General features: G+C 49.4%; 1 long non-coding RNA gene and 1 other non-coding gene across 3 annotated transcripts; both read left to right on the top strand.

Moving 5' to 3' along the window:
- The first annotated feature begins 8,996 nt into the window (after positions 1–8,996).
- On the top strand, positions 8,997–9,069 carry TRNAW-CCA. Its single transcript has one exon. It is a non-coding gene; the product is annotated as a tRNA-Trp (tRNA).
- A 22,475-nt stretch (positions 9,070–31,544) lies between these two features.
- Positions 31,545–53,483, top strand: LOC123356019. Of its 2 annotated transcripts, XR_006575260.1 has the most exons (4): positions 31,545–31,899; positions 32,032–32,149; positions 50,515–50,597; positions 53,356–53,483. It is a non-coding gene; the product is annotated as an uncharacterized LOC123356019 (long non-coding RNA). The 2 variants fall into 2 exon arrangements; XR_006575261.1 differs by lacking the exons at positions 50,515–50,597; positions 53,356–53,483 and adding an exon at positions 35,113–36,201.
- The last annotated feature ends 18,332 nt before the right edge of the window (positions 53,484–71,815 follow it).

A 71,815-nucleotide genomic window follows, 5' to 3' on the forward strand; every position in this document is an offset into this window, starting at 1 on the left:
CCTTCTTGGCAACAAGGGCACACTGTTGACTGTGACTCAGCCCCCCACTGTTGACTCAGCCCCTTCTCTGCTCAGCTTCTTTCCTGGGCCAGGAGGTCACCTGACCCCTTTGTCTCCAACACCTTCAATTGCACCTTTGCAGGGGAGGTGCCCAGGCCATCAGTTGCTAGGAGACAGAGTGTCAGGCATTCGGTTGCACTGGCCTTTTGCTTTGCTAGATACTTAAGAACTGCACTGGGGACACTGAAGCGTCACAGATCCCAGTAAGACCAGTCCCACTTCGTCACACATGGCCCAGAGTCTCATACTGCCCCTTTGTTACCCAACCCGGGGCAGGGTGAGGGATGGCCTGGGAGACCTGCTAAGAAAGGCGCTTCTGGTGGGTTTGTGTGTGGGTCACGCTGCCCCCGGCTGGATAGACCCCTCTAGGTCAGAACCAGTCTCAGCCAGGGTCAGGCCCTGGAAGCCCAGCCCCCTCTGTCGCCACGGCTATGTCTATTGGTCTCCTGGAAAGGTCCATTCTCATTGGTAGCTGTGCAGTGGCAGTGAGTTCCACAGGCCTTGGCACATGCTGTATGGGGCAGGAGGTCCTTGTGTTGGGAGCAGTGGGAGTAAACTGTGTGCGGTTGTGTCTCTGAGCACAATTGTGAATATTCCAGTGTGTGTGTGATTGTGAGCGTGGCTGGGGGGTGTGATTGTTTCTCTCTTTGGGGATGGAGCTAGCATGCCCCTCTGGGTGTGTTGTGTGTGAGTGTTCTTGGGACTGTGTGAGTCCCTTTGTGCATCAATGTGTGTGTGTGTGTCACTTGCTGCAGGATACAAAATCCTGCAAAGCCGCCACCACACACACACGGGGCTCAGCCCCACCAGCAGGGACACACATGTCTTTCCTGGGCCAGCTTGGACAATTTCCCATCACGATCCGGCACAGTGCTGGTGCCCCCACATGGGGGTGGGCAGCAGCTGGGCGGGGGGGGGCAGATATGCTGGATTCAGAAGGAAGCACTTATGAGAAAATCAGTCAAGGCCCTTAGCAGAGCTAGGACACAGACCCAGTGACCCCTGCACCACCCTGGGAGGGGAGCGCCCTCTGCTGCTCCCACTGCTTTATTTTTCACCATGAGCTGCTCCCCGCCACACACCCCATTCACATACCTTTGGGCAATATGCAGCTCAGTGGCAATCACTGCCCCGAAGTGACTCCGGTGCAGGCACCCACAGAACGAACTCCCCACACCGGATTCTGTCCACACGCAGAGAATTCTCTCCACCGGGCTCCTTCGGTTCATCTCGCTGCTCTCCGTCCTGCCACCAGACACTGCTCATCTGCATAACCCCGCCCATGGACACGTGACACCTTCTGTCCTTTTAGTCTCGAGGGAATGAGTTGTCTGCAGGGAGTGAGCACGTCACAGCCGCCGGGCGGGGATTGTCTGTGAGCCCCGCGCTGGGGGCGGGGCTTCAGGGAGAGACCCAGCCCCATAGACGGCCTGGGGCAGGGAGATATTGGGGGAAGGGATGAGGGGATGGGGGGCGGGGGAAGGGAGAGACCCAACCCATAGACCTGTAGGGGCAGGGGATCTTGGGGTCAGGAGGGGAGAAGGGGGATTGGCAGAGACCCAGCCTGGGGTGCAGGAGAAATGGGGTGGGGTGGAGGGAGACATGTCGGGTGGGGGTGGGGTGTGTGAAATGTTGGTCCAGGGAAACTGAGTCACTCCCAGGACATCGTGTGCAGGGGAGAGCACTGGGGCAGGGAGAGAGCCCCAGCCCCAGCCCCACAGAGCCCCAGAGGGATATTGGGGGCAGGGGAGGGGATGGAGGAAGGAGACACCCAGCCCCATAGACCCCCAGAGGCAGGAAATGAGGGGAGAAGGGGGGAGGGAGGGATCCAGCCCTATAGACCTGTAGGGGCAGGGAGATATTGGGGGCAGGAGGGTTGGCAGAGACCCAGCCCGGGGTGCATGGAAATGGGGTGGTTTGGAAGGAACTGGGGAGGAGAAGAGACACATGGCAGGACACACATTGGGACTGAGAAACTGACTCACTCTGAATACATGCAGAGCAGGGCAGGGCGGAGGAAGATCAAGCTGGTCCCAGGGTAATTTTGGGGGGGGCTGATTCCCCACTCAGCCAGGGGGCTCCCCTCTGGGCTGAGGAGACCTGGGGTGGGGCGGGTACAGGCGCTGTGTGTGTGTGTCAGGCTGGGGGAGCTGGAACCAGGGGCGGCTCCGGGCACCAACACACCAAGCACCTGGTTGGGGCGGCAAGCTGCAGGGGGCGCTCTGCTGGTCGCCGCGAGGGCAGCGGGCACCCCAGCCCCTCCCCCACTCTACCTCCCTCCCCTCCTAGAGCTGGGGGAGAACCCAGGAGTCCTGGCTCCCAGCCTTGCCCCTCCCCCACTCTACCTCCCTCCCCTCCCAGAGCTGGGGGAGAACCCAGGAGTCCTGGCTCCCAGCCCTGCCCCTCCCCCGTATTTCCATATGGCTCCATCCAACAGCTCCCCCCCCCCCCGGGTGGGGAGAGAGGAGGCCAAGGGAGAAGCAGGCGGGGGCGGGGCGGGGAGGGGCAGGGCCGGGCGAGACCCCGGGACACGCGAGTTCGCGTCAGGAGCCGGAGGGGGGCGGGGCTCTCTGGGGGGCGGGGCTGAGGAGTTGTGAGGGGAGGTGTCAGGTTGACCCAAGGCCCCGCCCTTCCCTGGGCTCGAGAGGACGGAGGTGCCCCGGGGCAGGCTGGGAGTTGTAGTTCCTGGCTCGTCTCAGAGCGGAAGTGCGCCGGTTGCTCAGACAACGCGCCCCCTCCCGGTGCACACTGGGAAACGTAGTTCTCTGTCTCTCCCACATGGCCTCTATTGGAGGAGGGGCCGTAAGTCGTCACTTCGCCGCGCCGCTCCCTGATTGGCGGAGAGAGCGCGGGACAGAGACTCGGCGCGTGGCGGGAGGCCCCGGTTCCCTCGCCCCGAGCGCGCTGCGGCCGTTGGGATTCGTGGGATCCAGGCGGGGGGGCACAGGGCAGGGGCAGGAATTCGGTCTCCAGCGGCGGGGGCCTCCCCCCCGCGGGTCTCCGGGCACTTCGGCGGCGGGTCCCGGAGCGGCAGGGCCCCCCCCCCCGCCGAGTTACCGCCGGAGACCGAGCTGCACTTCGGTGGCGGGTCCCGCTGCGGCGGTAACTCGCCAGTGGGGGGGGGTCCTTCCGCCCCGGAGCGGAAGACGCTCCTGGGCCCGGCCCCGCAAGAGTTTTCCAGCCCCCCCGGAGCAAGGGAAGGACCCCGCTCCAGGGGCCCCGAAAACTCTCGTGGGGGCCCCTGTGGGGCCCGGGGACTGGGGCAAATTGTCCCTCCTGCCCCCCCCCGGGCGGCCCTGCCCCACATACACCCCAGTCACTCATTCACACGCTGAGCTAGTTCTTCAGGGGCCCCCACTGCCCACCAAACTCCTCCATCCAGGAGCCCCGTGGGCCTGTGGCCGGGAAGTGGGGGAAGCTCCCCCTTTGGCTGGGCTGGGGGTGGGTGTTAATCTTTTCCTGCCTTGTGTGTGCTGGGCTCACAAAGGCTTTTTGCTCCCTCGGGGTGGGGGGTGGTTTTGGCCGAAGGTGACGTGGTTTGGTAGCCCGGTGGATGCCGCGGGGTGTCTGGAACGGGGCGTGTGTGTTCCCATCGTGCCCCTTCCCCTCTGCCTGCAGAGCTGAGGACAGACAGGTCTGAGGAGCAGAGCAGGAGCTCTGGGAAGGAGAAGAGCAATATGAAGATGGAGTCTAAGACAGGCCAGGTGACTTCTGTGGAGGGAGACATTCTGGACAGCGCCAAGGATTGGGGAGACAACCAGGTGTGAGCCCCGGGCTCAGATTTCTAATTGTAGCTGTGATGGCAGAATGGGAGGAGGGTTGAAGCCGGAGCCCTGGGGTGTGGGAGTAGTGAGAAGAGGAGCCTCGCCACCATTGCTTTTTCTTTTGTGTTGTGTTTCATACCAAGAGAAAATAAATCGCGGGGACGGAGTCCAGCCCTGAGGTGAGATGGAAAGTGAGCGAGAGCAGTGACAGCGTGAATCCTGTTGATGCCAGGCAAGACCTACCCAGCTGGGATGAGAGTAGCTGTCTCTGTCGGTGAGATATGTATCTGGTTTGGGAAGGGCTCTGGTCACAGTCCTCCTGGCTCCAGGCAGGGACTTCCCGTTACCTGGGTGTGGGTTTCCAGACTAGCTGTGGCTTCAAGGGAGATGATGTTGCCATTTGCGAGGGCTGATCATCTCTCTGGCCAGGAGTGGTGTGTGTTCCCTAGCAGAAAGTTGGATCCATGAGGGTGACTCCCTGTTCTGAGTTTCTTTCTTCTTCCGAGGTTTCTCTCTCTGTGTTGGCCAACTTACACTCAAACTCTCTCTCTCCTTTCATGGACACCTGTCATGTTCAGTTGCCTGCATCCTCTTCCTCTGCTTCCCCTCCCCCAGTCTCCTATGGGCTCAACTGGGTCCATCTGCCCCCGGGCAAGGTCTCTGCCATATTGGAAAGGATGTGTCCTGCCTGCCAGGATAAGGGGGTTGCTCCTCCCACCCTCTATCTTCGGGGAGACCTCATTGGTGTAACTGGGTCACAGCATGAGTGGCCAGTTATGTCTTTGGGGCTGTGGGGTCTGAGACTGAGAGAGGTGGGCTCACGGTCATGGCTTTGGGCACAGGAGAAGTGGGGCTGGGATTAGAGATGCCCAGAACCCTCCTTATCACCCGCTAGCTCTATTACTGCATCACCCAAAAGCCTCGCTCAGGGTCCACTATGCCTCCCTGTGCCGGACACTGCAGGGACAATCAGAGGGACAGCAGGATGCATGAGGAAATAGATGAGTGTGTGAGGCAGATGGGTGAAGGGGGGTGTGTGGCATACATTGGGGACGGATGGGGGTTGAGAGTTGGACGGACAGCGGGACAGATGGAGAGCTGCAGGGACGGATGGTGACGTCACAGGCTGGACTTGTGATGGGTTCAGCTCATGGCCGCTGGCCTTGTCATCTCCTGCCCCCATCTGCCCGTCTGACTCTGCCCCTGTCTCTCACAGGCAGCACTCAGCAGAGTCTGGCCCTGTCGTTACACTGGTGCCTACATCCAGTGCGCACCTGTGTGTTATGTGCTCCTGGAGAGCTCAGGCGGGGACAAGCGTGTGGCTCACGGCTGCTGAACCAGCTACTCCAAAACTGCCACAGATCTCCCCCTCCTTGGGCAGCAAGACCCTGGCTGGGGGGTTCCCTGTCCCTCCTCGCTGCCAACGCATCCTGCTCAGCACAGAGACCGAGGTCACCTGCCTCCGCCCAGCCTCTAGCTGGAGCTGCTCCAGCCCCGAATTGCTGGTATCCAGCCTGGCCGGAGTTGGTGCGATGTCCTAGCGTAGTCCGTTCTTTCTCCCCGGTAGATGATGATTTTCCCCTCTGCAGTTAGTTGCTCTTTCTCTGCTTCCCCATAGCCCCTCCCCAGTGATAGTGACCCCTGCTGGCCAGGCACGGGAGTGTCCTGTAGGTGCCTTCTTGTAGGAGCAGTGACTCCTGGTGGCGAGGGGCAGCAATGCCTGGCATGTATCCCCCCTAGCATTGCTGCAGCGACCCCTGGTGGCCACTGAGGGCAGTTGCCTATGTGACCCCACCATTGCCATTGCGCCTGTGAGCGCTGGTGGGTAGGTGAGGCAGGGCCCTGTATGTATATGAGCCATTGGGGCAGTGCTCTCTGCATATCCCACTGTCATCTCGGTGACTCGTGTTGTCCCAGTGGGGCAGTCCCCTGTGTATTTAGTCCCCCCGACCCCTGCCTTGGGCCAGTGACCACTGGTAGCCAGAGGAGTCAGTGGCTGAGGTGTGTTCTTCACCTCCCCCAAGGTGGCAGGGTGCCTGGGTGGCCGTGTCAGGCAGTGCCCTGGGTATCTTCCAACCCCTTTGTGGCAGTGAGCCCTGCTCCTGGTGTGTGTCACTCCCCCACTAGGGATGTGCACTGGTGGCCAAGTATGGCAGTGCCCTATGCGTAGCCCCCTCTCTCCCTGCCCCCGCCGCCAAGGGTGACCAGATAGAAAGTGTGAAGAATCGGGACGAGGTGGAGGGTAATAGGCACCTACATAAGAAAAAGCCCCGAATATTGGGACTGTCCCTATAAAGTGGGGACATCTGGTCACCCTATCCCCTCTACCCCTGTGCCAGGTATGGCAGGCACTGATCCCTGGCATCTCTGTGGGGCAATACCCTCTGTATATCCCCCAATTGGGGCAGTGACCCCTGCTGGTCAGGTGCGGCAGTGCCCTGTGTGTGTCCCCCCTATTTAGGTAGTGACCCCTGGTGGCTAGGTGAGGCAGTGGCCTTTGATTTCCTCTTCTCTCCCCAGCCCCCTCTCTCTCTGGGGTAGGGCCCCCAGTTGGGGCACTACCTGATGAGTATCTCTACTAATTGGAGCAGTGACCTCCCTGTGGTGCTCTGGGGTGGCAGTGCCCTATTGGTATCTCCCTCCCCCTCTCCCCACACCATTGTGGTAGTGGCCACTCCAGGTAGTGGCCTATCATCCCCCACACCACCATTGCAGCAGTGCCCCCTGGTGGCCATGTGTGGCAGTGCCCTGCATGTATCCCCCACAACCATTGCTGCAGAGACCCCAGGTGCCCAGTTTGAGTAGTAGCCTGTGTGTACTTCACCTCTTGGGGCAGTAACGTGTGGGGCCACGTAGGGCAGTGGCCTGTATGTACCATCTCCTCTGGAGCAGTGACCACTGGTGTCTTGGTGCTAAGATGCAGCCACCTCTGGGGTACATGGTGGGGCTGTTTACAGGACAATGGGGACAGGCCCCGCCGTTCCAGGAAGTAGGGGAATGTCTGGTGTTCGGGGCAGAGCGTTCCACCTTCTATTGAACTGTGATGCTCTGAGCACCTTTCCCCTGCATGAAGAAGACCCTGTGTGGCTCCAAAGCTGGTCCAGTAACAAGTATCACCTCACCTGCCTTGTCTCCCTGGTATTCTGGCCAGTGTCCAACTTCCCCTTCGCTGTTGGTCCTCAAACCTCCTCCAAGCAACCCCCCACCCACCCAGTCCCTTAAGATGCCAAACCTCCCCTGGAGCCCAACCCCGGGGGGGGGGGAGGCACCCCACTTGAAAACCCTATGGCACCATGGGAATGGTAGTATCCACTGCCTCCATCTCCCACCAGCCAGGACAGGCCCCACAGCACCATGGGAGTGGTCGTGTCTCCTGCTTCCATTTCCTGACAGCCGCTGCCAGGCAGGGCCCAGACTTCCCGTTTCTGGTGCGAATCCGGAAGCAGATGCTGCCATGAGGCGATGCAGGGAAGGGTGGTGCTGGTGTCAGGAGAAAGCAGGAGGAGTAGGTGGGGTCTGTGCTACTGTCCCCCTAATCCCTGCTCTCCCCCTCTGGCACCCAACCCTGAAGCTCTGCACCCCTAACCCTGTGCCCCCTCCAGTTCCCCTAACCCCTGCCTCCTCCCGCACCCGTAATCCCTGCACTGTGCCCCCTTTTCCCCTAACCCCTGCACCCCCTCCTGTGCCCACTTGGGGAAACTGACCTGGATGCACAGAGTAGCTGGCATTGCTGCTCGCTCCCCCCGGCCCCCCTGAACACTGCTCCTCCGCACACCGCTAGGGGGCTGTGAGAGGGGGGCACGGAGGAACATTGGGGGGAGCAGTATCCGCTCATCACCGCTATCTCCCCCTTCTCTTCCCCTCCCTCCCCCCATGCTCCTATGCCGGGAGGGAGCAGGGAGAAATCTGGGCACCACCCCAAGCAGCACTCCCCTGCCAGCCGGGAGCAGTTTCTGACTTTACACCAGCAGCACACACCTCTCTGCTACCGTACAGCACCGCCCTTGACCATGGTACCCCTGGGCAATTCCCTGGTGGCACCCACCCCAAAGGCTGGCCCTGGCTATGGGCTTCAGAGGGAGTGACCAGACCAGGCGGCCATGGAGAGGTCCAGCCCCTGTTCTCCCCTCCGAGCTGCTAGCAATCAGAGGCCAGGGACATGCTTCCATGCTGATGACAGGTACTGCTCGATAACGATCCAAAGTACATTCATAGTCCTCATCTGAGTCAGATGCCACCAACCGAAGATTGATTTTCCTGTCTAGTGGTTCAGGTTCTGTAGTGTCTGCATCAGAGTGTTGCTCTTTGAGGACTTCTGACAACGTTTCACACCTCGTCCTTCTTGGATTTTGGAAGGCTCTTCAGATTCTTAAACCTTGGGTCGAGCGCTGTAGCTGTCTCTAGAAATCTCACGTTATACCTTCTTTGCGTTTTGTCAAATTTGCAGTGAAAGTGTTCTTAAAGTGAACAACATGTGCTGGGTCATCACCCAAGACTGCCATAAAATGAAATATATGGCAGAATGCGGATAAAACCATGGAGCAGGAGACATACAGTTCTTCATCAAGGTCTTCAGTCACAAATTAACACATTATTTTTTTAACGAGCGTTATCAGCATGGAAGCATGTCCTCTGGAATGGTGGTTGAAGTATGAAGGCATATGGATGTTAGCATATCTGGCACGTTAATACCTTGCAACGCTGGCTACAAAAGTGCCATGAGAGAGCCTGTTCTCACTTTTAGGTGACGTATATAAGACACGGGCAGCATTATCTCCAGTAAATGTAAACAAACTTGTTTGTCTCAGCGATTGGCTGAACCCGAAGTAGGACTGACTGGACTCTAAAGTTTTACATTGTTTTCTTTTTGAGTGCACTTATGCAACAAAAAAAAATCTACATATGCAAGTTGCACTTTAATAATAAAGAGATTGCACTATAGTACTTTATATTTTACAGTGTAAATATTTGTAATAAAACTATATATAGTGAGCACTGTACACTTCGTATTCTGTGTTGTAATTGTGTCAGCAACCTGCCCAGTTGCCTCGCTGCCAGGGGATGCAGACATTTCTCTAAGGCACATAAAGGGGCTATTTGGTGTTGAAGCAAATGCGAGGAATGTGCATTTATGAGAGGGAATTTCCATCTCTTCAGTAGCTGTACATCAGGGCCCCGGTGGCCTAATAGATAAGGCATTGGCTTCCAAAGCCAGCGATTATGGGTTCAAGTCCCATCTGGGGTAAAAATCTACTTTCTTCCTGTATATTGCAAGGTAAACCTTGGCCTTATATTAAACAAGGAAGCTGGTAGATGTTTGAGCACAAAGTCCTGGATCTTGGGAACAATCACCATGGGATATTAGAAGGCTCAGTCTGGTGACAGAATGGATGCAACCACACACACCCCCCCCCCATCCCAGGGTAGTCCCATCTGAGAACCAGGATCCATGGAGAAACATTCCCCTCCTGCCCTGACAGGTGGGCTGTGCGGATTATGGTGGAGGGCAGCAGGAGAGGAGGTTTGCACTAGAGCTGCCTGGGCTGTATCTGCACCAAAGATAAATGGAGGGGGTCATACAGCCTGTGCCTGAAACTCCACAGTGCTATGTTCACTCCCAGAACAAGTCAAATCCTGCACCAAGGATGGTGAATTCCCATGTGAGCACACAGTGCCCCTGTCCACCACACATCAACTGCACCAAAAGAGACACAAACTGCACACGGAGGAGACAGCTGGTTTGTTTCCAGGTTGGTTTTATTTCCAAAGGTACTGAAGTGTGGGGTCTCTTCTTTTTCCGTGGGCAGAAACGCAATGGAGGAGAATCTCACATCCCTTAGCTGCCAGGTGACAGTGGCAGGAAGAAAATGCACTGCAATGAAATTTAAAAAAACATAATATTTAACAATGAGAAGTAATTAAATAAAAATAATCCAATGGACGCACATGCCGGTGGCTTGTTCCCACCCCAGAGAATGAGAAGCAGGGAGTGTGTGAAAGGCGGGTGGTTAAGTCTGAGGGAGCATATTCATAGTTTGTATAAGTTAAATTATAGCAGACCGCTACAAAATACTCCATTTGGTAACATCAGTACAGAATATAGAAATCTACAAGCAATACAGCCATACACAGTTAAGACAGGGTGTCCACTTAATACCAGAGTTCCCACAGCCAAATAGCTGGAACTCCCTTCACAGCCAATGCTAAACAAAACAACATTGTGCAGAACCAAGAGCAGCCCTGCTGTGCCATTAGGAAGGCCTGCAGGAGACGCAGCCAATCCATCTAGGATTCTGTGCTTCTGCTTAGTAGTTACCAAGTGTGATCAATGAAAGGGTGGGTGGGTAGCTCCCTTTTTTGGACACCCAGCCAGTAGCTATAAAATTCCTTTGAGGCCTTGTCTACACTATGACTTTAGGTCGAATTTAGCAGCGTTACCGCCATTTAACCCTAGACCCATGCACACGACAAAGCCCTTTTTTTCAACTTAAAGGGCTCTTTAAATCGATTTCTTTACTCCACCTCCGACGAGGGGATTAGCACTGAAATCAGCCTTGCTGGGTCGAATTTAGGGTAGTGTGGACGCAATTCGATGGTATTGGCCTCCGGGAGCTATCCCAGAGTGCTCCATTGTGACCACTCTGGACAGCGCTTTCAACTCAGATGCACTGGCCAGGTAGACAGGAAAAGGGTCGCAAACTTTTTTATTTCATTTCCTGTTTGGCCAGTGTGGCGTGCTGATCAGCACAGGTGACCATGCAGAGCTCATGCAGAGCTCATCAGCATGATGTGCACATTGCCGGGGCACATTGCCCGGCCTGTACTCTGTGAGAAGTCTATGACCATGTCTATGTCCTCATCACTCTTGTCACCGCACTGCTGTCACCTCCTTGCCTGTTTTCGCTTTTGCAGATTCTGGTTCTGCGCTGAGAAAAGGTGTGAAACAATTGTCTGCCATTGCTCTGATGGAGGGAGGGGGCGACTGATGGCATGTCTTACAGGGAATTAAAATCAACAAAAGGGGTGGTTTTGCATCAAGGAGAAACACAAACAACTGTCACACAGAATGGCCTTCTCAAGGATTGAACTCAAAACCCTGGGTTTAGCAGGCCGTTGATTTCACAAAACAAAACAGGTCAATTTCTTGTTTTGATCCATCTAGCTTTTACATCTTAGGCTGGTAGCAAACAGTACAGTACAACTGCTAGCCATTGTCATCTCCTGGTTGCTTGGCAGAAGATGGGAATGACCTGGTGAGTCACTCCCATGTCTGTCCATGCGCCCCAACTGACCTCAGTGAGATCAGCTAAAAGCAAGAACTATTAACACAGAATTCCGTTCAAAGCCAGAGAAGTCTTTCAGCCTCCTTCCTCTTGCTGGTTTCTCTCCTTCCTTCTGTTCAAAGACAGTTCCCTGTACACTCCTAGTTTGCACAAACCCACCCACTGACCTGTGACTAACAATCTCTCGCTGCTAACTCTTCCAGGAAAACAGGCCAAAGAAAGTGTCTGCAAGTGCTGTACCGCAACCCCAATACTCTTTTCAGTTCCTTCCCACAGAACTTTCACTCCAGACCAGTCCAGTGCCTTGCTGTTGCTTGTCTAACCACTGCCAGAGGTGAAAGTAAGCAGGTACGGGCCGGTACGGAGTACCGGTAAGGAAAGGAGGCTGGCTGAGGGAGGGAGAAGCCTGTCCCCTGCATAAGAATAGTTTAAACTCAGCTGTTCCTTGAGCTGTTCAGCCCCCGGGGTTAGGAGCGCTTTCTGGCATTCTTGTTAATTTCACTCAGGGCTTGGCTACACTTACAAGTTGCAGCGCTGGTGGAGGCTTTCCAGCGCTGCAATTACACCCCGTCCACACTTGCAGGGCACAACCAGCGCTGCAACTCCCTGGTTGCAGCGCTGGCTGAAAACCCGTCCGGGTTGGGGTATAAGGAGTGCAGCAGGTGTGGACACTCACCAGCGCTTTAATTGTCCTCCAGGGAATAAGGAGTTATCCCAGAATTCCTGTTCAGCCACTCTGCTCATCAGTTTGCACTCTACTGCTCTTGCCTCAGGTGACCCGCCCTTTAAATGCCCCGGGAATTTTAAAAATCTCCTTCCTGTTTGCTGCAGCCAGGTGTGGAGTGCAATCAGTTAATCTTTACAGGTGACCATGCCTCCATGCGGCAAACGAGCCCCAGCATGGAGCACTGGCGAATTGCAGGACCTCATTAGTGTTTGGGGGGAGGAAGCTGTGCAGTCCCAGCTGCACTCCAGCCGTAGGAATTACGATATCTTTGAGCAGGTATCAAGGTCCATGCTGGATAGGGGCCATGATCGGGACGCACTACAATGTAGGGTGAAAGTTAAAGAGCTGCGGAGTGCCTATTACAAAGCCCGCGAGGGTAATCGCCGATCCGGAGCTGCCCCCACGACCTGCCGTTTTTACAGGGAGATGGACGCGATACTTGGGGGTGACCCCACTGCCAATCCCAGGACCACGATGGACACTTCTGAGCCGGGTGGGGGACAGGAGGAGGAGGAGGAGGAGGAGGAGGCGGAGGCGGAGGCGGAGGCAGCGGGGGGGGAGGAAAACGCGAGTGAAGCTACTGGGATGGGGGAAGACACCCCAGAGTCCCAGGAGGCATGCAGCCAGGAGCTCTTCTCAAGCCAGGAGGAAAGTACCCAATCGCAGCAGCCAGCAGTTGCAGAAGGACAAGCAGAGCAGCGGGTTACCGGTAAGCGGCTTTTATTTTCTGGGTGGAAATGTTTCTGGAGAGGAAGGGGGGTTAGGGCTGTATGCATGCCAGCCTAGATGTGGAATAGCCCATTGATGTGGTCTATCACGTCGCGGTAATCGTCTGCAGTAATCTCAGCAAAAGTTTCAGCCAGAGCATGGGCAATATGCCTGCGCAGGTTTATAGGGAGAGCCACTGTTGTCCTTGTCCCAGTCAGGCTAACGCGTCCGCGCCACTGTGCCGCGAGGGGTGGGGGGACCATTGCTGAACACAGGCAACCCGCATAGGGTCCAGGGCGGAATCCACATTGCTGTAGAAGAGCCTCCCGCTGTTCCCTAGTGACTCGCAGCAAGGAGATATCTTCCAGGATTAACTCCTGTGAAAAATGTTGGGAGACTCTTTAGTGAAGCTAGTGATAGAGATAGGGAGATAGTGAAGATCACCCCTGCAGCTGCATCTTCACTCAACCCCTCTATCACTGCAGCTTACCCGAAGCAACCAGCACCCCTCTATCACTCAAGCCCCACTTCTCCCTCTATAAGCACCCCTCACTCACCATTTCGTGGCTTCTGCTGTGTTATGTGTGTGGTAAAAGAATGCTAAAGTGAGGACTAAGAACTCCTTCAGTGTGTGGGAATTTCAGTCTGGAGATAATGAACACAATGCTTCCCTGTTAAATGTTGTCAATTCTGCCTTTCTAAAGTGACCTTGACTGCTGGACTGACCAGATGTACCACAGCACAGAAGCTGCAGAATTTGAGAAAAAATCCCCGAAAGAGCAAGGAAGACATCCTGAGAACTGTTATTGCTCACTCTGCTAGAGAGAGTAAAAACTTGCAGGAGTGGAGAGAAAAGGAAAGCAGGATCCGCCAGAGGGAAAGCAGGACCCGGCAGAGAAATGCAGTGGCCAAGAGGAAAAGCACAGAGAAGCTGCTAAGCATCCTGTCGCGCCAAGCGGACTCTATCGAGTCACTCGTTGCCATGCAAGCAGAGCACTACCGTGCTACTCCCCCACCCCCACTCCCGTCCCAAAGCTTTTTGCCTTGTGCACCAATGTCAGTTCAAACCCCCCTTCCCCAGCATCCAGGTTCTTACCACCACCAGCTGCCTCCAACACCTGTACGTTCACCAACCAGCCCTGATAACTACAACCCTTACCCTCTGCACTCAACCCCCATCACCATGCAGTTTATGCACCCTGAAGTGCAGGATTCATTGCACAGCACTCCAGACAGGACGTATGCAAACTTGTGACTGTGCAGTTCACCAACCCACACCCCTGCCCTCTTGTGTTCATGAAATGTTGTGTGTGTCTGTCTGTCTGTCTGTCAAGGAAGTTTTTTTCTTTTCAATAAAACAATTCTTGGCTTTGAAAACAGTCTTTATTATAGCAGATAGTGAAAGATACCTTAGCCCAGTAAAGAAACAGGCACTGCAAATCGTTTTAGGGATAATAGAATAACAGTGTAAATAGTGCACTTCTCTCCCATGCAAGGCAGCCAACATTACTGTTGGCTTTCAGCCTCAAATTCTTCCCTCAAGGCATCCCTAATCCTTGAAGCCCTGTGCTGGGCCTCTCTATTAGCCCTGCTCTCTGGCTGTGCATATTCAGCCTCCAGGACTTGAACCTCGGTGGTCCATGCCTGACTGAATGTTTCACCCTTCCCTTCACAAATATTATGGAGGGTACAGCAAGCGCATATAACCGCGGGGATGCTGCTTTCCCCCAAGTCTAGCTTCCCATACCAGGATCTCCAGCGCGCTTTTAAACGGCCAAAAGCACACTCCACAGTCATTCGGCACCGGCTCAGCCTGTAGTTGAACCGGTCCTTGCTCCTGTCAAGCTTCCCTGTATAGGGTTTCATGAGCCAAGGCAGTAACGGGTAAGCGGGGTCTCCAAGGATCACAATGGGCATTTCGACGTCCCCTACTGTGATCTTCCTGTCTGGGAAAAAAGTCCCTGCCTGCATCTTCCTGAACAGGCCACTGTTCCGAAAGATGCGTGCATCATGCACCTTTCCAGGCCAGCCTGTGTAAATGTCAATGAAACGCCCACGGTGATCCACAAGCGCCTGGAGAACCATAGAGAAATACCCCTTACGATTAACGTACCAGGTGGGGGGGGGGCCAGAATAGGAATATGCGTCCCATCTATCGCCCCTCCACAGTTAGGGAAACCCATTTGTGCAAAGCCATCCACAATGTCCTGCACGTTCCCCAGAGTCATGGTCTTTCTTAGCAGGATGCGATTAATTGCCTTGCAAACTTGCATCAACACGATTCCAACGGTCGACTTTCCCACTCCAAACTGGTTCCCGACCGACCGGTAGCTGTCTGGAGTTGCCAGCTTCCAGATTGCAATAGCCACCCGCTTTTCCACCGTCAGGGCAGCTCTCAATCTTGTGTCCTTGCGCTGCAGAGTGGGGGCGAGCTCAGCACACAGTCCCATGAAAGTGGCTTTTCTCATACGAAAGTTCTGTAGCCACTGCTCGTCATCCCAGACTTCCATGACGATGTGATCCCACCAGTCAGTGCTTGTTTCCCGAGCCCAAAAGCGGCGTTCAACAGTGCTGAGCATTTCCGTGAATGCCACAAGCACTGTAGTGTCACACGCGGCAGGCAAATCCATATCGATATCATCGTCGGACTCCTCACTGTCACTTTGGAGCTGAAGGAATAGCTCAACTGCCAAACGTGTTGTGCTGGCGACACTCATCAGCACAGTCCTCAGCAGCTCGGGCTCCATTTCCCACAGAAATCGCGATTCACACACAGAGTAAAACAGAAAGACACTCACAATGGCGCCAAACGTTGCCGGAAAGACAGAATGCTGGGATGTGAAGCGATGCACCACGGGGCGTTGGAACAGGAAGCGGAATGACCCACACACTTCCTTCCCCTTCCCACAATACTCAGCGCCAAAACGGCGCCAAAACGGGACAAGGTGCTCTGTGGGATAGCTGCCCACAATGCACCTCTCAATACAGCACTGGAAAGTGCTGCAAGTGTGGCCACACTGCAGCGCTGGCCCTACACAGCTGCATGACCAACGCTGTAACTCCCAGTGCTGCAACTTGTAAGTGTAGCCAAGCCCTCACAGTAGCTTGGGGGAGGGAGGAGAGTGTGTTTGACCATGGCAGAGGCAGTCCTCTTCTGCCCCCGGGATGAGAGGAATCTCTCCACTACTAATATACACAACAAATACAAGCATTTGGCTGCACATCTTAAATCCAGAGCTAATAAAAGCAGGTGGAAGGGGAAAATTCACTGTACTGTACTGTCCTGTCCCCTCTCCCTCTCCTGCAGACAAAGCTCTGCATTCCTCTCCCCCCCCCCCCGCCCCCGCCAGCAGGGGCTCTGCTCAGTGCCAGGCAGGGAGAAAGCATGGAGCCTAGTGTCTGCAGCCTCGCTGGAGGAGGAGGGAAGACAGAGAAAAATGTGACAGTGAGTTTTCACTTTTTCAGGCTTATTCCAATAGTAAAGTTTTATTACAGACAGTACTGATAGTAGTAATAGTAGTTTTATTTTCTCTATCTATGTCATGCAATGGGAGGGATCCATGAAGTATGTAGGAGAGGTGGGTTGCTTGCGATTGGACTATATGGGTAAGAAATGTAAATTACTTTCACCCCTGCCCAAACCCCAGGACTCCCAGCCACCTCTGCAGCTGGTAGCTCCAGGGGTGATTTAAAGGGCCCGGCTCCTAGCTTCAGCCAAATCCGCAAGCCCTTTAAATCCTAATTTAAAAGCCCCGGAATTTAAAGGCCCCACCTCTTCCAATAGAGGCCGCACCTCCTCCGGTTGAGGAACCATCCCCTCCACTGGACTCTGGAGTACTAGCAAGTCCTTTAAGTCACTTTTATCCCTGACCACTGCACACATATGCTATACCTTACCCTGAGCTGATTCCTGACTTGTATGCTCAATACAGCCTTGCTGATCTGTGGTGCAATGGGTCAGCATGTTTGTTAACAGAAAGGATGGTGGTTCAAGCCCCTCCAGGGACAGCAGTAAGCCTGTGCTACTTCCTTGCTCCCTGAGGCCTGCTGGGAGCCTCAAAGGCCCCATTTTGCTTCCTCTTGGCCTCAGTGCTTTCAGCTGGTGGCCTGAAGAGCGGGCTGGATGCCATTCAGAAACCCATCTCCCAGCAGCTGTGCCGGAGGCTCAGGCTTAATCCTCAAGGCCAAGCCCAAAACCTTTCAGCCGGGAACATTTCGCACCCTTCCTGCCTCCGCCCAAGCGGCAAGGGGGAAGCGGACGAGACACGCTGGCTTGAAGATGCCTCCCTCCCACTTCCCTGTAGGTTGTGCAAAGCTCTTGGCCTGCTTCATGCCTTGTCAGGAAAGTGCGGCCATGCGGCCCAAGCCTGAGTCACGTCCGCAGCCTGGCCCACCCCGGATGACGGCGCGCAGAGCCACATGCAAGGAGCAGATAAACAATATCCAAGAAAAAGAGCTGGAATTTTTCATCTTATTTTCACCTAGTCCTTACTAACGAAACTAGCAAACAATTGCCCTTTGTAAAGAAACACTGCACCGTACTACAGTACAAACCCAAATGAGCACAGCAGGAGGCTATCTCGGCTATCCACATCTGGCCCTGTTTCATTACAAACTTCCTTTCTGTAATGATGTTCTGGTAATAAGGGGGCAATCAGTCGTCAAAGGTATCTCTTGCCATGGTAGCCAGGTTGCTAGTCATTCTCCCCAAGTATGCAAATGAACTGGAGGGACGGGGTGCTGAGTGGTGGATCATCTCTGATGTCACAATGCTACGGCTCAGCCAGCACCAGGTGGCAGCAAATGTGCAGTGTGTATGAGGGGAGGAGGGAAACAGGGAAACAAATTTCCCCAAATTTCCTAAAGAAGACAACAACCTAACTACATAGAATACACATTAATGATGATTCCACACACATGATCATTAGTCACTGAAATTTGATTCAAGTCCCGCATGGCTTTTTTAGAAACAAGGGTTCCAAAAAAGGAGAAACCTTGTAAAACAGAAAATGTTGATGCTCTGGTGTATTTGCAATTGTGTTAAAATTGAATACTGTTACTTTCTGTACGTGCTTCCATGCTAGGCAGCTCAGTAAGGCAGAACAAAATTGGGACTTAGCAGCAGTCAATCAGCAGGTACCCAGTGAGTTGTGCCTCTCTGTTATAGGCAGTAACCTATGTTCTCTCCCTCTGATTTTTGGGTTCTTATGTACTGTTGTTCTGGTCTTAATAAACAAATTGACAAGATATTGCAAACTTTCAGCAAGAGTATTTTATGTTTTCTCTAACTTGTCTGCTTGTGTGCCAAAAAACATAAAAGCCACAGTCTTAAAAAAAAAAATCTGAAGCCAAAAGTCCTTTTGAAAGAAAAACAAAAAAGAAAGTTTTCCAGCAGAACATTTATTTCAGCTGGGAAATGTTGATTCCTTGTAATTGAGACATTCCCTGGGAACACGTCCATCTCAATGAGATGTTTGGTGGGCTTCCCGACCAAAATGGAAGAGTGGGACAGTTCAAAGGTTGTTGTAGGAGAGTCACAGCATTGTCGCCCTCACTGCCATCCTGCCTTCAGACCTGGGCTTGGAGGGAAGCAGCCACCAACCTTTCTGAAATTACAAGACATTCCCAAATGTGGAGGTGGCCACAGGGGTCAGAAGCTCTGAGCCTGGGCACCCAGAGATGTGGCTGAAGCAGAAGCTGCCAAGGCCAAAGCCCTGAGCCCAATGATAGGCTGATGCAGTGCACTTGCTTCTGCACTGCCTCTGGAGGTGCATCTGATATCCCCACGGAGAGCAGCCATACAGGGGAAGTCCTGTCCCAAATACAGAAGACCGACAGCTAGGAGGCCCCTAATGGGGTGCTCCTGCCTGGGGGGCTCCCAGCAGGACGGGGAGATCGGATTTCATGGGGCAGGGCTAATTCGATCTAGCCAAGAAAGGCACAACAAGAACCAGTGGCTGTCAGCTGAAGCCTGAGAAATTCAAATGAAATGTAAGGCACGCATTTTTTACAGTGAGAGACACTAGCCACTGGAACAAATTACCCAGGGGAAAGGTGGATTCTCTGTTTCCAGCTGTCCTCCCATCACAACTTGTTGTCATTCTGGAAGGTGCCTTTTAGTGAATTACTACAAGCGATTGGGCTTAATATGGTGCTAAGTGTGTGAAATTTCATAGCCTGAGAAATAGAGGCCGGATTAGGCCATCAAATTGTTTCACAACTGACACCTCTATGAAAAACTCATTGTGGGGTGAGGAACAGACTCTGCTGTTTTACTGGGTAGCCTGCTTGCTCCCCAGAATCAATAGTGACCAAGTGGGGAGATCTTGGGGTGCAACTCAAACATCCAACCGGGCTGGCCAGGGGCAGACATCAGGCCTGCAAGGGAAAGGGGAGTGTGGCAGTGACTTCACAAAGGCCTTTGGCAGGAATTCAGCCTATTGGGCAAAGACGATGAGGCGGATGTGACCTCACAGAGCTCCCTTGACAACAGCCAGGCAGGACAGGGATGGGGCAGGGGGAAGCTCGGAGATCCCTGTAGCCTGGCTGCAGCAAGCCTCCATCTTTGCTGTCTCTCTGTGAGAACCAAGAGGATTGGTGGGGGGGAGATACTTTGTGAGTTTTTTTTCATTTCGGTGTTTAGATTTTGTCGAAAGAAGTCATCACCTGTGTAGAAAGTAAGACAAAATATAGGCTCTGTGTACAAGATAGAGGATTCTATCCTGGGAAGCAGCAACTCTGAAAAAGACTTGGGGTCATGGGGGATAATCAGCTCCCCATGAGTTCCCAGTGGCCAAAGGGGCAAATGTGACTCTTGGAGCCGTACATAGCAGAATCTCAAGTAGAAATAGAGAGGTTCCATATTTGTGTAGTGAGCACTGGTGCAACCACTCCTGGAAAATTGTGTCCTCTTGTGGTGTCCACAGTTTGAGACAGATGCTGATACATTGGACAGGGTTCACAGAAGATCCACATGAATGATGAAAGGATTAGGAAACAGTCCTTGTGCTGACAGAGTACAGGAGCTCAATCAAAGAGAAGGTTAAGCGGTGAGCCTAAGGGAAGAACTATTTACTTATGAGCTCTTCACTTTAGCAGATAAAGGTTAAGAGCAGACAATGGCTGAAAGTTGAAGCCTACACCAATTCACACTAGGAAAAAAGCGAGCATTTTTAACGTCAGGGTTTGGAGCCATTCACCGAGGGTTGTGCTGGATCCTCCACAACTGACCTTTTTTAAAAAAAATCAAGATTGTGTGATTTTCTAAAAAATCCGCTCTAATTCCTATGGGAATTATTTTCAGGGAAATTCAATGGCCGATGTTAAACAGAAAGTCAGACCAGAGTGGTTCCTTTTCAGCCTTGGAATTTATGAATCTGTGACTCGCTGCGGGTGTTTGAAATTTGTCCCTTTGGGCTTCCCTCTTCCTCCTTTCCTCTTGTCTCATCTTCTCTTTTCTCCTATTCCATTTTTTCCTGCTGATCTTCTTCCTGAGATCATGTAATGAAAGTCTGCATCATCATGGAAATGCACAAGAGGACTGAATTAAGGGTGCCCAGGGCAACACTTATTTGGACATTTGCTAAGAAGAGAACGTAACATTTTGTAACCTTTTAATCGTTTTTGAAAATCTTGACTTTGTATTTCCTAATTATTTTATGGTTTATTTTATTGATGAAAGCAAACTTAAGTAACATTAAATGAAGGGTTTTTTGGTTTGTTAATTTCCTTATTTTTTTTTTAATATATAATAGTTTTTTCTTTCTATGTACTGTTTAAACAATGAAGCTCTTACTCATCTGTTGTTTTCAGTATGTATTTTATTGCTGTTCTTATCTTTGTGAAGGTCCCTTTTTCACCACTCAATGCTGTGTTTATCAGAGAATTGAAAGTAATTAAATTAAACTGTATTAAAACATAACTCATTTTATGCAACTTCAGTTTCCGTGAAAGTTCTAAGCTATAACCCTGAATGTGCAAGGAGCAGATAAACAATATCCAAGAAAAAGAGCTGGAATTTTTCATCTTATTTTCACCTAGCCCTTACTAAGAAAAGTAGCAAACAATTGCCCTTTGTAAAGAAACACTGCACCATACTACAGTACAAACCCAAATGAGCACAGCAGGAGGCTATCCCGGCTATCCACATCTGGCCCTGTTTCATTACAAACTTCCTTTCTGTAATGATGTTCTGGTAATAAGGGGGCAATCAGTTGTCAAAGGTAGCTCTTGCCATGGTAGCCAGGTTGCTAGTCATTCTCCCCAAGTATAAGAACATAAGAACGGCCGTACCGGGTCAGACCAAAGGTCCATCTAGCCCAGTATCCTGTCTACTGACAGTGGCCAATGCCAGGTGCTCCAGAGGGAGTGAACCTAACAGGCAATGATCAAGTGATCTTCCTCCTGCCATCCATCTCCATCCTCTGACGAACAGAGGCTAGGGACACCATTCTTACCCATCCTGGCTAATAGCCATTTATGGACTTAGCCACCATGAATTTATCCAATTCCCTTTTAAACATTGTTATAGTCCTAGCCTTCACAACCTCCTCAGGTAAGGAGTTCCACAAGTTGACTGTACGCTGCGTGAAGAAGAACTTCCTTTTATTTGTTTTAAATCTGCTGCCTATTAATTTCATTTGGTGACCCCTAGTTCTTGTATTATGGGAATAAGTAAATAACTTCTCCTTATCCACTTTCTCAACATCACTCATGATTTTATATACCTCTATCATATTCCCCCTTAGTCTCCTCTTTTCCAAGCTGAAGAGTCCTAGCCTCTTTAATCTTTCCTCGTATGAGACCTTCTCCAAACGCCTAATCATTTTAGTTGCCCTTTTCTGAACCTTTCACGGAAACTGATGGACTACAAGCCATCAGGAACAGTATCCCCGATAATGTCATGGCAAACCTGGTGGCTGAACTTCGTGACTTTGTCCTCACCCACAACTAGTTCACATTTGGGGACAATATATACCTTCAAGTCAGCAGCACTGCTATGGGTACCTGCATGGCCCCACAGTATGCCAACATCTTTATGCCTAACTTAGAGCAATGCTTCCTCAGCTCTCGTCCCCTAACGCCTCTACTCTACTTGTGCTACATTGATGACATCTTCATCATCTGGACCCATAGAAAAGAGCCCTTGAGGAATTCCACCATGATTTCAACTATTTCCATCCCACCATCAACCTCAGCCTCGACCAATCCACACAAGAGATCCACTTCCTGGACACTACAGTGCTAATAAGCGATGGTAACATAAACTCCACCCTATACCGGAAACCTACTGACCATTATACTTACCTACATGCCTCCAGCTTTCATCCAGGACACACCACACAATCCACTGTCTACAGCTAAGCTCTAAGATACAACCGCATTTGCTCCAATCCCTCAAACAGAGACAAACACATACAAGCATAGGCGCCGACTCCGTGGGTGCTCTGGGGCTGGAGCAGCCACGAGGAAAAATTGATAGGTGCTCTGCACCCACCAGCAGCTCCCTGCCCCCTCCCCACATCCCAGCTCACCTCCGCCTCTGCTCTGCCTCCTCCCCAGAGCATGCCTCCACGTCCTGCTTCTCCCCACTCCCTTCCAGTGCTTGCGCCATGAAACAGCTGTTTCGCGTGGCAAGCGCTGGGAGGGAGTGGGGAGGAGGAGGAATGCGGCGTGCTTGGGGAAGAGGCGAGGCTGGGGCGGGGATTTGGGGAGGGGTCCAATGGGGGCGGGGCTGGGGGCAGGGGTTGGGAGGTGCAAGCAACAAAAAATTGGTGCTGTGCCTACAAGATCTCCATCAAGCATTCTTAAAACTACAATACCCACCTGCTGAAGTGAAAAAAACGGATTGACAGAGCCAGAAGAGTACCCTGAAGTCACCTACCACAGGACAGGCCCAACAAAGAAAATAACAGAACGCCACTAGCCGTCACCTTCAGCCCCCAACTAAAACCTCTCCAGCGCATCATCAAGGATCTACAACCTATCCTGAAGGATGATCCCTCACTCTCACAGACCTTGGGAGACAGGACAGTCCTCGCTTACAGACAGCCCCCCCAACCTGAAGCAAGCACACACCACACAACAACAATAATAACCAAGGAACCTATCCTTGCAACAAAGCCAGTTGCCAACTCAGTCCACATATCTATTCAGGGGACACCATCATAGGACCTAATCACATCAGCCATACCATCAGGGGCCCGTTCACCTGCACTTCTACCAACGTGATATATGCCATCATGTGCCAGCAATGCCCCTCTGCCATATACATTGGCCAACCCAGACAGTCTCTACAGAAAAGAATAAAAGGACACAAATCAGACGTCAAGAATTATAACATTCAAAAACCAGTCGGAGAAAACTTCAACCTCCCTGGACACTCGATTACAGACCTAAAAGTCGCAATTCTTCAACAAAATAACGTTTCCAAAAAAATTTCCCCATGCTAATTTTTCCCCTAGTGTTACTCACACCTTCTTGTCAACTGTTTGCTATCCCGATTATCACTACAAAAAGTTTTTTTTTTCTCCTGCTGATAATATCCCACCTTAATTGATTAGTCTTGTTAGAGTTGGTATGGCAACCCCCATTTTTTCATGTTCTTTGTATATATATTTTCCTACTGTATTTTCCACTGCATGCATCTGATGAAGTGGGTTTTAGCCAACGAAAGCTTATGCCCAAATAAATTTGTTAGTCTCTAAGGTGACACAAGTACTCCTCGTTCTATAAACTACAATAGGGCCAGGATTTCATCCCATGATATCAAAATTCATCTTAGTAAAAGTATCAATGAATCAGTTTGCAGGATTTATATCAAGCATCCTAAAGTAGTTTACATATTGCTCTAATTAAGAGATCATCTCTCTGCTGGAGAATGTTATCTTAGGATAATGGTCTCCCGCTGCCGAAGCATTTATGGAAAAAATGTTGACGTGTGATATTTATTTTCAAAACAGAAGGCACTGATCCTCTCTCAATGTTCTGTTACGATGACTTTGTTTCTGTTCAAATTATCAGAATATATATCTAATAATTTTCTCAGCTGAATGTTGAAGCAGTAAAGTAACAGATGTTTCCCAAACAGTTATTGACCTGAAGCATCGTGATTCGTTTAGAACAACTTATTGTTTGATTCAGCCAGTCAGATCAGTTTAGTTTATCCATAAAAACACATGCAGAGAAAGTTGACAATGGTGATGGTGAGAGGGTGGGTGAGAGGGGCTGAGCTGTTGTCTTAAATACTCTTTATGCATCTGATTAATTAGCACAGATTTAATTTAATATACATCTGGTTTAAAATTGGAAGAACTTTACTACTTCTCTACTTTCTCTTCATGTAAATTCAAGCATTGCACTATGCAAACTTGGGACAGCTATAATGTTTTGTTTGTTTGTTTTCTCAAAATATCAAATCAATATAAATTGTGTTACTTAAAAAACATTGCTGTCATTTAAAAAATAAAAACATCAGGCCTGATCCAAATAGAACATGAAAAGCCCACTCAGCCATTCCTGACCGATGAGTGAGTTTTCCAGGCTGAGTGTGAGGACTTAAAGCAACAATTTCTGCAGAATTTAAGATTATATTTTAAAAAATATCTTTAACTCTTGTGTATGTAAAGAACCGTCAATCTGTGACCTAAATGTAAAATGATATTGTCCTGAGTCTGCAGGCAGCTCCAGTGCCTCAGCTTCTGCTGCTCACAAATTTGCCAGGAAAAGGAAATTAAGAAGATTGGTCAGCCTCATAGTTCCTATTCAGAACATTGTGGACAACAGTGTAACATTTAGATTTCATGCTGCTGCTGGGGAAAGCTATGAGAGGCCTCAAAAGCAGGCACTATAGGAGGGCAATGTTTTAAACATTTCAGACACTTAACACTTAAAGAACCTGAATCTCTAAATAGACTCAGGGAGGGCATTCTGATAAAAATCCCAGCACCTTCCCTCTTCTGACATTTGGGGAAGAGGAGTTCTCTGGGCTTCTCCCCAGGGCATCGCTCTGATCCCACCCCCCTATATTTCATATTTACTGCTGATTGATAGATTTAACCCTCCAGTTGGTTTAGTGCCTTTAGCTGGTTTTGTCAAGCTCTGTTATTGTCTCTAATTCCTCCATCAGCACAGGGAAAATACAATGAATCAGCCTGGCTGATTCTCCTCTGTGTGTCTTTAAAAATGTAGGGATATTAAAGAAGGTTTATATTAGACATGGTTTATATGAAAAATGACTTATTGTTAATTGATGCCTTATAACTAAAGGTTTATGTTAAAAGTAAATTTGTGATTCTAACCTGCAAGCCACCAGCTGTGTCTGTGTGAAGCCTGCTCAAAGAAATACTTTGTATAAAACTTGTTAAACATTAATTAACTCTAAGTAAGCCAAAACAGTAGCTGTTATAGTGTATAAATAGAGACCCCCACCCTCTGTAAGTTTTCATCTCACTTTATCTTTGATTGTTAAAAGACAGGGAGTCTCACATAAATTGGTAACACCCCAAAAAGTAAAGAAACAGTGAAATAGATGTGATTAAGATAGAGAATGTATGTGACTGAATGGTTAGGGAGTCACCAGCCTGAAGAATTCAGTGTCGGCTGAAGAAGGTGTCAAGTGGGATCAACCAGATGACCCCCGGAGGGCAAACTGGAATCCACCCACCACACCTCAAAGGAAGGAAAAACAAAACATCTAATAACATGGAGCCAGCCATCTGCTGATTGATTTAGCAACAGCAGAATGAAGCAACTCCTATGAACTAACATAGGGAAAAATCCCTATAAAACTGGACTCTAAAGAATAAGGACTTTGAGTCTATGGTTCTGCTGCCAGCCTCCAGGAGCATCAGATGCATCTGACACAGACTCGGCTCCATCCTCATGACCAAGATACCTGGCCAGTAACTTGGCATGAGCAACATCTAGGCTGGTAACTATAACATCTATACAGAACCTGAATGAATGATTGTGTGGATGAATATATGTGTGTGTGTGTGTGTGTGTGTGTGTATAAGGAATAAGTAGTAATAGAAACAAGTAGGAAAACATTGTCTTTTGTTTTGTTATGGTATTTACAATAAATGTGGCATCTCTGCCTTATCCCTCTTAATAAGATCCTGCTGGTTTTTATTATATTGGTACAACAAAAATACAGTGAATTTAAAAGACACTATTATTGTTTATTTTTTGTTTGCATAGGTTCCATTCTGGGAGCTATGTATACAAGTCATTGTTAAACCCCAGGAACATCTGAGTTCAACTCCTTTAAAATAATGTTTGAACTATAAAGAAAATTAAACAGCGATTTCTTTTGAAATGTCAAGCTATTTTGCCCTTTTTCTAAAAAAATTCTCCGTGTCAACTAAGTCCTTGGATTGTTTGAAAACAAAATGTATTTTTGCATGGGGAAAATTTTATGTTCAATACCCACATGAGTAACTCATGGGTGCTGGGAATCCTTGCAAGGGGGGACACAAGGAAGCACTCTCCCTCCTCAGTATGCAAAATGGGAAAAGACCAATGGCTGGAGTAGCTTCCACTGCTCTAATACCCTATTAAAGTCAATGATTTAGGTACATAACTATAGGCACTCAAGTATGGAAATTTTGGCCTATGTGACTTGACCAGGGCCACAGTGGGAGCCAGTGTCAACGCTAGGATTAGTCCCTTGTTCTCATCCCTGAGCCCACTACATACCATGTTGCCTCTTCTATTTGTCTGCCCCTTTTTGTGGTCAAACATCATGCTGGATGCTCAGCAGAAGAACTTGTGATGGTCCTAGTGTATCAACGGTAGCCTGAGTGGTGCTGCCCACTCCAGCTGCAAAATGATCTGGGGCCTTCCCAAAAATCAAAAGAGCTTCTGGCTGTGATTTGTCAGTCCTCAAAGGCCAGCAAGGTGACTGTAAATAACTTACAATCATTAGGAAAAATCAGTGTCAAGATTCCAACTCTAGCAGTCAGACAACATTGGTTCAATTTTCAAGAGATTACTTTTTATATTCCTTGGTTCCCCCCAAATCAGGTAGGGCCTGTGACCACAGGTCCTGCAGGGTACAAAGGGCAGGTCTACATCCCTTTTGTCTTTGTGCATAGTCCTGCCTGCTACCTTTTCAGTTTCAGTTCTGCTACCACAGTACTGATCAGCACATTCTTCAGTAGCATAGGGAAGGGCAGGCACCATCACACAAGGACTATTACACAGAGACCTGCCAAATGCACACAGCAAACAAATGAAAACAAGAGATGAAAATGTTATTTTTTCATTAATCCCTTTCAGTGACAGCAACCTCCGTGGCTAATTGTAACAATAGTAGATGCAGCATTTTCTGATTGAAATGATTTTCAAGTTGCGGGTGCCCCTTTATGAACAGTAATTGCCTAGATCTGTGACACAAGTAGTCTTCAATTCCATTAAACCTGGGGTTTTGCTCAATTACACACGATATCTTGGAATTTTTCTGGCATATTCATCATCACAAACATCACCTACAAGACTCCTGCCATAACAAGGGGTTCTTTATAGGGGTTTGAAATTATTAAAGTGACCCAGCACTTTTCAATTGTAACAGCTCAGGACAAAGTAGATCTCCCTGATCCCACTTATGTAGCTATTTAAATGTAACCTAGTTTTAAGGTGGCCTAACTTACTGATATTTTTTGACACGTTTTCAAAAAGTGGCCTCTATTTAAATCCATGCAAATATCTGTATGCACACTTTCTGAGCATTGCAAGTCTGAATCAATCACCTGTGCATGCATCTGCTGTTACCTGAAACATGCACATGCTGCTATTTGCATGAAAACTTCTACACGCCTGAATAGAGGAGGATCCTTTGAAAATGTGGCCTTTTAATTATATTTAATACTCCACAAGAGTAGCCTAAAACCAACAACGGGATATAATAAGGCCCTGGCATCAAATGAATAAGGAACAATATAAAAAAATCAGCAGCACTTTATAAAGAGGACAGGAACAAAATATACAGTAACCATAAAACCAACAGATAAAACAAAACCCAGATTTCCCCAGGTGCAATCTAACAGGACAATTTTGCATTCATAACTCTAGCAATACTCATCTATTTCAGCATGTAATGATCCTGTTTAAAGTATTCAGGAGACAATAAACTCTGGCCCCGGTGCTTGCACATGTTCACTTTGTTGAGTGTGGCTCACATATCTGGACCTCCCAGCTGTTAACAGCTTCACCAACCTCCCCTCTGTCTTTGCTTCTGTGTATGTCACTTCATTCGGGCTCTGCAAGGTGTCTGAAGTCCCAAATGCCACTTGTCCTTCTGTAAACCTATCCCAGCTGTATCCCTCCTCCAACTGCCTCCTTTGGGGTTCAATTCTACACCATTGAAATCAATGGAATTTTTTCCATTGACTTCAATTAGAGCAAGATCGGGCCCTCCAGCAATTTTCCAGTTCTTTCTATTATGATTTGTACCAATCAGGGTTCGGGGCCTCATTGTTCTAGGCACTGTCTAACAAAACAATGGCCCCGTGCCCCAAATATTCTGCAGCATCATCCAAAAGATGCCAGAAATGCAGTCCAGTGAATTACCTTGATAACCTCTGGTGTAATCTTTCTTAATATCTGTGGTTTCTAATTCTATCAATTACTAGACAATTAAATTAAGGGGGTTAAGTTACACAGTGGTTTCTGAGAGCAACTGTTTTGAAAATCCAGTTAAAAATGTATTTTAAAGGTAAATAAATGCATAATCTTTGCCTGAAACACAAGCAATATGGATTTTTTTAAAATGTGTGCTACCATCTCCAAGCCTCATCCTCTCTCCAGTGAAATCCCTCTTCAAATGCCTGCACTTTTTCATTTCCACCCATGCCCTTTCCCTTTTTGCCTTTATAGAGCTATTAAATTTGTTAGTCTCTAAGGTGCCACAAGTACTCCTCATTCTTTATGCTCAATGATGTACTTCTAATAAAGAATTTAATTCTAATTTTTGCCTAGAGTGACTCTGACTTTCAAATTATATTTAAATGTAGGAACTTATGGAATGGTTTAGGAATAAAAATAAATTAACATGTACAGAAATATGAAATAGAAAAACAAATAGGACAATTTCACTGCTCTACATGGGAAAAACCCACACAGAGCTTATTTCATCTTGTGAATTTTTCTGCAGACTAAGCTAAGGGGGGGAAAAGAAAGAGTTTCTCTAATTGTTTTAAACCATGGATGAAAAGAACCTAACATGATCACCCTTGATTAACATGCTTATTATATAATATATAAACAGGGAAACCAGGGAGACAACCCTGAGCCACGAAAATAAATAAGGAAGCTTTCACGAGAATCAAAACAAAGCATCATTCAGAGTCTGTAAACAACTGAGCCCGCTGATCCTAAAACTCGTATTATAGGTAGACATGTACCTCTTTCTCTCTATTTGAAATAGTTAGATAACATCCTTAATGTTTTATTATTCTTCATGTCTCCACATTAATCCTTTTTATATTGATAGTTCCCAATGTATTCTCTGCCAAGAAATGGACTTTGTGCAGAGAAAAATCCATTTTCTAGTGCCAAAGATATTGATAATTAACATTTATGTCATGAAACTTGTAATACCAGTTTGCTAAAATAAAGCTACGCTTTTTATTATTATTTTAGAGTTTAATTTAGTCATCAAAGGTTACTCAGCTTCATGTTTATAAATTATACAGGGCAGGGACTTAACTCCTCTTGATCTACCTGTCTTGGAATTATGACTGTACAAGTAAGGAGGTTCATAACCTTGTTTGAATATCTGATCCAGCCTTGAAAGAAGGTGATTTATGGGATCAACAAACCCTCATCATTTCAAGAATCGGCATCTGAGAACAAGATTTTCCTCTATAACACAAAGAGCAGAGCAAATCAGTTAAGTCTCTACTAGAAGCTACAACTTTGTTTATGTAAGAGTCATACAAGGTTACAAGGTCTGAGAATAGTCTGCCAGTAAAAGTATGGATTTTAGAACAAATAAATAGCTGCATACTGCATAAAAAATTGGAAGTTTTGAAACTACTTCTCTGATAATTCAGCACTAGCCATGCTACAGCATGTTCTAATTTACCATTTGGTATATGCTTTTTGAAAATACTGAAAGTACATGCCAGTGCTCAACTAAATCATAGAAAATTCAAGCCCTATTTTACATGTTGGGTGAGACATTGAAAACTGCATGACTTAGAAATGCCTGTCCCATTAAAAGTGAATGAGACTTATGTTCCTAAATCACTTACTCTCTTTTGAAAATCTCACCCATTTTCGTTTCCAGGGCTACTGCTGCCAACCACCAATATTTTTAAGATAGTACATTTTTTGTAATTATCTGGCATAATAAAAGCACCAAAATTGTTTCCTGGAGAAAAACAAATCCAGAAACCCTAAAATACTGCAGCACTTCTGTTTCACTTTCTGTATCAATGATGAGAGGATTCTGTGAAGACAGACTTTTTTTTTACAGGATCTGAAAAATTTCTATAGTAATCAAACATATATGCCCATATTAAGCACCATAGACTGCCAAATTCCAGAGAAACAGAAAACACTCTATACTTGTGCATGGAATCACTTTTATGTGTTATTTCAAATGCCCTTCCTAAAGTTCTTATGGTGATCTGTGGAGGGAGGGGAGAAGAATTCTGAAGATAAAAGTAAATTCCAGTGCCATTTCTATGACTGTGGAACCATGGGAAGCCAGGGGCACTGAATTTATCACAGTATTTACATTACTTTTACAAATCCAAATGTTTCACCTATTTTCTAGGAATACTTCACCTTGATTAAAAAGAACCAAGCAAATTCACGGTGCAACGGTAATACAATTAGGGCATTACCGATGCACCCAAACTTGTAGATTGTGCAAGGAATATGAGGTTGCCAGCTGTATAAGTGCAGGTAACTGTGCAAAAAGGGGCTAAAACTGTTTTTCTTTAATAATTGTATACTCTGCCATGCATTGTCAGGGATTGAAAAAAGCACATGCCCAGCTTTCATTATCTGAAGATAACCTTCCAAATGTAAACCAGTGCAGACCTGTCTTCCTGAGTCTGCAAACTGGCAGTTCCAGAGCTTCTATTTCACTGCTGTTATTCAGAACCCCAGGGACTGAGAAAAATGGTGCCACTTTCAGGAAAACTAAGTTCAAGCAGAATCAGGCACTGGAGCTATTCACAGAGAAGCTCAATCCCCACTTCCCTCCTCCCATGGAGTAGGAGGAGGGAGGGGATTTCTCCCTTTGGGTCTTGAAAAAACAAGAGTGTAAAACAGGGTGTTGGGCTATGGGGGAGATCTGTGTGTGTCAGGGCACTGCGGGTCTGCGTGGGGCCTTGTGCAGTTATGGTGGGGGGGCTGTGGGGAAGGGCACTGGGAGGGAGGAAGGAAGGGAGGGGAAATCTGTGTGTATTGGGAAACTAGCGAGTGGGGGTTTCTGTGTGGGGCACTGGGCAGCTGCGGTGGGGCTGTGGGCAGGGGTGTGCTGGGCGGGGTGTGTGTGCACAGCACTGTGCATTTGTGGTGGAAGAGTTGCAGGGGGGCGCTGGGCAGGGGAGCTCTGTGGCACAGCCTGGGCCCACCCCAACAGGAACGGGGACGCTGGTAGCACGGGGCCAGGCGGACCAGGGTGCCCCTGGCTCCCAACGGGGCTGTGCACCCATGTCCGTCTGTCTGTCTCCCCCCCAGCTCCACCAACGTGGCCTGACAGTCCTGGTCACCCTGCCCCTCCCCCTCCCCACCCTTCACTCCCGTCCCTGCGTCCCCCCAGCCCTGTCCCGTCCCCGGTCTCCATCCGGCCCCGCCCCCTGCATCCCCCCAGCCCCGCCCCGCCAGCTGCTTTGCCTGCGTCACGGCCCAGCCCTTCCCTCCCCCACGTGTGCCGAGAACGTTTGTTTTGGTGGTTGCCGCGGCGACGGTGGGCGGAGCCCGGGTGACCACGCTGGTTGGGCGCGGGGACAGAGGGCGATGACGTTCTCAGTGGGGCGGCCCGGCCGCGCGGCGTGACAGTTCCCAACGGACAGTGTCAGCGCTCTGGGCGCGAGCCCCGCCCGCGAGGGCCCCCCCCCCTCACCAACTCGCAGCAGCAGCGCCGGGACCGTCTCGCGCCGCCCCCTCCTGCTGCCTCGCTGCTGCTACTGCTGCGCCGCCGCGGCGGGACCGCTGCTAGCCCCGAGCCACCGCCTGCTCCGGAGCGGGCCCGTCTGAGCTGTAATTCAAGGATATTTGTCTTGCAATTTTTTCATATTTTTGGTGCAACGTTTTTATCCCCCCACCCCCCTTGGAGCCTCTCCCCAGCTGGACTCTCCGCCGGGCTCCCAGACCGAGCAGCCCCTGACACGTGAATGAGGTGGGTGGTGTGTCCCCCCCCCCCGGCTCCCTTTGAACTTGATGGATCTCGGTGGCACAGCAGCGTGGATCCGTTCCCCGAGCAGCGGCTGAGTTACAGGGCTGTCTGGTTCTCTCCCCGTGTTGTCTGCAGGCAGCCACCCGGCCAATTTGACATGGCTCTCAGCTGCACGCTGCTCCCCTCCAGCGCGACCTTCGCAGCGGGCACTGCGGGCAGGGAGAAAGCCCTGAGGCAGGCAGGTGCCAGCAATGTGAGTATCCCTCCCCACCCTGCACAGCCTGCCCTGTGCTCCGCGGCTGGGGGCAAGTCGGTGCCCGGGGCGTGGATCGCAGCGCAGGGGAGCTGCCCGGCCCCGCCTGGCGAAAGTGACGGGGGCTGAGCTGGGCTGCAAATGAACTGGAGGGACGGGGTGCTGAGTGGTGGATCCTCTCTGATGTCACAATGCTACTGCTCAGCCAGCACCAGGTGGCAGCAAATGTGCAGTGTGTATGAGGGGAGAAGGGGAACAGGGTTTCCCAGGGCTCCTGTTTCCCCAAATTTCCTAAAGAAGACAACAACCTAACTACATAGAATACACATTCATGATGATACCACACATGATAATTAGTCACTGAAATTTGATTCAAGTCCCGCATGGCTTTTTTAGAAACAAGGGTTCCAAAAAAGGAGAGCCCTTGTAAAACAGAAAATGTTGATGCTCTGGTGTATTTGCAGTTGTGTTAAAATTGAATACTGTGACTTTACATGTTGGGCAGGGTTTCTGTACGTGCTTCCATGCTAGGCAGCTCAGTAAGGCATAACAAAATTGGGACTTAGCAGCAGTCAATCAGCAGGTACCCAGTGAGTTGTGCCTCTCTGTTATAGGCAGTAGCCTATGTTCTCTCCCTCTGATTTTGGGGTGCTTATGTACTGTTGTTCTGGTCTTAATAAACAAATTGACAAGATATTGCAAAAATTCAGCAAGAGTATTTTATGTTTTCTCTAACTTGTCTGCTTATGTGCCACAAAACATAAAAGCCACAGTCTTAAAAAAAAAAAATCTGAAGCCAAAAGTCCTTTCGAAAGAAAAAAAAAGAGTTTTCCAGCAGAACATTTATTTCAGCTGGGAAATGTTGATTCCTTGTAATTGAGACATTCCCTGGGAACACATTCATCTCAATGAGATGTTGTTTGATGGGCTTCCCGACCAAAATGGAAGAGTGGGAGAGTTCAAAGGTTGTTGTAGTAGAATCACAGCATTGCCGCCCTCACAGCCGACCTGCAGACCTGGGCTTGGAGGGAAGCAGCCACCAACCTTTCTGAAACTATAAGACATTCCCAAATGTGGAGGTGGCTCCAGCTGTAGCCACAGGGGTCAGAAGCCCTGAGCCTGGGCACCCAGAGATGTGGCTGAAGCAGAAGCTGCCAAGGCCAAAGCCCTGAGCCCAATGACAGGCTGATGCAGTGCACTTGCTTCTGCACTGCCTCTGGAGGTGCATCTGATATCCCCAGGGAGAGCAGCCATACAGGGGAAGTCCTGTCCCAAATCCAGAAGACAAACAGCTAGGAGGCCCCTACTGGGGTACTCCTGCCTGGGGGGGCCCCAGCAGGACGGGGAGATCGGATTTCATGGGGCAGGGCTAATTCGATCTAGCCAAGAAAGGCACAACAAGAACCAGTGGCTGTCAGCTGAAGCCTGAGAAATTCAAATGAAATGTAAGGCACGCATTTTTTACAGTGAGAGAAACTAGCCACTGGAACAAATTACCCAGGGGAAAGGTGGATTCTCTGTTTCCAGCTCTCCTCCCATCACAACTTGTAGTCATTCTGGAAGGTGCCTTTTAGTGAATTACTACAAGCGATTGGGCTTAATATGGTGCTAAGTGTGTGAAATTTCATAGCCTGAGAAACAGAGGCCGGATTAGGCCATCAAATTGTTTCACAACTGACACCTCTATGAAAAACTCATTGTGGGGTGAGGAACAGACTCTGCTGTTTACTGGGTAGCCTGCTTGCTCCCCAGAATCAATAATGACCAAGTGGGGAGAGCTTGGGGTGCAACTCAAACATCCAACCGGGCTGGCCTGGGGCAGACATCAGGCCTGCAAGGGAAAGGGGAGTGTGGCAGTGACTTCACAAAGGCCTTTGGCAGGAATTCAGCCTATTGGGCAAAGACGATGAGGCGGATGTGACCTCACAGAGCTCCCTTGACAACAGCCAGGCAGGACAGGGATGGGGCAGGGGGAAGCTCGGAGACCCCTGTAGCCTGGCTCCAGCAAGCCTCCATCTTTGCTGTCTCTCTGTGAGGACCAAGAGGATTGGTGGGGAGGAGATACTATGTGAGGTTTTTTTCATTTCTGTGTTTAGATTTTGTCGAAAGAAGTCATCACCTGTGTAGAAAGTAAGACAAAATATAGGCTCTGTGTACAAGATAGAGGATTCTATCCTGGGAAGCAGCAACTCTGAAAAAGACTTGGGGTCATGGGGGATAATCAGCTCCCCATGAGTTCCCAGTGGCCAAAGGGGCAAATGTGACTCTTGGAGCCGTACATAGCAGAATCTCAAGTAGAAATAGAGAGGTTTCATATTTGTGTAGTGAGCACTGGTGCAACCACTCCTGGAAAAATTGTGTCCATTTCTGATGTCCACAGTTTGAGACAGATGCTGATACATTGGACAGGGTTCACAGAAGAGCCACATGAATGATGAAAGGATTAGAAAACAGTCCTTGTGCTGACAGAGTACAGGAGCTCAATCAAAGAGAAGGTTAAGCGGTGAGCCTAAGGGAAGAAATATTTACTAATGAGCTCTTCACTTTAGCAGATAAAGGTTAAGAGCAGACAATAGCTGAAAGTTGAAGCCTACACCAATTCACACTAGAAATAAAGCGAGCATTTTTAACGTCAGGGTTTGGAGCCATTCACCGAGGGTTGTGCTGTATCCTCCACAACTGGCCTTTTTTTAAAAAGATCAAGATTGTGTGATTTTCTAAAAAATCCGCTCTAATTCCTATGGGAATTATTTTCAGGGAAATTCAATGGCCGATGTTAAACAGAAAGTCAGACCAGAGTGGTTCCTTTTGGCCTTGGAATTTATGAATCTGTGACTCGCTGCGGGTGTTTGAAATTTGTCCCTTTGGGCTTCCCTCTTCCTCCTTTCCTCTTGTCTCATCTTCTTTTTTCTCCTATTCCATTTCTTCCTGCTGATCTTCTTCCTGGGATCATGTAATGAAAGTCTGCATCATCATGGAAATGCACAAGAGGACTGAATTAAGGGTGCCCAGGGCAACACTTATTTGGACATTTGCTAACAAGAGATCATAAAATTTCGTAACCTTTTAATCGTTTTTGAAAATCTTGTCTTTGTATTTCCTAATTATTTTATGGTTTATTTTATTGATGAAAGCAAACTTAAGTAACGTTAAATGAAGGGTTTTTTGGTTTAATTTCCTTATTTTTTTAAATATAAATAATAATAGTTTTTTCTTTCTATGTACTGTTTAAACAATGAAGCTCTTACTCATCTGTTGTTTTCAGTATATATTTTATTGCCATTCTTATCTTTGTGAAGGTCCCTTTTTCACCACTCAATGCTGTGTTTATCACAGAATTGAAAGTAATTAAATTAAACTGTATTAAAACATAACTCATTTTATGCAACTTCAGTTTCCGTGAAAGTTCTAAGCTATAACCCTGAATGTGCAAGGAGCAGATAAACAATATCCAAGAAAAAGAGCTGGAATTTTTCATCTTATTTTCACCTAGCCCTTACTAAGGAAAGTAGCAAACAATTGCCCTTTGTAAAGAAACACTGCACCGTACTACAGTACAAACCCAAATGAGCACAGCAGGAGGCTATCCCGGCTATCCACATCTGGCCCTGTTTCATTACAAGCTTCCTTTCTGTAATGATGTTCTGGTATTAAGGGGGTAATCAGTCGTCAAAGGTAGCTCTTGCCATGGTAGCCAGGTTGCTAATCATTCTCCCCAAGTATGCAAATGAACTGGAGGGACGGGGTGCTGAGTGGTGGATCGTCTCTGATGTCACAATGCTACGGCTCAGCCAGCACCAGGTGGCAGCAAATGTGCAGTGTGTATGAGAGGAACAGGGTTTCCCAGGGCTCCTGTTTCCCCAAATTTCCTAAAGAAGACAACAACCTAACTACATAGAATACACATTAATGATGATTCCACACACATGATAATTAGTCAGTGTGGAAGTAGGGAAAGAATTAATAAGGATTTGAAGGGGATCTTAATACATGTCAGTCAGTTAGCAAGAGTTAGGCCAGCTGTAACCCTAATGACGTGAGACTTCTAGAAGCGAGGATGGTGTGAGGCGAGAGGGAAAGAAACTGTGTAAAAAGTTATTACAACCTTGCAACTTGTAACCAAATATGCAGACTGGTGTCTTCTAGGAGTGAGAAAAATAAGATAGCAGTATGGCTTATGTATAAACAAAATGCAGCTGTTGCTCATTATTGTATGTATTATTGCTTGTTATTGTCTGTAATAAAGGTATAAATGCTTGCTGTAATTGTTTACCTGTTGAGAGACCTGTCCGGGACTGGGGCGACCCTGTGTCCTAGGACACTCTCTCCCTCCATTGTAATTACTGGAGAAATAATAAAGTATTTGATTTTGCTACACCCAAAGAAAAAGCGAGAACTGAGTTTTTCTCCGACAATTTGGGGGCTCGTCCGGGATGGCAACGCCCACAGACCCACAGACGGCTACTACAGATCATTCCCCTTCGAACCCCATGGCGCCACATGAGAGGTATGAGACCTTTTGAAATCTCTATTGGGGTATCGGAGGAGGACTGTCCGTGGGGACGTTTGTCTCTGTTGGGCTCACGCCATCTGAACTTATTGACTGTGCAGCAAGATCAGATGCAGAGTGGTATTGGGGAAAGGCCCCAACAAGGTTAGTTTGTAACAGTACTGGAAACTGCTGAGTTGGCCAATAAGGTAAATGCATAGGTAAATGCATAAGGTAATGCTTAGGTAAATGCATTAGAATGCACCGGTGCTGAGGGGTTTTTACCGCCTCAAGAGGGGTTGTCATACCGCCTCATGGTATTGGGTCCGGACCAGGTAAGATGCATCGTGGTTTAAAAAAAAAAAAAGAGAGAGAAAAAGAGGCCTTCGTGTGTGTGTGTGTGTGTGTGTGTGTACACCAGTGTGAGTGACTGTTACCGGAAGACGCCCAGAGTACCCTATGAAGCGAAAGCTCGTGACCAGGATTACTCTAACGCAAGCCCGGTAACTAGTGGATCTTTAGGAGATCCGACCCATGGCGGGCTGACTCGGCCTGGCATCGTCCGGCGAGGAAGCTACCTGGGTCTAGGAATGTGTGAAGCCATCTTCCCTCCCCCTCCTTCCTTTCCGTGTGGGCTACTGACAGTCTGATCATCTCACTGGACGCAATCAGAGTAAGCGGCGCCGTCTCCCAGAGACTAGCCGACGCTCTTTGCTGAAGGGAGGTGTAGGAGAGTCATAGTCATCCTCGTTAGTCTCTCCTGAGTGAGTACCCTGTAGGGAGAGATCCTTAGTTTACGAGCCGCTAGCGCGGACAGGGCACCCTCCCTGTGTGTGTAAGTGGAAAATGGGGGAGGGACAGTCTAAACATTCCACCTTACTCCCTTTTTCTGGTACCCCAGCATGTTACATGTACGTACATTATGGTCCTAAAATCTGCAGGTATTTAGAGAATTGGAATCTTTACACGCGTGAAGATCCATCTAAACAATGCCCATTAGAAGGTACCTTCAATCTAGATAAGATCATATATCTCAGAGGAGCTTTTAATCACCAAAAAGCCTCTGACACAGTGTGAGTAATTTGTCTAGGAACGGGTTAATTTGAAATTCAGCTTGGCTTAGAGATAAAGAGAAAGTTGCTCTGTGTTCAAGGTCAAGAATCAACGCAGACTATGCTAAGTACAAAGAAAACTGCTTTCGGCCCCAGCTGGCTGTGAAAGAAATATAGACAGAGGCAAACCAAAGGCAATACAAGTTACAGAACTGAGATTACATTTGCAGAGCTTAACTGTCCAGTGAGATCCAACAGTCTTTGCAACCCCGGAGCCGTTGTGGCTTGGTGACACTGGAGAAGCCACAGGCAGCCAACCTGGACTGGAATCTCTAAAAGAGACACTGCAGGAGAGTCCAGGGTGTAAAAGAACAGCCGTCCCAAGAGCGGAAGCATGTTGGAAATTCTGGACAAGCTGTATACAGGATAATCTCCCGTCCACCCCTTCTTTGAACGTTATACACAGACATGGCCAGTCTGGACATGTGTGAGTATTAAAGTGGCTTAAGGCTTGGGGCATTCATGTTTTTCCTGAGTGATGTGAGAGCGTTCCCAACACTCTCCATTGTTGTTTTATTGTTTTTAATGAAGCTTTAAAATTTGGTTATATGGTGTGTTTTATCTTCCCCCAACGTCCTGCAATGTCAGCCTGATCACCTGACATGAGAGAGATTGGTAACAGAAATTTGTCACAGTTTGGTGAGCAATTGAGAATGGGGGAGCCCTGCAGAATTTACACCATCTATTTGTTTTACCCTTGTTATTTTATGTTTGCTTTGCTTGGTACTGTTGGTGTTATATGTTGAGGATTGCATGATTAAAGGTGTGCCCACTCTCAGCCGCAGTAAGTCTGAGAACTGAAGAGGGGTTTAGCATTCCTCTCTCCACCCTGATTGACGGGAAGGGTGGCAGGTGGATCTACCCCGAATCGTAGCAGGACTGGGCAATAGAGTAGTTGGAGAAAAGGGAAGAGATGTGTACTTGATAACTAGAATTGAGCAATTAAGAGCATAGATCATGAACCAGGCAGCAACTCAAACCTGTGCCCAGGGCAAGTTGCAGGCCTTGAGACAGGACTTCCAGTTAGAAAAGGAAGCCCCGGCTAAGCAAGTGTCGGTCCTTCAGGGACTTGTTAAAATTTAACCATTTGTGCTCAGCATACACCGTAACAGCAGTGTGTTTGCCACCAGAGGAAATTGAATAGTTAAACGCCAATGGGCCATGCGTTTTGCCCAGGTGGCAAGCCTCATGAGGGAGGACTCGGGGAGTCTTGTGAGTAAGAATGTTTAAGAGAAGAGACCAGGAAGGGTGGGGGCTAGTTGAGAAGCCCACTCTCCTAGCTAAACTGGTATTGGAACAAGCCGGTGCCCATGGAAGGGACGGTTCAGCGAGAAAAGCAGGATCGGGCCCAGGCGGGCAGGCAACAGACAGAGTGATTGGAAAACAGGTTGGAAATTTTGTGGGTGTAGTGGAAGGAAGAAGTAAGTAAGTATAAGCATGGGGATTTCAAATACCCAGGACAATACTTGAAATGGTGATCTGAGTTGATAAAATTGGCTGTTGGGAGACAAGCAAGTGATTTAAGGAAGAAGTGAGAAGTTAACTCTGTAGTTGCTGGAGGGAACAGCAGTTGAACTTTGTAAAAATACTAAAGAGGAAAGTTCTTGGTGTCTTTGAAATGTTTGTAAATAAATCCAGGCAAGAAATTATTTGATTGCAATTATTTGGCTATGAACAATGTAGTCGAATTAGCTAAAGAAATGTATATAGTGCTATGTAATTAAAACCCTATTAGGCTCTAAGGGGCCACTATAAGTAGTGATGTTTTCTTTCAGTGTTTGAAAGCAGGAGTTAAAAGTAAAAAGCAATCAAAATTCTGTTAAAGTTAATTATGTCCCTTTTAAGGTAAGAATCTTTAAGCTGTGAATAGCTTTGGATCCAGAAGCAAGCCAGAAAGCATCTCTATTAATGCAAATTATCTAACTGATAAGGTAGAAGCCACTGAAACCTGGGCTGCCTATGAAACCTATAGAAGAAAATACGGGGTAATTCCCCTCTTTTGCCTGAAATCAACAAGGGTATTTGTATCTTTTAAGCAATGACTGACTGCCCAGAAGGGTAGACCTCTGGTTTTTTTGTCTTTCAGATAATCAGAGAAAACTGATGCCAAACGTTTACTGGCACAATAGGAATTATGTTCTGTTTTCTATGTCCTGTCTTGTGGGGTTTGTCTCGTGGCCAGAATTGTTGTGTTTAATATTTTCATCAAATAGTCTAGTTTAAAATCAAACAGGAGGGTTAAATAAAAAAAAAGCAGATACTTGTTTTATTCAACTTGGAATACAAAGTGTTTGGATAAATCAGGAGAACGTGATATACTAAAGTCTAATACATTTACTTAAGTAAGAAAAAGAAACTTCATTGGCCAGATCTTTTAACTGGAAAAATTGTTGTTAAAATTTGCATACCAACAGTCATAGAATCATAGAATCATAGAATCTCAGGGTTGGAAGGGACTTCAGGAGGTCATCTAGTCCAACCCCCTGCTCAAAGCAGGACCAAACCCAACTAAATCATCCCAGCCAGGGCTTTGTCAAGCCTGACCTTAAAAACCTCTAAGGAAGGAGATTCCACTACCTCCCTAGGTAACCCATTCCAGTTCTTCACCACCCTACTAGTGAAAAAGTTTTTCCTAATATCCAGCCTAAACCTCCCCCTCTGCAACTTGAGACCATTACTCCTTGTTCTGTCATCTTCTACCACTGAGAACAGTCTAGATCCATCCTCTTTGGAACCCCCTTTCAGGTAGTTGAAAGCAGCTATCAAATCCCCCCTCATTCTTCTCTTCTGCAGACTAAACAATCCCAGTTCCCTCAGCCTCTCCTCATAAGTCATGTGCTCCAGCCCCCTAATCATTTTTGTTGCCCTCCGCTGGACTCTCTCCAATTTATCCACATCCTTCTTGTAGTGTGGGGCCCAAAACTGGACACAGTACTCCAAATGAGGCCTCACCAGTGCTGAGTAGAGGGGAATGATCACATCCCTCGATCTGCTGGAAATGCCCCTACTTATACAACCCAAAATGCCATTAGCCTTCTTGGCAACAAGGGCACACTGTTGACTCATATTCAGCTTTTCGTCCACCGTAACCCCTAGGTCCTTTTCTGCAGAACTGCTGCCCAGCCATTCGGTCCCTAGTCTGTAGCAGTGCATGGGATTCTTCCATCCTAAGTGCAGGACTCTGCACTTGTCCTTGTTGAACCTCATCATATTTCTTTTGGCCCAATCCTCTAATTTGTCTAGGTCCCTCTGTATCCTATCCCTACCCTCCAGCGTATCAATCACTCCTCCCAGTTTAGTGTCATCTGCAAACTTGCTAAGGGTGCAGTCCACACCATCCTCCAGATCGTTAATGAAGATATTGAATAAATCCGGCTCCAGCACCGACCCTTGGGGCACTCCACTTGATACCGGCTGCCAACTAGACATGGAACCATTGATCACTACCCGTTGAGCCCGACCATCTAGTGAGTTTTCTATCCACCTCACCGTCCATTCATCCAGCCCAGACTTCTTTAACTTGCTGGCAAGAATACAGTGGGAGACTGTATCAAAAGCTTTGCTAAAGTCCAGAAATAGTACATCCACTGCTTTCCCCTCATCCACAGAGCCGGTTATCTCGTCATAGAAGGCAATTAGGTTAGTCAGGCATGACTTGCCCTTGGTGAATCCATGCTGACTGTTCCTGATCACTTTCCCCTCCTTTAAGTGGTTCAGGATTGATTCCTTGAGGACCTGTTCCATGATTTTTCCAGGGACTGAGGTGAGACTGACTGGCCTGTAGTTCCCTGGATCTTCCTTCTTCCCTTTTTTAAAGATGGGCACTACATTAGCTTTTTTCCAGTCATCTGGGACCTCCCCCGATCGCCATGATTTTTCAAAGATAATGGCCAATGGCTCTGCAATCTCATCAGCCAACTCCTTTAGCACCCTCGGATGCAGCGCATCCGGCCCATGGACTTGTGCTCGTCCAGCTTTTCTAAATAGCCCCGAACTACTTCTTTCTCCACAGAGAGCTGGTCACCTCCTCCCCATACCATGCTGCAGAGTGCAGCTGTCTGGGAGCTGACCTTGTCTGTGAAGACAGAGGCAAAAAAAGCATTGAGTACACTAGCTTTCTCCACATCCTCTGTCACTAGGTTCCCTCCCTCATTCAGCAAGGGGCCCACACTTTCCTTGACTTTCTTCCTGTTGCTAACATACCTGAAGAAACCCTTCTTGTTACTCCTAACATCTCCGGCTAGCTGCAACTCCAAGTGTGATTTGGCCTTCCTGATTTCACACCTGCATGCCTGAACAATACTCCTCCCTGGTTTTTTGTCCAATCTTCCACTTCTTGTAAGCTGTTCTTTTGTGTTTAAGACGAGCAAGGATTTCACTGTTAAGCCAAGCTGGTCGCCTGCCATATTTACTTTTCTTCCTACACATCGGGATGGTTTGTTCCTGCAACCTCAATAAGGTTTCTTTGAAATACAGCCAGCTTTCCTCGACTCCTTTCCCCGTCATGTTATTCTCCCAGGGGACCTTGCCCATCAGTTCCCTGAGGGAGTCGAAGTCTGCTTTTCTGAAGTCCAGGGTCTCTGTTCTACTGCTTTCCCTTTTTCCTTGTGTCAGGATCCTGAACTCGACCATCTCATGGTCACTGCCTCCCAGGTTCCCATCCACTATTGCTTCCTCTACTATTTCTTCCCTGTCGTTGGAAGCAAGGACATGAAAAGTTAACCCACTCCCCATATTGCACATAGGATCCTTCTGGCTACCTCAGATTTCTAGCCAGAGGGCTGGGGAGGGTGGGAAGCCATTGGACACAAGAGGTTGTACTGAGTGGACTCCTCAAAGTGGGTGTGCTTGTCCTGGCTGGTTGCTCCAAAGCTCTGTAATAAAGTTATTTTACTGGAAGAGTATATGTGGCATACATTGAATAATAAGACTAATGTACTAATGTACTGTATAGTGGCAATGTTTATGTGTTCATTGTTGGGAAAAGGTGTATGAGTGAAGAGTGGAAGTTTCCTTGTAGGTTAAAAGAAGCCAAGAAGGGGAGAAGGAAAAAGAACAAAACAAATTAACTGGAGGGAAAAAATAGCTAGTATACTCAGTCTAAAGATAAGACATTGGCCCCATTCAAGGACACTGCTCGCAGCTAAGACTTAGCTGACAACCAAGAAAAGGGGGGGCTTGAATGTGCCCAAGCATCTATGAGATCTGCAAAACTCTGCCAGGCATTAATGAAATGAGTTAGGTTTCTTTTCTCACAAGTAAAGAAGCGCTGCCCAAAGACCCTAGCAGCCCTGCCACTCCTTGGAACCAGGAGCCTGGATCTATGTAAAGGTCCATCAGCGAAAGACTGCTCTGGCTCCACACTGGAAAGGCCCTTTCCGAGTCCTGTTAACCACCAACACTTCCATGAAGTGCCAAGGACTACCTGGCTGGACCCATGATTCTCACTGCAAAAAGACCCCTCCACCTTGGGAGGATTCTCCTTCTGATGATTGGCCTATTTCTCCTTCTAGCTTTGCTGTGCCTTCTGGACAGCAGGGAAAAAGGACAAGGTGAAGTGCTAGTAACCTCTCCCTTGTCCACTGACAGACCTACTGTGCCTTTGGATTTTTCTAGAAGAAGCAAAACCGTTACAGGGTGATGTGCTGGTAACCTCTCCCCTGTAGGATGCCCTACCACGATTGTTTCGGGAAAAAAGAAGAGACACTTGCTCCACCGAAATTGCCAAAGTCCAGGAATTCCTGACTAGAAAGGACATTAAGAACTCAGCCTGGTGAAGAAACAAAGAATTATACACTGTCAGGAAGAAATTTGTGGGACCCGTGCTTGGGAATGTGGTATTGATTGGATGTTGGGGTTTATTCTACAGGCTGTGCCCTGTGTTTTGGATAAATCCTTCAGCATGTATTGCCCTCCCTAATTGGATTTTAAATGACAAGTACCAAAGGCACGTTGTTGCCATTGCCCCTGTCATGTCCTCCATTATACTGTTACCCCTGTAATATATCCAAATACAGACAATGCCATATATTTGATAAAACCAGTGGCCAAGGCCTTCACACTTTAGTGATTTATTTAAAGATTGTTTGGAAAAAAATATTTTTAAAGTTCAGGATATCCCATATAAGCAAACAATTGAGTGGAGAATAAATGGATCAGTGGAAATAGAAATCTATGCTATCACTACAAATGAACCGCAAGAATCTGTAATTGAAATTGATGGCTTCCATAGGAAAGTAGATATGATGGCTGTTCCTGGAGTTTGCAATGCGTTACATGAAAGAGGCCCTTATTGTTATTTCGTCACCCAATTAGTGAATAATCAAATGAATACCCAAAGAGTTTGTTCTGCCACTGGAAATTTTACCTATATAGAAATTATTCCAGTGACTTATAATGTAACCTGTACCTTATTGCAATACACCCCCTCCTATGCTATTAATGTTAATGCCCCTTGAAAGTACCTGAGGATAGTTAAAAAACAGATGTGATATAGTACTACACCAAAGAGAGATGTATTAGGATATCGATGGATTGTGATTAATATTACACTAGGGACTGTTATGGTTACATTGCCCTTCTCCAGTTTCCAGATCACCTCTACATACCCAAATTGCTCACAAGGGGCTGCCATTAGATTAGCACAAGAGAGGGCCTGGGTTATTTCCTCTGGAAGAAGAGGGAGTTGACCAGATCCCTATGGGATGGGGCCAATAGTGCAGCAGCAGTTCGGAATATTTTAAGAACCAAGACCATGATGAGAAATTGGGCCAACTAGAAAAGGCCACTAGCCTTATTTCTGGAGCTCAGCTAACCCGAGTACAGGCTGGAGTTGGTGAGTTACATGTCATTTCCGCCCTTAGTTCTATGACCCAGAAGTTGCTGACAGAGATGGTATTGACCATCACTGAGGCTGGGAAGGCATTGCAGTGGGATCTAGCATGTTCAGAAATTCAGGATTTCCTGAATGACCAGCTAATGGCCATTCAGAGTGACCTTGAGCACCAGGCTTGGCCCACTGCCCTTACAGACACATCAGGAGTACCATCTGATCTGTGGCCATGGAGACATACTTGGAGACTTTCTAGGTGGAAGTGTGGACATTCACACTGCTCCTTTCAAGCATTTGGACCGGTTCGGGGAGTGTGGGCTCCCACATACCGAATCCTGCCGAGTCCATGGAGAAGATGCATGTGGGACTGGATGATTCACCGTGACATCTGGGAGATTAGACTACCTGATATGCCCAATCGATTTTTACTCAGTGCTCCTGGGATTACATCTGACATATGGATGGGGTTAGGGAGTCAATGGACATTTTGGCCCTTAGAACCCCCACAGCTTCAGTGTATCCGTAAACTGAAGCCAGGGGAAGTTGTCACTGTTCACAACAACATTTGCTGGGAGGGTATGGAACAAGGAACGATCCTGACAGGACATTTACTTTTTCAAGCTAATGATAGCTCTGTGTGTATGTTAAAACCACCACATTGCAAGATATACAGTTTAATCTCATTACCACTGCAGGCAAACATTGTTTACTGGCCTGCAGATAGAATTTTGCAAGTAGCCCTAGGTTCCAGATGCCCTTTAATTGGACCAGCTTAGTACCTGATCAATTTCAAAATTTGCTTTCAGTGTTACCAGCGGTTCAAAGAATCTCTGAAATACAAGGGCAAATTCATATGCTTCATTATATAGATAGATAGATAGATATCAAGTTGAAAAGAATGCCTTTCCTACAGCTTGGAGAGTCTACTTTATGTACTAAGTATGATGTATTGTGCTTTGTGACTAAAACTGTACAACAACCCCATCATATTATTGCTATGGGAATGTATTGCTATATTGTATTGCTATTAGTTTGCTTAGGATTATGTTGTTGTTGTTGTAAAGGACCCACTAATAGTAATACCTTTCATGTCCATGCTAATCATGCATTGTCATTACATCCAATCAAAACCCCTAAGGTTGAAACATCTGACCTAGAATCTGAAATCTATGGCTTAATTCAAATAGAGGTTTGAAAATCTTTGTTGTACTAGAAGTACAAAAGTGGGGAGTGTGGAAGTAGAGAAAGAACTGACAGGGATTTGGAGGGATCTTAATGCATGACAGTCTCTGTTAGCAAGAGTCAGGCTAGCTGTAACCCTACTAATGCGAGATTTGTAGAAGCGAGGATTGTGTGAGGTGAGTGGGAAAGAACTGTGTGAGAAGTTGTTGCGACCGTGTGTCGATAATGAGGAACGTAGACTGGCATCGAAATAGAAGTGAGAAAAATAAGATATCAAGATGGCCTATGTATAAACAATATGCAGCTGTTGCTTATTATTGTATGTAACAAAAAGTATAAATGCTACTGTAACTGTTTACCTGGAGAGAGACCTGCCTAGGACTGGGGCAACCCTGTGTCCTAGGGCACTCCCCCCTCTATACAATTGCAAAGAGAAAATAAAGTATCTGACTTTGCTGTACCCAACCAAAAAGCGAGAACTAAGTTTTTCTCCGACAGTACCAAACCTCTCTGGGGCTCTTACTTGCTCCACAGGACGTCTGTCTTCTCGCTCAGTTAGCAATGGGAAAGGGGAAAACCCCAAGGAGGCTCCTCCTCGCGCTCACAGGCATGACCCTGTATTCTCTCACCGTCCTCAAGGGGAGACCTTGAGAAGGAGACTCCCTGCAGCAAAGCCATTTCCCCCACCCTGCAGCCTCTTTACCTGCCCGTTGTCATAGACTCTCTGTGAGGTCACCACCTCCCAACCGCCTTTGACCAATCAGCTGAGGTCCTGCAAAAGGCTACTGTGATGTCACTGCCCTGGCCAGCCCCTTTGCATGTTTGAGCTGCTCCCACTGTGTCACACCCCCACCCCCCCTCACTCAGTGGTAGTTCTGGAGATCAAGCAGGCGACACATGAAAACATCAGAGGCTGCTCAATGTGCCACACTTAGTTTTGCAGAGATTTGTAGACGTTAAGGCGAGAAGAGACCTTTGGATCATCCAATCATAGAATCATAGGGCTGGAAGGGACCCCAAGAGGTCATCGAGTCCAGTCGCCTGCACTCAAGGCAAGACTGAGTACTGTATAGATCATCTCTGACAGGTGTTTGTCTAACCTGCTCTTAAAAATCTCCAATGATGGACATTACACAACCTCCCTAGGCAATTTAGTCCAGTGCTGAACCATCCTGACAGTTAGGAAGTTTTTCTTAATAACCAACCTAAACCACCCTTGCTGCAATTTAAGCCCATTGCTTCTTGTCCTATCATCAGAGGTTAAGGAGAATCATTTTTATTCCTCCTCCTTGTAACAACCTTTTACGTACTGGAAAACTGTTATCATGTCCCCTCTCAGTCTTCTCTTCTCCAGACTAAACAAACCCAATTCTTTCAATCTTCTCTCATAGGTCATGTTTTCTAAACTTTAATCATATTTGTTGCTCTTCTCTGGACTTTCTCCAAGTTGTGAGCATCTTTCCAGAAATGTGGTGCCCAGAACTGTACACAATAATCCAGCTGAGGCCTAATCAGCATGGAGTAGAATGACGTTAGCTTCTTTTCAACAGCTTTACATTGTTCACTCTTATTTAGCTTGTGGTCCACTATGACCCTTGGATCCTTTTCTACAGTGTTCCTTCCTAGGCAATCATTTCCCATTCTGTATGTGTGCAACTGATTGTTCCTTCCTACGTGGAGCACTTTGCATTTGTCCTTATTGAATTTCATCCTATTTACCTCAGACCATTTCTCCAGTTTGTCCAGATCATTTTGAATGTTCATCCTATACTCCAAAGCACTGGCAACCCCTCCTACTTTGTGCCATCTGCAAACTTTGTAACAAGAGTATTTGTGGCGCCTTAGAGACTAACAAATTTATTGGAGCATAAGCTTATGCTCAAATAAATGTGTTAGTCTCTAAAGTGCCACAAGTACTCCTGTTCTTTTTGTGGATACAGACTAACACGGCTGCTACTCTGAAACTATGTAACTGTATTCTCTATGCCACGATCTAAATCATGAATGAAGATATTGAACAGAACTGGACCCAGAGCTGAGCATGGTGGGACCCCACTCCTTATGCCCTTCCGGCCTGACTGTGAACCACTGATAACTACTCTCTGAGAACAGTTTCCCAACCAGTTATGCACCCAACTTAGAGTAGTGCCATCTAGGTTGTATTTCCCTAGTTTGTTAAGGAGAAGGTCATGTGAGACTGCATTGAAAGCCTTCCTAAAGTCTAGATAAACCATATCTGCCGCTTCCCCCCATCCACAAGGTTTGTTACCCAGTCAAAGAAAGCTATCAGGGGCTGGTTTGACACAACTTGTCCTTGATAAATCCAAGCTGGCTATTGCTTCTCTCCCTATTATCTTCTAGATGTTTTCAGATGGATTCCTGAATTGTTTGCTGCATTATCTTCCCTGGTGCAGAAGTTAAGCTGACTGGTCTGTAACTGCCTGGCTTGTCCTTATTTCCTTTTTCATATATGGGAACTACATTTGCCCTTTTCCAGTCTGCTGGAATCTCTCCCATCTTCCATGACTTTTCAACTATAATAACCAAAGTAAAACTAGCCCACTGGGTCTGTGAGCAGGTAAATCGCCTCCCTTGCCCAGCAGCTCCCCCAGGGCAATGACCCAATGCCTCCCCCCAGCACAGGGACAGAGGCTGAAAGTCCATCTGATGGCGAGTCAGGGGCTGGCGTGGAATGTGCTGGGATCTCGGCCTGGGCCCTAGTGGGGTAGGTGACCCTGTCACCCACAACCACACCCAGCAAGGCCTGCACCAATTTTCTCCCTGTCTGTGAGTCCCAGCAGAGAGACCAGGGACTCATTGGTCCATGGAGAATGAGCTCCTCTCCCCCAGCTGGGGGCTGCAAACCAGTGATCAAGGGCAGCGGGTGAGGGGAGCTTGCACTAGCGCTCCTGCAGGGTCCATGGTGTGGGGTGAACAGAGAAATCCAGTGTCCAGGGCTCTCAGGCCACGTGTCCATTCCACTGCAGGAGGGGATCTGGGAGCAGCCCGCGGGGACTGGGGCAGGAGTCGGGAAAGCAGCCGTCTGGGAGAAGGAGGGAATTCAGCTGTGCTGGGGAAGCTGGGCTGAGCAGAGATGCTGCTGCAGATGCTGCTAGTTCCCTGAGTACGACGCTGCAGCACTTTAACTACATGGTTAATATAGAGGTTGCAGCTCAGCTGAGTAGTGTGCTGCACCCATTTTAATGGTGTTAGTGGCTTTGCCAGGGTATAAAACCAGGGGCGCCCAGAGGATTCCGGGGGCCTGGGGTCTTCGGCGGCAGGGGGCCCCCGCTTCGGTGGTAATTTGGTGGCGGGGGGCCCTTCCGTTTCATGACCCGCCACCAAAGTGCCCCGGAGACCCACAGCGGGGAATTACCGCCGAAGACCGGGCTGCACGTCGGCGGCGGGTCCCGCTTCGGCAGTAATTCGCCAGCAGGGGGTCCTTCCACCCCAGAGCGGAAGGATTCCCCGCCGCCGAAGACCGGGAGCAGAAGAAGCTCTGGGGGCCCGTGCCCCGCAAGAGTTTTCCGGGGCTCCCGGAGCGAGTGAAGGACCCTGCTCCAGGGGCCCCGAAAAACTCTTGTGGGGGCCCCTGCGGGGCCCAGGGCCTGGGGCAAATTGCCCCTCTTGCCCCCCCTCTCAGCAGCCCTGTATAAAACTGAGGTGCAGCTTCATCCTGGTCACACCCCTCTATCCCTGCTCCACCCCCTCCCCCTCCAGCCTGTCCATGCCCCCCCCCCCGAGCACTCCTTGTGCCTGCAGCTGCTGGGGGGAGGCACAAGCGGCACCTGTGTGGGAGGAATTTCCCAGGGTGGGGAAGGGCTTTACCCCTTCCCTACAGCCCCTTTGGCCCACCCTGGGCAGCATGGGGCAGCACAGTGGGGGCCAGATCTGGGGCCAGATTTCAAGGGTCCAAATATGGGATCCTGCCTTTATGTGCGTAGGGGCTGGACACCTGCAGTGCCCACGGACTCCACATGCAGCTGTGGCTGCCGTTGGAACAAGTTCCCTGCAGTCCTGTAGTTCAAAGGGAGAAACTGAGGTACCCAAAATTAGGCCATTGTTGTAAATTGAGGCCTTTCCGCCTTGCCCGTTAACAACAGTTGGTGGGATAAGGCTCATTGGAAGTCACTGTTTAGACTTGATCACGGCTGACCTAGTCCTGGTCGTAAGCAGAGGCCTGGCAGTGAAAGGTCCTGATTCCATCCCCAGCCTCCAGAGGCAGATGGTCCCCCAGGAATGGAACAACCCTGGGGAATATTTTACACTCACAATCTTTCCCATGGGCTGGGTAATTCCACAGTCTCATTCACAGGGCTGAGAACCTCAGGGTTAAGTTGCACAAAGTGAAACTAACTGAAATGTGCCCCCTGCGCTGCACACTGTGCTGTGCTGCCCTGGGGAGATGTGGCTTTAAGCTGCTGTCCCAGCCCCTTCCCACTCTCAAGAAGGACTGGGCCAAAAGAGATCTGATGAGGTTCAACAAGTGTAAGGATTTTTATCTCTCTAGGCCAATCTGATCAGAAGATCTCGGGGAGCCTTACAGTTTATCTCCCGCTGAGTCCCCCTTTTAAGGCCATCCATCAGAGCTGACTTTAATGAACTCCACACACACAAAACTATAAAATAAAACAACAACACTTTATTTGCTAAGGGGAGAGGAAGGAATGGAAAGGGGAATGGATTAATGATTCTGGAGATTCGGAATAACACACAGGCACTTATAATACAAGATGTTCTATCTTTACAGACATCAGCGATAAAGGGGTGCAGGATCCAGAAAAGAGAAGCCAGTAGTGAACACTGACCGTGGACAACAGATGAAATAGACAGGTACGTATCCCTATCTTAACTCCCACCCTAACCCGCTTTGCGTCGTCCTGAGTGCACGATTGATCTAACTAATCGGACCAGGTCCGTGTATGCAAGTTTGCTTTCCCAAAACAACAAACAAACAACCCCAACTTAATTAGTAAGTAGCTATTGCAGGCCCATAGCCAGTGCCAAGATTGTACCGCACCAGGAGAGAGAGCAGCCACCTGCACCTCTGACAGCTCAAAAGCTCAAGAGCCAGTGCCCCTGGCCCCTCCCCTCATTGGTCTCTGTAGGGAGCTGTTGCTGGGCAAGGTCAGATTCCTGCTCTTCCCACTTTCCCACCTTTTCTAGGTACTGAGGAACAAGAACCTGACCCCCAATGGAGGTCGCCTTGTCCTTTTACCAAAACAAAATGGCCTTTTGATTTACAGAACTTATTTTAACTTTTAAACAGAATAATTCGGCAAACATGTAAACTGAAATTAACATTTCCCCCTCTTGTCGGTGTTACACCTGTTTTAAAAAGATGTAACTGCCGACACCTGTGGCTTTGCCAAATTATGACCCACCCGATGAATAAATTGTCACATGGCGAAAAATTTGCATTGAACCCAAATACAACCATAGTATTACAGAGGGGGTAGTGCTGATTAAAACATTCCTTATCGCAAATTGGGGATGTGTAATAACTGTTTGATTTGCTTCTTCCCTAATTACCATGGGACCAGTTAAACTAGGAATAGGAGAAGGAAGAACCAAAACAAATTGGTATACTCTTATTCCATACGGACCTACCACAGACCATTTACCAGAGTCTGCCGTTGTAACATTCATTTTAAACCTCCCTATACAATTCTAACTATTTACGGGAAAATTTAACCTTGATCTTACTGCAGTAGAAAGTTTTACAATGAAAAGACTCTTCCTGCTTTACAACCATTTCCCTGCATAGACGAACTATCGCAAGAAGGTGTGGATACAACAGTACATTGAGAGCCGAGAAGGAAGGACTGTGCTGGAGTATTAATTCTGAACATGGCACTAGGTCTTTCATGAACCCAAGGAGCTGATATATTTCCAGAAACCCACCCCATGGTATATGCTCTGGTACTTCCAATTTAATGCAACCGCAAATCTGAGAACTGTCGGGCACCCTAACTTTGGTACAATTCCCAAAAGAGGTTTTACTATCTCCCACTTACATGACATTTCTGGTTTTTCTCTGCATCCCACAGGTGCTGCCTGATAGTTACGGCACATTTCTGAAATTACTGCTTGTTCAATCTTTCTTTGACCCACTTGAGCACACAGCACGGTTCTTCCTTGATCATTAAAACAGAAATGGGGTCATTTTGTTCCAAAGGATCCAGGGTGGCCATGGGATCCTCTGTGGCATAATGACTCCCTGTTATACAGAACAGATGGTCACCTTCAACCAAATCAATTAACCAAACCTTAACAAATACAGTGCCACCTATATACATAGAGAATAGAATGATGGTGGTCATGTTGAGTTAGGAATGGAAGAGAGCACAGTTAAATGGGTTGATTTCCTTTCCATTCCTTTACCTGGCTGCTATGGAATCACTTTAATTTGGTCCCCTTCTTTGCTGGTATTTGAACCTGATATACAGAGGCACTTGCTCCTTTTGATATGATAACTGGACCCACCCAACGAGGACTAAGGACATGGCCTTTTTCTATATAATACCTAAACATTACCTTTGTACCGACCTCCCATCCTACATCATTAATGTGGCCTAACCAAGCACTAATGACTTGGTTATTAGCTTTTAGTTGGGGAGCTACTCGATGTTGAAGACTGCTGATGGTGTCTAGCAACTGTGACATGTATAAGTCTATTTGCACCCTGGGCTGGTACTCATCCGGTGGACCTCCTCCCACCCACCAAAGTTCAGGGGTGTGCATAATTCTCCCAGTTAGCATCTCGTGCGGTGAAAACCCACACACGGTAGATCGCATGGCCGCTAGGATATATGGGAGTTTGCTATCCCAATCCCTTCCTTGCACATCTATTACTTTTCTAAGCCCTGGTCTACACACAGCCCCGGGGTCGAACTAGGGTACGCGAATTCAGCTACGTGAATAACGTAGCTGAATTCGAACTACCCTAGTTCGAATGACTTACCCGTCCAGATGCCGCGGAAGCGAACTCCGCGGCTCCAAGGTCGACTCCGCCAACTCCTCCTGCCGCGGTGGAGTACCGGAGTCGACCGCGGCGCTTCCGGAATTCGAACTATCGCGTCTAGATCAGACGCGATAGTTCGAACTCCGAGAAGTCGAACTCGCCGCGTCGACCCGCGCGGTAAGTATAAACGTACCCTAAGAGCAGTTTTCATGGCTCTATTAGCCTCTCAACGATAACAGTCTTTGCGGGTGAGCAGCTATGTGCAACCGCTGTTTGATGTTTAAGGCCGCACACAGCGCTTTTGTGACTTCACCCACAAAGTGTGGTCCTCTGTCTGAATCTATTTCTGATGGGATACCAAATTGAGAAAAGGTTTGTTCCAGTATTTCCTCCTTTATGTTAGGCAACCACGCCACTTGGACACCCGTTCCAAAGTTTTGGATGCAGCATAGTGTCCCTGGCCATGAGCTACAGTTATTAGTTCTTTTCGTGGAGTTACTGGCATAACCAGTACAGGTAATTCACAGTTTGGCGATGTTGCTATAATCAGTCCCTTTTTGTCCTTACATATCCTTGAAGTTTCCCTGCTGTTAAAATGGCTTGGAGATCATTATCCTGTTTTTGCAGGGTCAAGATGCCATGGCCTGTTGACACATCTGGAGACGGCATCTTAACTACAGCAGCTGCAATGGGGGTCTTATCCCATGTATATGCTGATCCTAACCTAGCAGCTTGTTTTGCTAGCTGATTGGCCTGATTGTCAAGCGTGGCCAGAACCGACCCCCTTCATATGGGCTTTTACTTTCAACTCTTTTCTTCCAGATGGGAAGCCAGCTAGTAAGGGCTTGAACCACCCAACTAGAAGCAAAACACAGACAGATGTTTTCCTCGGGGGCTACCCCAGACAATACTGCCAGGACCGCAATTAATTGTGCAGCTTGTGCTGACGGCGGCCTCACCGTACCCTGCACCACTTGTTGTGTCCCCTCCTGGATTGCAGCAAACCCTGCAACAGGATGCCCTTCGTGGTGACAAGCACTCCCATCAACTGCCCAGAGTGTTAACCCTTTTCCTTGTACTTCTTCCCAGGATGTTGCTAAGAAGAATGGAGATAGTAAGTCTAAATCAGGATCTGGCAACGGACATTCGTGCTCATCTCCAGCGGTAATCGGAGAATAGGGAAGGATTCCCGTATTGGGGGGATCTTCTCAGTACGAATATCCCGATTGACCAGACTTAGAGTCCATCCCGCCAGCCGGGGAGAGGATACCCTGCCCTCATTAATTCTTCCAGAGATGACATATTTTACTGGAGTATGGCATGTCCTCACCAATGAGAGCTGTGCTGCTTAGATATTCCCAATGTGTTAGGGACCATACCAGGGCAAATACCTCACGTTCGCAAGCTGAAAACCTCGCCTCCACCTCACTGAGAGTTTTGGAACCATAGGCCATAGGTCTCACCTGGCCAGTTTGTTTTTGCAGCAAAACAGCTCCAGTGCTTGCTGGAGTAGTTGCCAGGTGCAAGTAAAATGGCAGGCCTTGTTTAGGAGAGGCTCGCGCTGGTGCAGCCGCTAGAGCCTTTGTAAGATCATTAAAAAGGCACCTTTCACAATTGACAAGTCAAATCCTAGTGAGGAAAAGACAAAGAAGCATAAACTCTGGCAAGTCAAATGAAAAGTATAGGGCAGAGACCAAAAATGAACGTGAAGAGCAACTAGCCAAGGCACAACAACTAACAGCAAAGGGTTGTTTAAGTACATGGGATGCAGGAAGTCTGCCAAACGGTCAGCAAAGCCACTAGGCGATCGGTGCTAAAGGAGCACTCCAGGAAGACCAGGCCACTGCGGCGAAGCTAAAAAAATTCCTTGCTTCTGTCTTCACTGCAGAGGATGCGGAGGAAATCCAGACACGCCAGCCCTTCTTTTTAGGTGACAGATGCTAGAATCAAAGAATTATAGACCCATCAGGTTTAGAAGGCACTGCAAGGTCCAGGGAGGGTGTTTGGGTGAAGAAGGGGGTTTGGGGTGTAGGCTCTGGGAGGGAGTTTGGGTTCTGGGTGCAGGGTCTGGGCTGGGACAGGGGGTTGGGGTTGGGGTGCAGAAGGGGGTACAAGCTCTAGGAGGGAGTTTTGGTGTTAGGTGCAAGCTCTGGGGCTGGGTGCAGAGTCTGGGATGGGACAGGGGGTTGGGGTGCAGGAGGGGGCTTGGGGGGCTGGGTGTGAGAGGGGGTTTGAGTGCTGGGTGCAGGCTCTGGGCTGGGACAGGGTGTTGGGGTGCAGGAGGGGGTGCAGGGTGTGGGGTGGGCCAGGGATGAGGAGTTTGGGGTGCAGCAGGAAGGCTGCCCTGGGGCTGGGGTGGGGGGCCAGAGGGGAGGATTCCCCCCAGGGACAAGATACTCACCCAGGCCCCGCCAGGCTGCTTCTCAGGAGGTCCAACCGGGATAAGCCCCTCCCCTCAGATTCGACTTGGAGTCACCTAGTTGGGGCGGGGAGGCTGCCATGCGCCTCCTACTTCCACAGGCGCAGCAGCCGCCTCAGCCTGCCCCCAGCACCGCTCCCCTGTAGCCTGCAGTGGCAGCGGCCAGTGAGGGAGCACAGTGTGGAGATGCAGGGGGCAGGCAGAGACGCTTGGGGGAGGCACGTGGGGGTGGCAGGTAGGGCCGGGGGAGGCGCGCAGGGGTGGCAGGCAGGGCCGGGGGAGGCGCGCAGGGGTGGCAGGCGGGGCCGGGGGATGCTCTGGGGGTGGCACGTGGGAGTGGCAGGTCAGGCTGGGGGTGAAACCCGGCCCTGAACATTGGTGGAGCCGGGCCCCTCGGGGCCCTGAATTTGCTGGAGCCCAGGCACCACAGGCCCATATAACTCACCGCCTCTGGCAAGGTTCATCTAGTCTAACCCCTGCCAAGATGCAGGACTTTGTGTGTCTAACCCACCCAGCTTCTCTCTTCTGGCTGGGGTCCCTTGACTGCAGCAGCTCCCCCGATCTCCTCGCTCTCCTCTTTCCCTTACTTCCTTCACTTCTCTGCCCACTGGTTTGCTGCATCTCTGAGTCCTCTCTATATGCCCTGGCCCAGCAGCTAGTTGCCCAGGCTACACTCCCATTGCCATCCGTGGGGGCAGCCTGGGCTGTGAGGGCTGCAGGTTTTGGTCCCTGGTCAATGCAGGTGCTATGGCTGCTGCACACCTATGTGGTGACTACGTGCACACCAAACTGCGGGGCCATATTCTGCAGGGTGGCTTCCCTGGCTGAGATTTTGGGAGCAGAGAACCCCTGGGTCAGAGAAGGAAAATGGCCCACACAGAACACACTGTCAATGGCTCCCACAGACGTCCCCGTGACACCCGACTGTGCAGCCCGGGAGTTCTCCTGCTCCTTCATTGTCACCGCGGGCAAGAGTCTGGCAGTGGGAATGGATTATGTATCTGGGCAAGGAGGAACTGGCCATGGAGGTGGAGGAGGACTTGGCTTTGCCCTCCTTATCCTCCTCCTCATCCAAGTCGTCCTCTTCTGCTTTCTTCTCCATGACCACGTGCTCCATTCCCATGGCCAGGTCCTCCCCCTCCCCCACTTCCTCCTCTCTGGCCAGATCCTCCCTCTCCTCCTCTGTGGCCAGGTTCTCCTCCTCCTTTTCCTCCTCGTCCTCCTCTCTGGTCAGGTCCTCTTCCTCCTGCTCCTTCTCTGTGGCCAGGTTCTCCTCCTTCTCATCTTCCTCTCTGGCCAGGTCCTCTTGCTCCTACTCCTCCATTGCCAGGTCCACCTCCTTCTCTTCTTCTTCCCCCTGCATGGCCACATCCTCGTCCTCCTCCATTGCCAGGTCCTCTCCCTTCTCCTCCTCCTCACCCAGATCCTCCTTGTCCTCCTCTGTGGCCTGGTCCTTCTCCATGGCCAGGTCTTCCTCTTTCTCCTCTGGAGCCAGGTCCTTCTCTTCTTCCTTTTGCTCCATGATCAGGTGTTCCTTTCTTCCTCTTCCTTTACCTTCTTCTTCCTCCTCCTTCTCAGTGATCAAGTCCTCTTCCTCTTCTGTGCAGAGGTCCTCCTCCTCCTCCTCTTCTGCTGACAAGTTCTCTTCCTCCTCCTCCTCCTCTTCTTCCTCTTCTGCAAACAAGTTCTCCTCCTCCTTTTCCTCTTCTGTAGTCAGATTCTCCTCTTCCTTCTCTTCAGACACATTCCCCTCCTCCTCCTCCCCCTCCTCCTCTTCTTACTCTTCTGCAGACATATTTTCTTCCTCCTCCTCCTCTTCTTCCTCTTCTGCAGCCAGGTTCTCATCCTCCTTCTTCTCTTCCTCCTCTTCTGCAGACAGGTTCTCATCCTCCTCCTTGTTTTCTTCTATAGATATTTCCTCCTCCCCCTTCTCCTCTGTGTCCAGGTCTTCCTCCTCCTCAGTGGCCATGTTCTCCTCCTCTTTCATCACTAGCTCCTCCACCTCCTCCTCTTTTTCACTAATCAGGACTTGCTCTTCCTGCTTCTCCTCCTCCTCTGTCTCTAGCTCTTCCTCCTCTTCCTCTCTTTCTGTGTCAGGGTCTTCATCCTCCTCTGTCTTTTCCTCAGGGGCAAAGTCCTTCTCTGACTGGTCCGTGGGGGTCTCTGCATCAGAGAGACAAGGGCAGAGGGTGACTCTTGCTGGGGAGGGGGGAAGAGGAAGGACAGGGGTGTGAAGGGATGGGGAGAGCAGATTTAATGTTTCTCCCTCCCATGTAAGCATCCAAAGGCAGAGAGATCCCCACAGTGTCCCTATCACAGACCCCTCAGCCCCAGGCCCCATGGCAGAGAGATCCCCTCACTGCCCCTCCCACAGACCCGTCAGCCCCAGTGCCCCATGGCAGAGAGATCCCCACACTGCCCTTTCCACAGACCCCTGAGCCCCATGGCAGAGAGATCCCCACACTGCCCCTGCCACAGACCCCTCAGCCCCAGGGCCCCATGGCAGAGAGATCCCCACACTGCCCCTTCCACAGACCCCTCAGCCCCAGAGCCCCATGGCAGAGAGAGCTCCACACTGCCCCTCCCAGATACCCTCAGCCCTATGGCCCCATGGCAGAGAGATCCCCACACTGCCCCTCCCACAGACCCCTTAGCCCCAAGTCCCCATGTCAGAGAGATCTCCACACTGCCCCTTCCACAGACCCTTCAGTCCCAGAGCCCCATGGCAGAGAGAGCCCCACACTGCCCCTCCCAGATACCCTTAGCCCCAGGGCCCCATGGCAGACAGATCCCCACACTGCCCCTCCCACAGACCCTCAGCCCTATGGCCCCATGGCAGAGTGGGCCCTTCACTGTCCCATCCTCCCTGGGAGTTGCTCCAAAGCATCAGGGACCCACTTCCCAGCAGTTCCCCCCATGCCCCACTGCAGGGGGTGGCTTTGCGACTCCCGCTGAGGTCATTGAGCTCACGTGACTCAGGCCAGACCCCTGGGCTGGGATCCCCCCAATGACTGCGACAGAGTGACTGGGTGTTAATGGCCCCTTGCTCCTCTCCATGCCCAGGGGGTCTCCTCACCTGCACTGGAGGACCACTCAGCCTCCGTGTTGCAGGGAACCTCCAGAGAGTGGCTGCTCTCCTCTCCGGCACCAGTTAAGCAGCTGAGGCAGCGATCCCCCAGCTCCTGCGCTGGGGATGCCTCCTGCTGGCCCACGCAGCTGGGATGAGGGCAGGTCTTCCAGCAGACGCAAACCCAGAGCTGCGTTGCCTGGCTCCTCCCGTGGGCTGAGTCCTGCCTGCCCAGATTGAACTTGGGCCACCTCCATCTCGGCCTGGATGTTGTCTCTCTCTGCTCGGCACCAGCCCTGGGGGCTGGTTTCCTCCCGGTGAGCAAAGCCAAGCAGGACCATCTCCTGGGGTGGCCGGGGCCTGCTTCCCATGCCATGCGGATGGAGGGGCAGCTCTCTGTCTGGGGACGCTGGCAGCTGCCCCCCTCTGGCTCCGGGGCCACCTGCGGAGCCTTCTTCCTGAGATACCTTCTCAGCACGTCCATCCTGGAACTGAGCAGGGAGCAGCCGTGAGTCTGGGGCAACAAAGCCTCTCAGCAATGGGCCTGTCTTGCCTCAGGGGGGATGGAACCTGGGTCCTTAGAATCATAGAATATCAGGTTTGGAAGGGACCTCAGGAGGTATCTAGTCCCACCCCCTGCTCAAAGCAGGATCAAACCCAACTAAATCATCCCAGCCAGGGCTTTGTTAAGCCAGGCCCTAAAAACCTCTAAGGATGCAGATTCCACCACCTCCCTAGGGAACTCATTCCAGTGCTTCACCACCCACCTAGTGAAATAGTTTTCCCTAATATCCAACGTAGACCTCCCCCACTGCAACTTGAGACCATTGCTCCTTGTTCTGTCATCTGCCACCACTGAGAACAGCCGAGCTCCATCCTCTTTGGAACCCCCCTTCAGGTAATTGAAAGCTGCTATCAAATCCCCCCTCATTCTTCTCTTCTGCAGACTAAAGAAGCCCAGCTCCCTCAGCCTCTCCTCGTAAGCCATGTGCCCCAACCCCCTGATCATTTTCGTCGCCCTCCGTTGGACTCTCTCCAATTTTTCCACATCCTGTCTGTACTGGGGGGCCCAAAACAGAACACAACACTCCAGATATGGCCTCACCAGTGCTGAATAGAGGGGAATAATCACCTCCCTCGATCTGCTGGCAATGCTCCTACTAATGCAGCCCAATATGCTGTTAGCCTTCTTGGCAACAAGAGCACACTGCTGACTCAGATCCAGCTTCTTGTCCACTGTAATCCCCAGGTCCTTTTTTGCAGAACTGCTGCTTAGCCAGGCGGTTCCCGGCCTGTAACAGTACATGAGATTCTTCCGTCCAAAGTGGAGGACTCTCTTGGCCCCTGCTGACTCCACCCCAGGGGGCCCCTCCTAGTGCCTGAGTCACAAGGGCTGCTGTGCCCTGGGGAAGTGTTTGGTGCCCAATAACAGACTAGGATTGTCGTCCAGGCACAAGGGTACAAATCTATCACAATCTCCCAGTAACAACACAACAAGTGAGGGAGCTTATTGGGCAGAGGGAAGAAAGGCCTGGGGCTAAGGAAAGAACAGGAGCAACTAGACTAGCAACCCATCAACAATCACAGCATTGACAAGGGGCCCGACCCGCCCCAACCAGCTCCCTCCCAGCCCCTGCGCAGCAGAATGGGAGTTGAGTATCAGTTCTCTAGGGGCTGATGCTGCCCTGTGCTCCTTGTCCGGCTTGAAATTCACAAGGAAAACAAGCAAATGGGATTCTTACCAGGTCTTCGGTCTCAGTGTCAATGGGCACCTCCCAGGCTGTGACGCGTCTCCCTTCGCTCCACTCCACCAACAGCCAACAACCGAATGGAAACCAACCCCTTTGTCTCCGAGCGCTGGCTTCTGATTGGCTCCCTCTGCTCCACTCCACCAACAGCAAACAACCAAATGTAAACCGACCCCTTTGTCTCCGAGCGCTGACTTTTGATTGGCTCAGGTGGTAGCTCCCCGCGTATTCCGTCTCCGCCCGTCATTCCAGGCATGCTGGGAAGCGGGATCCTGAGCCCTGCAGCCATTGCAGTGACGGATTAACGCACAGGGGGCCCATGCCCAGAGGCCTCGGGCAACTTGGGGGGCCCTGGGAAAATCTCACCATGCTCGGGCAGCATGATTTCGCTGGTGATTGTCTTGCCTGGCATCAACAACGCTTCTGCTCTCACTCGTTTTCCATCTCACCACTGGGCTGGACTCTTTCCCCTCTTCCCCTCCCTCTCCCCACTCCACACTTCTTTCCCCTTGGTGCCAAACACAACACAAGAAGGAAAAACAAAAGTTATCATCACAATCTGCCGTGATTGCTAGGCTCTCCTTCTCGCATCACTCACACCCCAGGGCTCTACCCTGAACCCCCTTTGCATGATGTTGTCACAGCTACAATTGGAAAGCACCCCACTGCTCCTGCACCCAACATAGTCACTCTGCACAAGAGACTCTTGTCCCTTCCACTGGCCTTAACCCCACAGAGCCCCAGGTCCAGCTAGGATGCACCTTATTTTTCTTTAGTACTGGGGCCCTCGTCCTCTCCTTCCTATCTCTCTTGGACTCCATCTGTGGGAGTGGACAGGGAAGTGTTACAGACACACAGACCCTCCCCCAGCTCTCTCTGCACCCTGGGATCACACCTTGTTGTCTCCCCAATCCTTGGCGCTGTCCAGCATGCCTCCCCCCACAGAAGTCATAGAATCATACAATCTCAGGGTTGGAAGGGACCTCAGGAGGTATCTAGCCCAACCCCCTGCTCAACTTCTGGGCAGCAGTTCTGCAGAAAAGGACCTAGGGGTTATGGTGGACGAAAAGCTGAATATGAGTCAACAGTGTGCCCTTGTTGCCAAGAAGGCTAATGGCATTTTGGGTTGTATAAGTAGGGGCATTTCCAGCAGATCGAGGGATGTGATCATTCCCCTCTATTCAGCACTGGTGAGGCCTCATTTGGAGTACTGTGTCCAGTTTTGGGCCCCACACTACAAGAAGGATGTGGATAAATTGGAGAGAGTCCAGCGGAGGGCAACAAAAATGATTAGGGGTCTGGAGCACATGACTTATGAGGAGAGGCTGAGGAAACTGGGATTGTTTAATCTGCAGAAGAGATGAATGAGGGGGGATTTGATAGCTGCTTTCAACTACCTGAAAGGGGGTTCCAAAGAGAATGGATCTAGACTGTTCTCAGTGGTAGAAGATGACAGAACAAGGAGTAATGGTCTCAAGTTGCAGAGGGGGAGGTTTAGGTTGGACATTAGGAAAAACTTTTTCACTAGTAGGGTGGTGAAGCACTGGAATGGGTTACCTAGGGAGGTGGTGGAATCTCCTTCCTTAGAGGTTTTTAAGGTCAGGCTTGACAAAGCCCTGGCTGGGATGATTTAGTTGGGTTTGATCCTGCTTTGAGCTGGGGGTTGGACTAGATGACCTCCTGAGGTCCCTTCCAACTCTGAGATTCTATGATTCTATGATTCTGTGAAAGCAGGACCAATTCCCAACTAAATCATCCCAGCCAGGGCTTTGTCAAGCCGGACCTTAAAAACCTCTAAGGAAGGAGATTCCACCACCTCCCTAGGGAACCCATTCCAGTGCTTCACCACTCTCTGAGTGAAAAAGTTTTTTCCTGATATCCAACCTAAACCTCCCACACTGCAACTTGAGACCATTACTCCTTGTTCTGTCATTGGGTACCACTGAGAACAGTCTAGATCCATTCTCTCTGGAACCCCCTTTCAGGTAGTTGAAAGCAGCTATCAAATCCCCCCTCATTCATCTCTTCTGCAGACTAAACAATCCCAGTTTCCTCAGCCTCTCCTCATAAGTCATGTGTTCCAGCCCCCTAATCATTTTTGTTGCACTCCGCTAGACTCTTTCCAATTTTTTCACATCCTTCTTGTACTGTGGGGCCCAAAACAGGACACAGTACTCCAGATGAGGCCTCACCAATGTCGAATAGAGGGGAATGATCACATCCCTCGATCTGCTGGCTATGCCCCTATTTATACAGCCCAAAATGCCGTTAGGCTTCTTGGCAACAAGGCCACACTGTCGACTCATATCCAACTTCTCGTCCACTGTAACCCCTAGGTCCTTTTCTGCAGAACTGCTTCCTAGCCATTCGGTCTCTAGTCTGTAACAGTGAATGGGATTCTTCCGTCCTAAGTGCAGGACTCTGCACTTCTCCTTGTTGAACCTCATCAGGATTCTTTATCTAGGTCCCTCTGTATCCTATCCCTACCCTCCACTGTATCTACCACTCCTCCAAGTTTAGTGTCATCGGCAAACTTGCTGAGAGTGCAGTCCACGCCATCCTCCAGATCGTTAATGAAGATATTGAACAAAACCGGACCCAGGACTGACCCTTGGGGCACTCCACTTGAAACGGGCTGCCAACTAGACATGGAGCCGTTGATCACTACCTGTTGAGCCAGACGATCTAGCCAGCTTTCTATCCACCTTACAGTCCAATCATCCAGCCCATAGTTCTTTAAACTTGCTGGCAAGAATACTGTGCGAGACCATATCAAAAGCTTTGCTAGAGTCAAGGAATAACACATCCACTGCTTTCCCCTCATCCACAGACCCAGTTATCTCCTCATAGAAGGCAATTAGGTTAATCAGGCATGACTTGCCCTTGGTGAATCCATGCTGGCTGTTCCTGATCACTTTCCTTGCCTCTAAGTGCTTCAGAATTGATTCCTTGAGGACCTCCTCCATGATTTTTCCAGGGACTGAGGTGAGGCTGACTGGCCTGTAGTTCCCTGGATCCTCCTCCTTCCCTTTTTTAAAGATGGGCACTACAGTAGCCTTTTTCCAGTCATCCAGGACCTCCCCCGTTCACCATGAGTTTTCAAAGATAATGGCCAATGGCTCTGCAATCACATCCAGCACCTCCTTTAGCACCCTTGGATGCAGCGCATCCAGCCCCATGGACTTGTGCTCGTCCAATTTTTCTAAATAGTCCCGAACCACTTCTTTCTCCACAGAAGGCTGGTCACCTTCTCTCCATACTGTGCTGCCCAGTGCAGCAGTCTGGGAGTTGACCTTGCTTGTAAAGACAGAGGCAAAAAAATCATTCAGTACATTAGCTTTTTCCACATCCTCTGTCACTAGGTTGCCTCCCTCATTCAGGAAGGGGCCCACACTTTCCTTGACTTTCTTCTTGTTGCTAACATACCTGAAGAAATCCTTCTTGTTACTCTTAACATCCCTTGCTAGTTGCAACTCCAAGTGTGATTTGGACTTCCTGATTTCACTCCTACATGCCTGAGCAATATTTTTATACTCCTCCCTGGTCAATTGTCCAATCTTCCACTTCTTTTAAGCTTCTTTTTTGCGTTTAAGATCAGCAAGGATTTCACTGTTAAGCCAAGCTGGTTGCCTGCCATATTTACTATTCTTTCTACAGATCAGGATGTTTTTTTTCCTGCAATCTCAATAAGGATTCTTTAAAATACGGCCAGCTCTCCTGGACTCCTCTCCCCCTCATGTTATTCTCCCAGGGGATCCTGCCCATCAGCTTCCTGAGGGAGTCAGTGTCTGCTTTTCTAAAGTCCAGGGTCTGTATTCTGCTGCTCTCCTTTTTTCCTTGTGTCAGGATCCTGAACTCGACCATCTCATGGTCACTGCATCCCAGGTTCCCATCCACTTTTGCTTCCCCTACTAACTTTTCTCTGTTTGTGAGCAGCAGGTCAAGAACAGCTCTGCCCCTAGTTTTTTCCTCCAGCACTTGCACCAGGAACTTGTCCCCTACACTTTCCAAAAACTTCCTGGATTGTCTGTGCACCACTATATTGCTCTCCCAGCAGATATCAGGGTGATTAAAGTCTCCCATGAGAACAAGGGCCTGCAATCTAGTAACTTCTGCTAGTTGCCGGAAGAAAGCCTCGTCCACCTCATCCCCCTGGTCTGGTGGTCTATAGCAGACTCCCACCACGACATCACCCTTGTTGCTCACACTTCTAAACTTAATCCAGAGACTCTCAGGTTTTTCTGCAGTTTCATACTGGAGCTCTGAGCAGTCATACTGCTCTCTTACATACAATGCAACTCCCCCACCTTTTCTGCCCTGCCTGTCCTTCCTGAACAGTTTATATCCATCCATGACAGTACGCCAGACATGTGAGTTATCCCACCAAGTCTCTGTTAGTCCAAGTCACCTGGTCTCATCTTAGACTCCATCTTCATATTGCTCTTCTCCTTCCCAGAACTCCGGCTCTGCTCCTCAGACCTGTCTGTCCTCAGCTCTGCAGGCAGAGGGGAAGGGGCATCGTGGGAACACACACGCCCCATTCCAGATACCACATGGCATCCACAGGGCTACCAAACCGTGTCACCTTTGGCCAAAAACCACACCCCACCCCAAGGAGCAAAATGCCTTTGTGAGCCCAGCACACACACCCACACCAAGCCCAGCCAAACTGGGAGCTTGCCCCCGCTTCCCCGGGCTTACGGATGGAGAAGTTTGGTGGCCCCGAGGGACTGGTTCGGTGTGTGAATGAGTGACTGGGATATATGAGGGGGGCCGGAGTGTGGGGTTGGGTGTCCAGGAGGACCCAAGATAAGGGACTAGGGGGATTAGGGGTAGAGGAGGGTAGGGTTACCAAGGTGCACTGTGGGAATGGGGGATTTAGAGACCCCAGTGAGGATGGGTGGGGCGGGTTGGAGGGCCCCACGGGGACTGAAAAGGGGACCCTGGCAGGTTGGGGGGAGCAGAGAGTGGAGATGAGGGACTCACACACTGGGGATGGAGGGGGCCGTGGGGTGACAGGGACATGGGGCCCAGCCCTGGAGAAATGGGTTGGAGTTGATGGGGGCGGGGTGGGAGGACGACGCTGGGGGAGGCAGCACATTGACAGGGCAAAGGAAAAGGCCACAGAGAGAAGACAGGGTGGGGGAGGGGGCACTGGGGATGAGGGGGAGGCTGGGGGGTGAACTAGGGGGAGTTTGGGTAGCAGGACTGAGGGGTCCCAGGGGGGCGGGGCAGGGCTGGGGGGAGGGGGTGGATGGGGGGGCTGAAGGGACCCGGGACAGGGCAGGTTAGGGGCTGAGGGGGATGTCGGGGCCCTCTGGAGCAGAGAGCAGGAATGGGAGGGGATGGGGGCTGAGGAGTGCCCAGGGGAACTGGGCAGGGCTGGGGGAGGGGGTGGATGGGGGGGTTGAAGGGACCCAGGGACAGGGCAGGTTGGGGGGTTGAGGGGGATGTCAGGGCCCTTTTCTGGAGGGCCATAATCTCAGTCTTCTAGTAGCTTGTTTGCTGACCAGATGTGTTTATTATTTGCAGGTTCTTTGTGCTGCTACTTATGGGCACTTTCCTCCTTCCCTCCCCCATCAGCTAGGTAATTTGCATTCACACAGAGGCTTTCTTGGCTTGCCTCTGGATCCAATGCTATCAGCAGCTCAGAGACTGTTTTAAAAGGGACAGGTTCCACTTCCTCCAGAGTTCCGATTACTTTTCACTTTCATCTCCTGCTCCAAAACACACAGAGATCTGAAAAAGAAAGCACAATCTATTGTGGCTCCTGTTGGAGCCCTAACAGGATTTTAATGAAGTACCATGTTTTGTTTGCATTTCTTTTACCCCTTCTCCAATATACACTGCACATGTCCTGGGAAATCATTTCACCTCCATTATATCAGCCATATTAATTTTACACAAGGTGTGACTGCCTCCCCATGCCCACAGAGTTTTCATGCACCCCCAAAGTGACAGTCAGATCCCCCAGAGCCACCCCAAGGCTCAGTGTGCCAATCATTGCTCCCCTTTTCCTTTTCCTGTGCGCACACAATTCTATTTGGTCTAACATCCCTTGCACTGTGATTACTCTTTTTACACAACTGTACCCCGATTACCAGGGGCGGCTCCAGACCCCAGGACACCAAGCATGTGCTTGGGGTGGCATGCCACGGGGGGCGCTCTGCCGGTCGCCGGGACGGCAGCAGGCGGCTCCAGTGGACCTCCCGCAGGCGTGCCTGCGGCGGGTCCGCTGGTCCCGCGCGGCTTCGGTGGAGCCGCTGGACCAGCGGACCCTCCGCAGGCACACCTGCGGGAGGTCCACCAGAGCCGCGGGACCGGAGAACGGCAGAGCGCCCCCCCGCAGCATGCCGCAGTGCTTGGGGCAGCGAAATGTCTAGAGCCGCCCCTGCCGATTACACTCCCATCTTGTACAACTAGAGACAGCCGGGGCAGCCAAGTTAAGTTCCACTAGAAACCCCTGACATTCCTTTAGTGATTTTGATTAAATTACCCACTAGTCAAATCATTTTGATCAGATTAATCCTCCGCTTGCTGCCTGCAGGCGTCCCCTATAGACCATTTCTGTGGGAAAAGGGCCCATCCCCCCTCAAAATACCTGTAAAGGCTTCTGGGGACAGAAGCATGCTGGTGGTAGTAGCCACTCTACCTGACCCCTGATACAATTTAATTACCAAGCTTCCATCCAATATGACTGCACGGAGCTGCACATACAGTTACATTTATATAACTCGGTTCTATTATTAAACCAAAAACTTGCTTCTTGTAAGACCACAACTGTCACCTTTAACATCTTCAATTCTCTTACCTGTACCATTTTCACACCTCCCAAACGTTTACTTTCCTCCAAGCCCTGTATTATCACTTTTTGCAAAAGGTATTTGGGCTTGGCTACACTTACAAATTTGCAGCGCTGCAGCAGGGTGTGAAAACACACCCTCTCCAGCGCTGCAAATTGCGGTGCTGCAAAGCGCCAGTGTGGTCAAAGCCCCAGCGCTGGGAGCGCGGCTCCCAGCGCTGTCCGTTATTCCCCACAGGGAGGTGGAGTACAGACAGCGCTGGGAGAGCTTTCTCCCAGCGCTGGTGCTTTGACTACACTTAGCGCTTCAAAGCGCTGCCGCGGCAGCGCTTTGAAGTGCTAAGTGTAGCCACAACCTTTGTAACTTTTCACTTACTTCTTTAAACCACTTACTCCTACATTTAGTTCTTTAAGGTGGTGCACTTTGTCCCTAATAACTCAGCCACCAAGTACGATTATTGCCACACAGCTGCCGTAACCTGTGCTGTCTTTACCTTGAGACTGTTCAAAAGGCAGTAAAACATTTGTCTCCAGGGTTGCCCATGGATCTTTTACTCCAAATATTCCAGTGGAATACAGCAGACCTTCGTCATACTTTGTCCCAAACAAAACAAAACAAAACAAACAAACAAATTCCAAAAACATTTCACATCAGTATCCAAAGTACCCTCCATTAAAGCTTCAGAAAAACAAAAGTGTGGAAAGGTAGGGGGAGAGGAGGGGGTAAAGGTGGAAAGAAACCAATTAAGCCTGTTAGGTCAGTTTAAAGTACAGGCTACCAGCAGCAAATTAAGTAAACTGAGGGAAAGAAGGAAGAAAGAGATATAGTTAGCTCTGAACCAAGAGTAGGCTCCCCAGCTTGGAATAGCTGGGAACCCTGACCCCCAGGTTCTCATTCTGGTTTGGGAGAAGAGTGGCGGTTGTTACCTGCTCCTGCAAACCCTGCCATTTTCCACATTGAAACCTTTTTCCTTCACTCCCCCAGGGCCAAGTCCCAGCTCCTGTCTCTAAAGGTGGTCTGTTAACTGTGCTTCTGACTCTAAACCCTGTTGTGTCAAATCATCTTTAACCACCCTAACTAATTTACAACCCTTCAGCAGCCCCTGCTTAAACAGCACCAAATTTGAAAGATTACTGGCAGCTTCCCATACTGCTGCACTTACTTCAAACCTCTCACAAGTGGACTGAAGTGCCTCCTTTCCCTGGAAGGCATCTAGTCCCCAGGGGCAGGGACCTTCTTCCACTACCCATATACCAAAGGACGTGGGGCTCCTCAGCCACCCACATCCCTCTGGGTCCCCTAACGCTTCCCCCATTTCCTTTTCAATCTCATCCCAGGCTGACCCCTGCACCTGGTATGGGCCCTGGTTCTTCCTTATCCATTTATTTAAAAAGTCCTTTACCCTGGCTTGCCAGAACCCGCAACTACCATCACGAGCGTTCGCTATACCCCCTCCAAGCAGCCGCGCGGACTGTTGGGGAGGGGGACTTACAGGCTGCCACTCACCTATCCGATGCGATGCATCCGAGTCACCGGCACCAAGATGTTAGGAGGCTTATTCCTTCACCCTCTCACTTCCCTGGTCCTTCTCGCATGAACACAGAGAAACAATACCCCAAGTCCAAAGGTGCAAACAATTCAATGTTTATTGGGGTGAACTTCCAGCAAGCATGATTCCAGTTTCCTTCCTTAGTGTCCCCCTTCCCAGCTCTGATACCACAGAGCCTGGCCTGTGTCCCTGTTTCTGTTCCTGTTCCCATTCCCCCGCTTTAGTAAAACACGATCCCAATTCCCCCATCCACCCTGTTCCCATTTCCCCCCTACACTTCCTGAGTGACTGCAGACTAGATAGTAAAGCTTGAGTTCTGCTTAGCTATACCTTAACCAATCATTCTACTGAAATTTAACTAACCAATCCTAACATACTGTACCATGGTTATTTAACCAATTATATCCCACCACCTTAATTGGTTTACACCCAACAAAATTAACGATACAGCAGACAGAAACAATCACAGAACCAGACAGACACCATGCAAATAAACCTACAAAACAATACAGAAGTGAGGATTTCACAACTACATCTATACAGACACAAGGGTTTCCAGCTGTGTCTATTGATAAGTGAGTTCTTGCCAGACAGGATGCTATCAAACTAAATCTCCTTTCACATCTTCTAGGCTCTTCCCTTTCTCTGGAGGTGATAGGAATATCACGACAGGACTGTATTCCTAACAGCCCAATAGCACCTTATTTCCATGTGATTAGTTTGGAATGTGAGGATGTGACCCCACACTTCCTTGTTTATGGCTAAGAACCAGGCCTCATACTGTCACAGTAAGAGAAGGCCATTACACAGACAGACAGTGATTTTGATTCTTTCTTTTATGCCTCTATAACTAGCTAAGCGATAGGAACACACCTAAATTCTTAAAGTATAGGCCTTTGCAGACAGGCCTGAATATCTATATCCTAACAGGGAGGCTGAGAGGGTCCCACGGGCGCAGATTCAGGCGGGGGGGCCTGGCTGCTTGTGGTGTGCGGAGGCACGAGGGCAACACGTGACTGAGAACAGCAGAGACCCGCTGGGAGGAAGAAGAATCTCACAATGCACCAGGGCTGGCAAGAGCCTCATGCAATGCCCCTGCCCCACCCTCTGGCGCCTCTGACCTTCTCCTAATGGCATCCTGAGCGCTGCACTCACTTCCGCTTCCCATAACTTCCACTTCTGGCCTCGCCCTGGGTAGAGGCGTTTCAGGGGTGGGGCGCTGGGGAGGCAAAAGTGGGTGGCAGTGGGCAGGGCATGTGGGGCAGGGAGACTGAGGGATCAGGCCTCAGGAACGGGGGGCTGAGGCCAGACCCTGGGGGAGGCGGGACCGGCCCGGGTTGGGTCCCCTGGAGCTTGGCCCATGTCACGCCGCACCTTGGGGTGCGCTGCACCACACAGCTCGGGAGTGCTGGGGCGGCTCACACGCAATGTCTGGTCACTGCCCAGTGACACGTTCGGCCCCAGGACATCGCCGCCCAGGAGCGCTCCTGTCCCACGCCCGGGGGGCTTCGCTGTGCTTGATCCCGGTTCTGCAGCTGCAGCCAGGGCGTTTGCACTCGGGGCGGGAGAAGAGCCTCCGCTTCTCTCCACTTCCCCAGGAGACAGAGCTCTGCCCCCCGCCTCATGCCGGGGATTGTCGCTGGGTTCGTCTGTTCCTGCTGGAGAGTGAGATTTCCACACTGGGCTTCAGCACCAAAGGGTTTTATACCAGTCCCTCGCTGGCCACAGCTCCAGAGCCGGGACAGGCAAGGGCATGTGTGTGGGTGTGGGGGTGGGGGGGGGGGAAGTTACAGGTGCTGCAGGCGAACCTTTATAATAACTCCTCACTTAACGGGGTCGTTCTGTTCCCGAGAAATGCGACTTTAAGCAAAATGATGTTAAGTGAATCCAATTTCCCCATCAGAATTAAGGTAAATGAACTGGTTAGGTTCCAGGGGAATTTCTTCCACCAGACAAAAGACTATATTACCTATTTATATATACACAGTATAAGTTTTAAACAAACAATTTAATACTGGTACACAGTGATGATGATTGTGAAGCTTTGTTGAGGTGGATGAACTGCAGGAAGCTGCTGTACAGGGAACTTAGGGGAGCAGGGAGCTGATAGGGGGCTGCCTGTCCACCCTGGTTCCAAGCCCCCACCAGCTAGCTGCAAGGGGCAGCTCTTCCTGCAAGCAGTAGACAAAGCAGGCAGCTTCCAAGCAACGTTAGAGGGGAGCATTACACAACTTTAAACGAGCATGTTCCCTAATTGATCAGCAACATAACAATGTTAACCGAGATGACTTTAAGTGAGGAGTTACTGTACATCCAAAGCAATGTGTCTTCATGGGACTGGCCTCTCCTTGCACCCCAGTCAATGCTCATGAAACCAGATTAGGGTTGGTAAATGGAACGAATTTCCATTCATTCAAAGCCAAGGGTTTAGACCTCAACTGCCTTCAGTGAAGATAACAACTCTTAATTGGTCATCTCAGGGTGGACTGATTTAAATTAAAGCCTTTATAATCACCACACAGAAAGCCTTGCTTTGAATCCTCTATTGGAATTGTGTTCGGCATTCGTACTTCAGTCATTTTCTTAAAGAAAGGATACCTTTCCTTGGGGGGGAACCATCACAATGTCGATTTACGACTAAATATAATCTGGACACGGAATGTGCTGCTTTCTTTGTTTGCTAACCAGGAGGATACGTCCTTCCTTGGATACTAAATCCTTTCAGACAGCACCAGCCAGAAAACAAGTAGGCAAACATTGGCGAGAACAGACAGAGAAACCTCACTGACAGACACCAGCATGGATGTTATCTACACGCATGTGTGAACCAGCAGGGAGCTCTTACTGAAAAGTTCCCACTTCAGCTGGGCATCTCGGGGGAATGGTGACTATTTTCTGCTTCCGCTCCGTGATTAGATTCAAAACGGATGCCTAGGTTACAAAGAAGAGAAGAGCATTTCAGTCATTAAAAACAGTGAACAGAAAACCTGACCCTGCCGGGGAGAGAAACCCACACATTCAACTGGGATCATGCTGTCAGGGCACTGCAGAATGGAATTGCAGAGGAGAATAATGCAGTCCCCAGAGTATGTCCTTGTCCAACCGTGAAAACACCTTTTAATCTTATCTCACCAGAGCCAGACCACAGGAAAGGACCAGTTCATGCGATCTCATGATGCCAGAGGTGAAATTGGCTAGCGAAAGGATCTGAGTCCTCGCTCCCACTCCCTTCACCCAGAGGCCTGCCTGACTCAGGACATCCTTCTACTCTCCTGTGGCAGAGTCCTTGTAACCCTGACAAGGCTGGGCCCAGGATTCCTGGGGCTCGACCCCCAGTCTGGTTGTTGTACTCAGGACCCCCACTCCGGGGTACTCTTTCTGCTCCGGACACTTCCCTGACCCACTGATCATCGCATATAGTTCTAAAGCAAACACCGTTTATGAAACAGCAACTCATGAAACATAAGGAGAAAAGGTAAAGGTAATAATTGGAGATATACC

The sequence above is a fragment of the Mauremys mutica genome, chromosome 24, assembly GCF_020497125.1.
Source record: "Mauremys mutica isolate MM-2020 ecotype Southern chromosome 24, ASM2049712v1, whole genome shotgun sequence".
Classification (NCBI taxonomy): domain Eukaryota; kingdom Metazoa; phylum Chordata; order Testudines; family Geoemydidae; genus Mauremys; species Mauremys mutica.